Source organism: Cygnus atratus, chromosome 14, assembly GCF_013377495.2.
Source record: "Cygnus atratus isolate AKBS03 ecotype Queensland, Australia chromosome 14, CAtr_DNAZoo_HiC_assembly, whole genome shotgun sequence".
Taxonomy (NCBI): domain Eukaryota; kingdom Metazoa; phylum Chordata; class Aves; order Anseriformes; family Anatidae; genus Cygnus; species Cygnus atratus.
The window spans coordinates 17,971,093-18,041,217 of record NC_066375.1 but is presented as its reverse complement, the minus strand read 5'-3'; the positions used below and the strand labels follow the sequence as shown (position 1 = coordinate 18,041,217).

General features: G+C 40.2%; 4 protein-coding genes across 9 annotated transcripts; 3 read left to right on the top strand and 1 right to left on the bottom strand.

Moving 5' to 3' along the window:
- Positions 1-11,939: 11,939 nt before the first annotated feature.
- CCNG1 (cyclin G1) lies at positions 11,940-20,592 on the top strand. 3 transcript variants are annotated; one of them, XR_004781319.2, is made up of 8 exons: positions 11,994-12,201; positions 12,584-12,847; positions 13,856-14,109; positions 14,708-14,786; positions 14,880-14,978; positions 15,205-15,399; positions 16,115-17,669; positions 18,538-20,592. XR_004781319.2 is itself a non-coding variant. In XM_035563986.2 (7 exons), exons 2-6 carry the CDS (start codon positions 12,584-12,586, stop codon positions 15,394-15,396), a joined length of 888 nt encoding a protein of 295 aa, XP_035419879.1. In that variant the 5' UTR covers positions 11,940-12,201; the 3' UTR covers positions 15,397-15,399; positions 16,115-17,706. The 3 variants fall into 3 exon arrangements, 2 of the variants coding, with proteins under 2 accessions (XP_035419879.1, XP_035419880.1); XM_035563986.2 differs by lacking the exon at positions 18,538-20,592 and having other exon boundaries at positions 11,940-12,201; positions 16,115-17,706; XM_035563987.2 differs by lacking the exon at positions 18,538-20,592 and having other exon boundaries at positions 11,992-12,201; positions 15,521-17,706.
- NUDCD2 (NudC domain containing 2) lies at positions 19,886-24,192 on the bottom strand. The gene is made up of 4 exons (XM_035563988.2): positions 23,911-24,192; positions 23,148-23,196; positions 21,786-21,937; positions 19,886-20,841 (listed from the first exon to the last, which is right to left on the bottom strand). The coding sequence occupies exons 1-4, from the start codon at positions 24,097-24,099 to the stop codon at positions 20,758-20,760; spliced, it is 474 nt and encodes a 157-aa protein (XP_035419881.1). The 5' UTR covers positions 24,100-24,192; the 3' UTR covers positions 19,886-20,757.
- Positions 24,193-24,275: 83 nt separating this feature from the next.
- On the top strand, positions 24,276-38,505 carry HMMR (hyaluronan mediated motility receptor). 4 transcript variants are annotated; one of them, XM_050713652.1, is made up of 18 exons: positions 24,276-24,318; positions 24,690-24,794; positions 25,983-26,059; positions 26,905-26,985; positions 27,424-27,612; positions 27,907-27,993; positions 28,495-28,595; positions 29,152-29,226; positions 30,012-30,190; positions 30,915-31,063; positions 31,378-31,592; positions 32,195-32,311; positions 32,998-33,156; positions 34,819-34,971; positions 35,067-35,166; positions 35,425-35,601; positions 35,863-36,025; positions 36,741-38,504. In XM_050713652.1, the coding sequence occupies exons 2-18, from the start codon at positions 24,767-24,769 to the stop codon at positions 36,758-36,760; spliced, it is 2,070 nt and encodes a 689-aa protein (XP_050569609.1). In that variant the 5' UTR covers positions 24,276-24,318; positions 24,690-24,766; the 3' UTR covers positions 36,761-38,504. The 4 variants fall into 4 exon arrangements, with proteins under 4 accessions (XP_050569609.1, XP_035419875.1, XP_035419874.1 ...); XM_035563982.2 differs by having other exon boundaries at positions 24,280-24,390; positions 30,015-30,190; positions 36,741-38,505; XM_035563981.2 differs by having other exon boundaries at positions 24,280-24,390.
- A 2,590-nt stretch (positions 38,506-41,095) lies between these two features.
- Positions 41,096-49,444, top strand: MAT2B (methionine adenosyltransferase 2B). Its single transcript, XM_035563980.2, has 7 exons — positions 41,096-41,240; positions 43,115-43,309; positions 44,193-44,307; positions 44,602-44,754; positions 47,256-47,449; positions 48,301-48,414; positions 48,868-49,444. Exons 1-7 carry the CDS (start codon positions 41,178-41,180, stop codon positions 49,036-49,038), a joined length of 1,005 nt encoding a protein of 334 aa, XP_035419873.1. The 5' UTR covers positions 41,096-41,177; the 3' UTR covers positions 49,039-49,444.
- The last annotated feature ends 20,681 nt before the right edge of the window (positions 49,445-70,125 follow it).

Here is a 70,125-nt window from a genome sequence, read left to right as displayed (position 1 = left end):
TTGTTGTAAATCCTTCTCTTACTGAGAAGCACTGTGTTTGGCTTTCTAAAAAAAAATTGATTCAAAAATATGTAAACCCCAACAAATGCTGGGCAGGTCAAAAGAAGAGCAATGTGTAAAAATTGTTATTTTGAGAGGCCTTGACTCACAGAGCTACAAGAAATACTGTAATTTAGCAATTACATGCCAGTTAACATTGTCAGTAAGAATTTCTGGATTTGAACCAACTAGAGCTGCTGGAGATGCTTCAATCTCAGTTAATATCACAAAAATCTCAGTAGAGATATTAGGCCATAAAATACAAGAGCTCTCTGTGGGCCAGTATAAGACAACAAACCACATATTTCTATTATATTAAGATATAACCAATAGTATCCACAAATTGGTGATCAAGGCTAGTCCAGAACAATCAGCCTGTTACCAGTAGGCCTAGATCAACAGTACAGCATCCACATAGCCACTTGAAAGATTTTGTCTGCAAACAAACCAAAAAAAATTTGATGTCATACTGTCTTGTAATGACTAAAATATTCGAATAGTTCTCTGTGAACAAAACACACTGTCCATAGACTACTCGTCACAGAGTGAATAAAAATAAACATGCACACCTTTGCAGCCTAATTAGTAATTACAAGTCTCTAGTCTCAGCTTCTTCAGTTTATTCAAGGAATCACTTTGTGTTCTGAAACAGCTGATGATGCTCTTCCTAGAGAAGTAATCCTGAATCTTCTCAAATTGAGAGGAAATATCTAGCTAAAAATTAAGGGCAGAGAAGTTGTAACCATGAAGAGTTGATGACTGCTGGTAGTTACCAATTTCCCACAACAGCCCCCAAGGTTTCATATCCCACACCATTTTCTGCAAGGACAGCTTGTACATACTACTTCTTCATGATGTCTGTTGAATGTCTTCAAGGCTGGGGAAGAGGAGTGTCAAACAGCAAAGAAATTTTCTAAATAATTTTCAACTTAAATACCTTTTGGGGAAAATAAGATTGTTTTTGTAATTCATTGATTTAAAGTAACTTGCATAGACCACAACAAACATCAGCAAGCATACAAATCAGACACTAGCTAAACGCAAGAGACAGGAGCATTTGGATTACATGATATTCAAATACACTAGTAAAGCTAAAAGATTGCTATTATCCCTACCCAAAACTATGTTTTGCGCATTATCATTGCAATCATGGTGGAAAACCATGCAATAGTCTGCTTCACTTGGCAGTTTCACTTAAGTATACAGTAAGAAGCGTTCCAGTTTGAAAATCTAGCTATCCTGTTATAACATTTTAAATTCTCTTCATTAACATAAGAGGAAAAGGAATCACAGAATGGATGTTTGACTAGGACCAGTATAAGAACATCAAGCAAGACTTAATTACAACTTCTATATCCTTTACAGGTTTTGGTGTTTATGGGAAGTGTCAAAATGTACATGTTCAGTCTGGCCAAGTGACTTTCTCCCTTTTGATTTATAGCAAGGAATAGTGCAGCACATTACCTTTCGTTTTTTGGCTTGCAGAGATCTGTTTTAAAGGCTGAAGAATGCAATGGAAAGTAAAAGTCACAGGAAACCTTTGAAGTCATTTAATCTATTGCTCAATTTTCAGTCAAATCACGCTCCTTAATGTATCAATGTCAGGACTATAGGACATCACCCTGTGAACCCTATGGCCTTTCTTCTCAAATGAAATTCAGACAACTAAATCCTTTACATTTAGAGCTAGATATATAAATACCTTTGAGAACCTGGATCTATATGAGCTTAAACAAGGCCTTTGAAATTAGAATCACAGTCTTCCCATGCCTATGCTGGACTTAAAGTTATGAAGAGACTTGCCCAGAAGCAGGTCCAAATGGCTGAGAAACTTGTCTCTTGAGCCTCCCAGGCCATATGCACAAGCACTCACACTTGAATCCAGCCAAAAGGTTTTTACTCTCTCCTCTGACACATTTGACATAACAAGCCTCAGTAAAGGAGTCACAGCAGACAAAGTAAGTGTCATATAGGGTTTCACATGTACTAGGGAGGCTTCACCTCTCTCCTTTTATTTCCCTTTCTTTTCTCATGTGCACTTGTTTACAACAATGCTAATGAATTAACTCAAAACAACAGTTATAGCAATGAGCAAACAAGCACAACATAACTGACAACTGTAATCAAAACCCTGATTCTCTTCATGTGTGAGATCTGAACTGCATATGAAACAAAAGAAAATGAGGGGGACATTTCCAGGATTTTTATGTATGTGTGTATATATATATATTTATTTATTATTTTTTTAAGATAAAAAAGATGACAGTGATCTTTCTCTTATAGGAATTCCAGCAAAAATAGTTTCAAGAAACCTTGTCCTAATTCTGATGCTACAGTCACAGAGCATCACATGATAAAGACTGAAAAGCCAGCATTAACTTAAATAATTGTCTTGAGAAGAGGGTGATATTACATACACAGGTCTACTTCCACAGAGAAAACAAAACATTATTTCCTACTCCCTATGTCTTAGATTCTACATATAGACTTTTTTTTTTTTTTTAAATTAAGGTGGCAGTGTTGCAGTGCTTCCTGATATTGTTCAGGCAAGTCAGTATCTGTTTGTAACTCAACACAAAATAATTGGTTTTATGCTACAGCACAAATACCTCTAGCTGATAACAACAACAGGTTTATAGACTCCAAAGCACTCAATTATAGGGTCTGTCCTCTACCTGTTTATTATCAACACTGATTTTGTCCAGGATGGCTCACAAAAAAAAGGAGGCCCAATATATTTGGGCAAGTGTATAGGTTTGGGTTTGTTTGTTTGTTTCAAACTGCTCCATAAAGAAAAACACATAGGGGAATTGTGAATATCACTTAGCATACAGGAGAATAATGAGAGCTGGATGCTAAAAAGTACTAAGAATTTATCACAAAAACCTGTTTTACACAAAAGCTCTTCTGTTTATAAGATGCATAGGACTTTTCCCTTTAATACAAGGTTTTTCTAAACAGTGAAGTGGAAAGGACACAGATCTTTTGGTAAAATCAGACAAATTTTAAGGATGAATTCATAAGGATTCACAAACCAGGGGGCAGCCTCAGCACACCAGGGAGGACAAGCCAGAAGCTGGGGACAGCTGCAGCACGGGCAGGGCAGGGCCCCCACTAGTATCACACAGGGAGCAGGATGAGGCTGGTGGCAGCCAAGGACTCCAATACCAGTCCTGTGGTTAACAGACAGGTGAGAGGTGCCAACACAAGCCTAGGGTCAGTGTGGAAACCCAAATCACCAGGTCTGCATGACCATAGTGCTTCCTACACTGCAGTTCTGAGCTTAAATGAGGCTCCTGGGTCCACGTGCAGGGAGTTGGGGGGATGTAAATCCCAGGTGAGGCTGGTCTGCATCATTATGACCTGCTGGTGCTCTCAGCGCCCTGACAGTGGAGATTACCCAGACATTTGTACAGACTTCTGAAAGACATATAGATGGGTTAAACAGAAGATGGGTGAAGATGTCACTCCCACAAGTACCTGCTCTGCTTCCATGGCAGGCTCACTGCCTGCCTGGCAGTGGTCCCAGGACCAGCACACTCCTCAGCCTGCTGCAGCTGATGTGCAGGGCTGGGCAAGCCTTCAGCCAGCAGACCCATTTGAGGAGAATCCAGGACAGCCTTGCCTCAAGCATGGCAACCACCAAAGACACCTGGAAGAGCAGGAGTACACCCTTAGCTATCCAGTCTTAATCCTCTATCGCATACCTGCCAGAACTTATAGGGAAGAGCTGCAGCACAGAAGCAGTTAGTGGTGCCCTCAAGTTGTGCTGCCACCCGCTTGAAGCATCTTCCACCCACCCAGCAGACTGCAGAGCAGGTGGAGAGTGTGCACTTGCTTCAGGTACTTTAGTGTAACAAGTGTGGCACCTTGGAGCAAGCCACTTGTCACAGCTGCTGCCCAAGTTGCAGGGATATTAACAACTTGCACTGATTAAGGCACTTTGGGCTTCTACTTTCTAAGTGTCTAAGTCCTAGGAATGCTTTTAATCAACACCTGTATCATTGCATTTAATGGACATGAACTGGTTTTCCTTAGTGCTGCTTCAGTCCAGAACCATTATCACATGAACACAAAATGGGCCAGAGGTTCCAGCTGCTGTCAGTGGCTTCCAATCAGGTCCACAGCCCACTGCTCGTCAGAGTTCTCAAGCTATTTTTAACACCAATTTAAGAAATAAAAGCTATTTAAAACAAGCAGCACAAAAAGAAGTATCATTTGCTTCAGATGATTATTATGTGCATAGTAATGGCAGGAAGACTACTGCAAATGTTTTCCAACTCTTAAAAAGAAGAACACTTCCTTTCCTCAATATATAATTTTGAATTTTAATTTAGATAACTCAGATTATTTACTGGCAACAAAAAAAATGCATATTCATGAGGTCTGATTTACTACAATCTTTATTTCTGATGTTCTGCATCTGTGAATACTTGAAGTACTTGAGTTTGCATTCATGGGCAATTATACAGGAATATCAGAGTAGCAACAGATTGATTTGTAGTTAAAAGTTTATAGCAGAGACAGCCAATCTGTTTTCTTTCGGAAGGGCTGTGGCTTGAGATGTGGGACTGATGCTTCCACCTTCATTTTTAAACAAGTAACTTTTTCTTTTCTACTCAAGATACAAATCAAGGTCATTATAAATGAGGGTCACACAAAGGATTTTTAGATGTATTCACCAGTAGTAAGCAAACAGCTGAGGAAAAAAGTTACATATATAGCAAGTAGAAACCGAAAAGCTGGATCCTATTTAAGTGAACGGTGCTTCAGAGGGGAAGTTAGACACTATTTTGGATATCCCACCTTTGCATCCAACGACTCTCTCAAGTTCCCTCATGCTGATTTCCACTGAGCCTTCTAGAAATCCAAGCACTTAGTATGCAAAATACATTTTTTCTTGAACTCTACATCTCTAACCAAGTTTTTTTTCTGGTCTTATCTTTCATGTTAATCATTGCAGCTGTCTAAAGTACAAAGTTCCTTCTAATAAAACAAACTTTTATTAATTTCTAACGGTAAACCATAGGGAGAATGAAAGAAATCGATAATAAACCAGTGATAGGTACAAAGGGAGGAAACAGGATGAATACAGCTTTTGACAAATATATTTAGTAAATCAGACAATAAAACTAATTGATGCACAAAACAGTCGCTGTCAGTTTTACACTTACACTCCTTCGCATGAAGGAGCACAGCTGCACAGGCAAGCTCTCCCTCCTCTTCCCCTCCTTGTGTGACAACAACACTGAGCTCTGGCCACAACAGCGGTCAACACACAAAGGGGGAAGGTGCCCAAGGTGCTTTCAACGTCGATTTTGAATCACTGTTTTTAGAAGAACAGAGGCTAACAGCTGCTTCGATCTTGCTCTCGGCCAACTGGCTACCCTAAAAAGCCCCTGATACTGCTACAACCTGCTGTACCTCCTGGAGCGTTTCCTTGCCTAATGAAACAGTGAGTTACTTGGAGTACTGCTTCCTCTGTCACACACAGGAATCATCCTCTCCTTGTGCTGGCAAGGACACCTAGTGGTCGTTTAGGATCGCACTGCCACGCTAGATCTGCTAAGAATTAGATGTCAGTTTCTGTTAAAAACCTGACCGTCATTCTGCCTTATTTCTCATCCCATGGCAATACAAGCGTTTACTGACCACCTCCTGCACATAGGTGCAAGCAAAGGAACAGGACGCAGGAAGAGGGAAAGCAATGGAATGACACGACACAGATTTTACCTGACCTTGGCTGCCTTGTAGTGACAAGTTAAAAGAAAGCAGACATTCAAGACAGCCACAGAAATTTTGTGTAGGAAAGCTATGATGCAACATTTTTTAAAACTCCTCTTCTGGGTGGATATATTGATATTAGAGAAGAACTACAGCGAGAGCTATAGTGAGAGAGAAAAGTCATGTAAAGGCTTTAAAATCTCAGAAAAGTATAGTTTTGAAACCACATCCTGAAACAGTTGGAAACTGAACGCTTCAGTCTCGCTTCCCTTCACTCCTGGCTGTCTCAGCAGGCAGCCGCAGCAAGAGGCAGGAGAAAGCCCCAGCTCCTGGGCTCATGGTGCAAATACCACCAGGCTCAGGCGGCTGCACCTCCCATCCGTGCTTGGGGGCTCTCCGCGGAAGGAGGATCCATCTCCACTGGTGCTGCAAATGCACCTGCAAGTCTTTTTTAACAAATTTGGCATAAAGGATGTGGACAGGTAGATGGTTTTGCTCTGTGGTGTCAATTAACTTCACCTTATTCTCTCAAATATATTGGAAGCAACACAAGATTTTAGCTTTTTTTTTTTTTTTTCCCCATGAGCTAAATTAAAAACATCTTGCATTTAAGCATTAAAAACACTGGTGGAAAAATAAGTATCTACATGCCTTAGATTTTTGCAGGCAACATAAATTGAAAAGAAACAAGATTTCTGAACTATAAAGAAATGAGATAAAGGCTTCTCTCAAATAAATGCCAAGCAAAGTCAAGTTAGCCAGTGCTGTAGAGACAACCAGCTACAGAGTTCACATAAGCCATTCGCTACACCAGCAACAGTAGAAATTAAGTCTCGCTTGAGAATTTTATCTCTGTAGATAGTAGGAAGAAACAATTTTGTGCCCTTGCAGATAGATATTCGTGACCTAATTCATATTGTATCTGTGCTGAACTCTTACAGCAGCTCCTAAGCAGAACTGCCAGGCACAGCAGATCGTTCACCGTGCTGCTGAGAAGGAAGTCCTTGGCCCTTGTATCCAACATTTGTGATGAAGAAAACAATTATCAATCTGTAGTGCTTTACGTAGCAATGTACTGACAGCATTTGTTGCCCTCATTTGACAGTTTCAGTCCTGTTTACCAAATTAAAAATAAATAAATAAATAAATTTTTAAAAAGCTTACTTTCAGCATTTAAATATTCTTTTGTTGTGTTCACATGGTCAAAACTTGACCAGTTGTCCAACTGCTGCACAGAGTTTAGAAGAAGTTGGTTCTCCTTAGGGAAAGATAAGGTCTTCAGGGAAGTGACTATGAGAAGCAGGTAGATAATAGCACAGTCTGGCACACACAGAACTCCAATGTTTACTCTTGTTCTCTCGTGAACATACTGAACCACCTGTGCAAGTCATCTTATCTTCCTGTCACCTCTTATCTGATAAGAAAGTAAAGGGAAAGAAAAGCTACCATCTGTAAGGACTCCGAACATATAACGTACATGGAAGAAATTTTTGTGACAGAGGAGAAAGACTACTGTAAGACAGGAGGAGTATCAGTGCAGAAAAACATTAAAGTACAAGAAAACCCCAGAGATGTGCTACAGGGTTTGATGGCTAACAACAAACACTGCCTACACACCACTCAGACATAGATATGCCACACCTGGAGCACTGCACAGACACGCTGGGGGAGGCCCGCACTTCGCAGCACGGCACAGCAAGATGCAGAGCATAGAGGACTAGCAACAGCCACCCAGGGGAGGGAAGTCTTTGACGCTTATGTCAGCTTCCAATTTTAAATCATTTGAGAACTAAGGCAAAGTGTCTCTTTTCCATAGCAAAGCAATAAATCATACTGCTTAGCTATATTTAGCAGGATGGCAGTTCACATCACACAGTCAGATCTGCATCTGTGTGTACTCTATGTTCACGTAAGAGTTGCTACTATATCGCTTCCTTTGGAATAAGGGTTTTATAAGTTCACATAGCCCAGGTTAAAAACCCATTACTTTGCACTTCCAAGTGCAGAATGACAAAACACCAAGGAAGGAATATAAGTAACTGTACGCCTTAATATATACAGGCAACAGTAATTGAACAGTAATTGAAGGGAAGCAAGACTTCTGAACTAAAAAGCAATGAGAGAGTTGCCCAAAGAACAATATAGTAAGTTCAACGCACACTTAGAAAAATCTCTTGAAGGAGTAGGTTACCTTTTAAAGAAGCATAAGTGGCAGATAGAAAGCATTTGTTAATAAAGAAAAGTGTTTTGATACAGATGTTACTCAGATGTGCCTCAGTTTTACAAGCTGTTTTATTGTTATGTGGGTAAGCAGCTCTGTTGTTGTAACTAACCACGAAGTCCTGCAGATACAGCTTTGTGCAGCACTGTGGTATGGCATGGCATGTGATGACATGATTTCTAACAGCATTTTTATCTCAGTATGTAGAAGAACTGCAGTTACAGTGGCTGTTCCCAATTCCTCTTTACATGAATTACTTACATTGTATAAAAACAAGGATGCCACCTATCAATTAACAAAGGTTCCAAAGCTTATCTCAGAACAACAGACAGACTAATCTCAGGTTGAAGTAAAAAGTGTGGTTCCATGCTCAATTGCAAACATTTTTACTTTAAAGGAGCATGCAAAAAGTCTATCAGATCTTCACATGTCCTGAGCAAGAAGGCAGAACCAAGAATCGGCATGTCCTCCTGCCAGGCTTCCCTTCAAACTGTATTCTCTGAAGAGCAATGAAAAGGCTCAAAGAAAATAGGAAAAGCACTTATCAGCCCCTAGAACCAAGGAAAGAGACCAACAGCAGCACTAGGTCCTGGGTCCCTTGGATATCTGACAGGCATATCAAGAGATGAAACAGAAACCTGTATCATTTTAAGCCTAATGACATATAAGATTTCAGCATAACTTAGATCCATGTTCTAACAAATGGGATCCTGAAGTTCAATAAATCGAATTATACTGTAGTCCCCTCTCAAGTATCCTAAACTGATAAATGGCCTGTAGAAGTATATAAATTTCCTGAAGAAGGAGAAAAAAGGAAGAAAAAAAAAGTCTTTGTTGTAGTCATTTGGGAAGACTAAATTTGTATTGCACTTCTGGGAAGAATATTGCTTTGTCTTTTTCCAAACGTTTCCAAAACAGATACACACAGTGCTCTCATTTGCATTTAGCCAATGTTTCTAAATAGTGAAAAGTAAACATAGTTCTCATTACTGAACAAAAATCTCTCACAACTAATCTTTATTTTCCCCAGTCTGCGTTAAGGAGAAAATAATTTCACAGCATTAATCCAAGACACATAAAGATAATGAAAACAACTGCAATTTCTTGCAGCTGTAATGCAAAGACCTACCTCCCAGAGTAAATCCACCACATCATTTATTTCAGGTAGCAGGGGCCAGAACTTACACACACCAGATTGCAGTTCATCGTTATTGGGGTGCAGCTGTATAAGGCATGCCCCCTGACTAACAAAAATACCCTGCTGTGAACAACAGCTGTATTAGTATCACATCTGTCAGCTCATCTGTTTTATGTGAGTAAATGCATTTATTTATTTTTATGATTGCTAAACAGAAAACATTGAGCTACAGGGGAGGGCAAAACATTGCCAAGAACAGGTGTTGGCTGTTTGAAATTTGCCACAATTAGAAGTGCAGCTCATCCTTCCTCCATTAAAAAAGAAAAAAAAAAGGCAGAAAGCATTTCAGAAGTAATGCCAGTAATGCTTAGAACAAGTGTAAAAGAAACATCTTTGGAAACAAAAGATGCAGAGAAAGACCCTAACTTGTGTTCGGTTGTATCAGCAGAGCTAGCTAGGAAGGGTGGCAGAAAAGCTGACTAAAGGTTAAATTAGTCATTCAGCCTTCCTTTTAGGAAAATTTTTAAACAACAGACAAGCTGATAGACTTCACTGAAGAAAAAACATATTTTCTTTCTCAGGGTAGCTATCACTAGGCCAGTCACAAGTGGTGTCCCTCAGGGGTCAGTCTTGGGTCCGGTGTTCTTCAACATCTTTGTCAACGACGTAGATGACGGAATTGAGTGCACCCTCAGCAAGTTTGCAGATGACACCAAGCTGAACGGTGCATTCGATACTATAGAGGAAAGGGATGCCATCCAGAAGGACATGAACAGGCTGGAGAAGTGGGCCCATGAGCACCTAATGAGGTTCAACAAGGCCAAGTGCAAGGTGTTGCACTTGGGCTGGGGCAATCCCAGGTATTTATATAGACTGGGAGAAGAAGAATTTGAGAGCAGCCCTGTGGAGAAGGACTTGGGGGTCCTGATGGATGAGAAGCTGGATGTGAGCCAGCAACATATACTTGCAGCCCAGAAGGCCAACTATGTCCTGGGCTGCATTAAAAAAGGGGTGGCCAGCAGGGAGAGGGAGGTGATTGTCCCCCTCTACTCTTGTGAGACCACATCTGGAATACTGCGTGCAGGCCCGGGGTCCCCAGCACGAGAAGGATGTGGAGCTCTTGGAACGGGTCCACAGGAGGGCCACTAAGATGATCAGAGGGCTGGAGCACCTCTCCTATGCAGAAAGGTTGAGGGAACTGGGGTTGTTTAGCTTGGAGAAGAGAAGGCTCCAGGGAGACCTCATTGTGGCCTTCCAGTACTTGAAGGGCGCGTATAAACAGGAGGGGGAATGCCTGTTTACGTGTGTTGGTAGTGATAGGACAAGGGGGAAGGGTTTTAAACTAAGACAGGGCAGATTTAGGTTGGAAATTAGGAGGAATTTTTTCACTCGGAGGGTGGCGAGGCACTGGAACAGGTTGCCCAGGGAGGTTGTGGATGCCCCATCCCTGGAGGCATTCAAGGCCAGGCTGGATGCTGCTCTGGGCAGCCTGCTCTAGCGGTTGGCAACCCTGCCCAGAGCAGCGGGGTTGAAACTAGATGATCTTTAAGGTCCTTTTCAACCCAGGCCATTCTATGATTCTATGATCACCTAGGGAGTACTAAAATATTGGGACTTCCTGAGGGAATTTCTGAAAAACAGAAGGACTAACTACAGGTGAGCTCTGAAGACCTTCTGAAATTCAGAGAACTTCCTCCCATCTGTGAGATAGATATTGCTTGAACATTTATATATGTAACGTGAAAGAAGTTCAGGGCTGTCCACCACCTCATTTATTAGTCATTTATCAACATGTATTTTCTGTGAGGAGTCAGAAGATCAGATACATGAAGTTCACCTTCCTAAAAGCTCCTTGCATTAGAGGCAATGTCAGTTCACATCTCAAAAGAATTTTAAGCCTCTCACACAATTCATAGTAATCACTTTTGACCACCTTAAAAGACATGGTACCCATTGTCAGTCGGCAAAATACTGCCCTTCCCCATTTCTCATCTTTTATAGAATACTGACATTCAATTCCCATTAAGTATGAGATAATGAAACATCAGTTAAAAAAAAAAAAAAACAAAACAAAAAACCTAGGGCTTTAAGTAGAAGCTCTTCAATACTAAGCAATTCCATTTACTTGTCCTAAAGGCAGTTCTTAAGTGGAATATGTTCTGCTCTGAATATTATTAAACAATTTGAAGTGTTTTTCAGCAATAACATGCCTTTTCCAGGTAACATTACCATGCCTTAACAGGGAATTAAAAAAAAAAAAAAGTTATACAGGACATGACCTGCTACCCACAGCAAGAATTGTATCTTCTGCAGGCTCTACTCTCACTTCAACCCTTCACCTGTAATTCCTGGCCGTTCTCTCAGCAGAAGGCCGATGGTTATCCCACTCAACCAGACAAATATAAACAAACATGGGGAGTGAGTGGGAGTGTATTTTGAAAGGGACCACCTGAAGCTTGCCGATTCAGGCTGCTTTAAGCAAAAGGCTAAGGGAGTCTAGTCTCTCAGTTAATTTTGACCTACCACAGGGATGCCAACGTAAATATTTCCGAGGGACGGGAGAGTGTTATAAACCACAAAAAAGGCGCAGCCGCCTCAGGAGGGAGCCGGGGCTTACCACGGCTAGGGGCACACGCCACGCACCTCCATGACCACAGCACGGAAACTAGGCGAGAACGGAGCGCCAGGCTCTTCCCGGCCGCGTTCGGCGGGGAACAGGGACGGTGGCACCTGAGGAAACCCCGCCCTCCATCTTGTGAGGCCCCGCCCTCCATCTTGTGGTGCACCACCAGAGGGCGCCGCGGCGCCCGGCCCGCTCGGCTTATGGGGCGCCCCGCCCCTCCAGCCGTGCGCGCTCCGTGATTGGGCTGCGTGTCAGTCCATCAGCGCGCAGCCCCGCCCCCTGCCCGGCGGAGCGCAGCACGGAGCGGAGCGGTGGGCGCCGGGCGCGGCTGCATGGCGTGCTGGGGGTCGTGCCGGCGGGTGGGCGCCACGCCGCGCTGATCCGCGCTGCTCGGGGCGGGCGACACCACCTCGGGCTCTTCCTCTGATAGAAGGGAACAGCGAGGCGGGGATCAAGGTACGGGTGCGGGCCGGGCCCCGGGGTGCGGGCTGCGCCTGGTCGGGACGGTGGGGCGGGTGCCGCCGCGGCCGTTCACCCCCCCGTGCAGCGGGTAGCCCGAGCCGCTGCCGCCCAGGAGAGCCCCCTGAGGCGAGGGGGGACGGGCCCGGGCTTGTCCCGCGGAGCCGGCGCCTGCGCGGTGCGGGGACCCGGCGGCTGCTGCCCCGCTGCGGCGCTGCTGAGGGGTGCGGGGAGCGCCGGGGGGGTTGGGGTTGAAAAACGCCCGTTAGGGGGCTGGCAGGGCCCGCACGTAACGAGGGGTGTCTGGCCCGGGCCCCGAGGGGACCCTAGGTCCGCGGTGTTAGCTGTTGGATGCGCTGACACTTGTTTTCCCTCGCAGATGATCGAAACGCTTGTGACTACCGAAGCGCAGGAGCTGTTGTACCAGCTGACGGCCCTGCTGGAGCAGGAGCTGAGGTGTCAGCCCAAGGCATCTGGCCTGAGACTCATCGAAGCTGCCCACGATAATGGCCTCCGAATGACTGCCCGCCTGCGAGACTTTGAAGTGAAAGATCTCCTCAGCTTAACTCAGTTCTTCGGCTTCCACACGGAGACGTTTTCACTAGCTGTGAATTTCTTAGATAGGTTCTTGTCAAAAATGAAGGTATGGCGTTTTAAGGTATAAGCTCCCAGGCATCGGCTTTTGCTCGTTGCAACCTTGCTCCTGGTATAAGTTAGCATGGCTTGCTTTCAGCTGGCTAAAGGTTAAGCTGCTTCCATAGATCCTGCTTGCATGAGAGCTTAAAAAAATGGCTTTTGCTGTTTGGATTTTAGCAGTAAGAAGGTTGTTTCCTCTGACGAAGAAAAGGAAGAAGGCATCTGTTCCAACTTGAGGATGCCCTTAGGCTTGGAAATGCAGGCGGTATTAATGGGTTAGATCAAGACAGACTGTCTTGCCTGTTGCACTTATACAAGAACATCTTAGATTACTTTTCATTTTACTGCTGTTAAAACCTACCAGTGAGTCTCATGTATATCAAGAGGCTTGATGCTGTTCAGCATTTATTACTCTAGTAAAATGAGTATTCAGCTTGCACTCCATTCTACTGCATGTATGTGGCATGCTGACAGGTTGTTAATCGTCTAATGAACCAGGATTACTACTGTTCTACTGGGTCAAGAACAAATGCTTGTTTTACTTGAATGTTAGTACATCCGTTAAAAAAAAAAAAAAAAAGAAAAAAAATAGATGGAGCATAATACTTCTGAATTCAAAATCTGCTTAAAAAAATAACTGTAATGAGTTTATGTATATAGAAAAGGTTGAAAAAAAAATACTGGCGTATGCCAATATGTACAACACTGTAGGTCCTAAAAGCTTCTGATTAGGCTATTATAGAATGTCATTAAGAAACCAGTTCTCAGTCAAAATATATTTTTCTGCAATGTTGTTCTTCAGATTAATGAAGCAGAATTTGTTGCTTGTAAAGGTCTCTTCATTTAGTTAAAGATTAAAATGTATGTGGATAAAGAAGTCTAATTGCTTCAGCATTTAAAAAAAACCACCCATAATATTTTCCTAAAATATGTTGGTGACTCTACTTTGGTGCTTAGGTGTTGAAGTTACTGATCAAAAATGTCCCTCTTTGAAAGTAACGAGACTTCTCTTTAGGTACAGCCTAAGCACTTAGGCTGTGTTGGACTCAGCTGCTTCTACTTGGCTGTGAAAGCAACAGAGGAAGAGAGAAATGTTCCCTTAGCCACTGACTTGATTCGAATAAGCCAGTATAGGTTCACTGTTTCTGATATGATGAGAATGGAGAAAATCGTATTGGAGAAGCTGTCTTGGAAAGTCAAAGCTACAACAGCCTTCCAGTTTCTACAACTGTATCATTCGCTCATTCATGAGAATTTAAGCTGTGAAAGGTAAAATATCTAAAACTTACTTTGCTATGATTGCAGATGATCAGGAAGCCTATGTAGAAAAATAACCAGGGAATATTACTCAAGCAATTGGCCTTTTGATACTCTTAAAAAAATAAATAAACTTAACCCTCTTATTGGTAAATATCATGTGAGTATCTGTGGTGTAATATTACTTTAACTTAAAATGTTGTTTGTGTAAAGTGATCTAAAGAGTGTTGCTCTCTAAGCCCCAAAACAAGCCTGTTCATCAATGATGGTATAAAAAATTTGTAATTACGCTGCACTAAGTAGAGTCTCATTGCAAAGATTTCAAAATCTGATTTCAGAAAGGAGTTTCGTTTGCTAGTTAGCCTTAAAAGTCCTTGTTGCCCAGCCTATTTTGATGATAGAATTCTCCCCAGTGTAACACAAGATTTATTTTTGACATTATGACTGCCAAAACTGAGCACCTGTTTGACTGAAACTCTAGATCTTCTGGTACAAAAGAGGCCCTTCTTTATCTAAAGAACATTCTCACCACTTCTCAGTTTTCAGAGTGGTACTGTCTTGATCAAGTTTGCGTTCTTGTGCAACACTGACTCATTTGTTTTCCTTATAGGAGAAAATACCTTAATTTTGAGAGACTTGAGACACAGCTTAAGGCATGTCACTGCAGAATCATGTTTTCTAAAGCCAAGGTAAACGTCTTGAAAGCACATAGAAAATAAGAGTACTGAAGCTTAAAAAATCACAGTTCAAAAATGTCACATCTCCTCTTCTGTCTTCTCCAGCCTTCTGTCTTGGCATTGTCTATTATGGCACTAGAGATAGAAGAACAAAAATTACTGGAGTTGACAGAGGCATTGGAATTTCTGCAGCTGCATTCCAAGGTATGTATGGATATTGTTTTACAGGATGTAAATGCATGCAGGGGATACCTCACTGAGGAAAGGGGAGGTCTGTTGGCATACTGGTTTCTCTCTTTTTATTCCTCTTTTCTTTCTGCCATCTGGCTTGCAATCTATTGCTTCCTATCTTATGTGAAGCAGCTAAAAACGCACATATAAAATAAGGATTTAACGAGTTACTGACATGGGATTCTGTCTTGCTATTTAGATGAGCAACAGAGAGTTGACCTTCTGGAAGGAATTGGTGTTAAAGTGCCTTACAGAATATTCCTCGAGCAAGTGTTCGAAACCAAACGTCCAGAAATTAAAATGGATTGTGTCTGGACGTACAGCACGGCAGCTTAAACATAGCTATTACAGAATAACACACCTTCCTACAATTCCAGAGACCAGCTCATAATAGGTAAAATACTTTTTTTTTTTTATCCAATAGGTAAAATACCAGCTCATACATGTAAAATCAGCTTCTGATAACATAGAAGTGCTTAGCTGTTAACTACCTCAAAGTTTCTTATTCTGTATAGGTAACCTGTTGGAGATGTGTAACTTAAACGTAGTAGGCCTGTCATGTAGAGGCTGGTCTGTTCTCGTGTTCATGCTTGAGCCAGTGCTGCACCTAAAGAAGTGGCAACCTAATATATGAATACTGGAGAAGGAACTGATCCTTTGGTGTGCTGTGGGAGCAGAAATGTGTTCTACAGACATTGGGACCTCATTCAAACTAAAATGTGGAGTAAAACTGGTAAAAAGGCAGAGGAAAAATTTAGCTTGCTTCTATCATAAAAAGGAATCTGCTAAGAGTAAACAGTTGCCTGTTAGAATCTGTCTCTTGCAATAGTTCACTGAAACCAGATAAAATGAGGACAGTTGCATACAGTTTTACTTGTATAACTGTGTTTAGTAAAATCTAAAAGCTGTAATTCAGTTACACATGTTGCAGTTTATTAACTGTGGAAATCATGAACTAATTCCTTATCTAGGCTTTAATTCCAAGGGCTGCATATCTTATTTAACAGCTGTATTGCTGTTGTCTTGCTGTGTTCAAGTCTGATGCTTTATTTGGTTCTTGTAGAGAGTCCTTGAGTTGACTTGTCTTTTGTGTTTGTTTGTTTGTACAGGAATACAATAAAATGAGAGAACCATCCTGTGACCTAGTTCACAGGCAGATGAAGATTTGAGAAACCAAGTCTGAAACATGATCTTAATAATGAAGAACCCAACTCATGGAAATACGTAACATTTCAGACTAAAAATCATTGCAGCAAATGCGTTCTTTTCCACGATGATTACAACAACATTCAGTGTCAGTTTTTGGTCTTATTAGACCATTTACTATCCAAACAGTGAAAAACCTCAATACTGATAGAAGGAATTTAACACCTTAGAGTTTGTAGAGCAGCTTGTGTAGTCTAACCTTGTTTTACTATAAGTGCAGATGCCCGGTGGTGTATTAAATTTAAAAAAAATCTGGTTCAACTTTCCAAAGATTACAGGACATTAGGAAAATGTGTGCAGTGGCACAGTGCTGTAGTCTCAGGCAAACTAAAGACCAGCTTGCTCAATATTGATGAGAATAGGAAATGCTTGTCAGTCAACCTGACATGCTGGCTTGGAAGTGTCATGTGTCCATGTGTTCCTACAGGGCAGGGTACTGGCCTTTAACATAGACAAACTAAAAACAAAGCTCTACGATACCTGCTGAGCACGTCAAGTACCTGGAGCAGGACAAAGGGGAGAAACTTGATTTCATTGCCTTGTAAAAGATAGTCACGAACACTGCATTGATAACGTCAGTGTTTTGTAAGAGGTGTAGTTTGCTGAGATTATGAAGGATGGAGAGAGCATAGAAACTTCATGGTACGTAAGAAGGCTGGAGAGAAACCACTGAGTTACCTGCCCCAAATCTGCCATTAGTCTTGCGAGGTTTTGCTACACAAGAGGTAAATGCTGATGCTGAACAGATGGATTTTACAGGCACAGTAAGAACAGGGCCGTAGTCCCATAACAGCCTGTAAGTAGGAACAATTGAGGTGAGAAACAACTGAAGATTGTTTCAACTCTCATCTGTTTAACAATTAGCTTTGTGAAACACACCTGCTCTGTTTTTTTTTTTTTCCCCTGAAGACCGCGTCAGTACTTGAGGCGTATCTTGCTTTTGGTACTAACATGAAAGTGAATAATAAGAATGTGTTATTGGATGTGAGATGGATAGAGGTGTGGTGGGGAATGTTGCTAATGACCTCTTGAATTCTGTGTCACTGTGGAGCAGAGGCTGTTAGGGGTAGGCTGATCATAACTGCCATGTAAATGGATTTAGGGGAAAATGAGCGATCTGAATATAGTGTGGGCTTAAATGCTAGCCTACCAAACCTGTCCCCTTAATGGTAATAGCTGATGCGTAAACCATTCTTAGCATATCTTAAACTAATTAAATTCTTCACAAAAGACTTCATACCAAAGCTCTGTACTGAACAAATCAAGCTTTCTTGTGAACTCATGGGAATGATTGCACTGCATAGCATTTAATCGAGTCTTCCATCTGCCAGTGCTCTCTGTGCATTGTGCTGGCCTCTGAAAAGCATACACGTGACTCAGACAAAGGGGTGGACAGCTTACTGGGAGAGATGGACAACGATGCAGTGTGCAATTCTACTGGTGTTGTCATGTGTCAAGGTATGTACCTTTCAATTAAATGTTGAAATGCGGTTAACCAAGCAACTTTGTTCCAATTTGTTATAAAGCATTGTTGTAGGAAGGCTATTAAGTGGCTTATACCTCAATATTACGTGAGAAATGTCTCTGCAAGAGGTAAGGAAGGATACTTTTAAGAGGTTGAGGCTGCAGGGGAAGGGCTAGGGAAGAAACAAGAAAAATCTCAAGGTCTGTGGTAAAATTATGTCAGCTTGCTGACATGATTGCTCTAACACCTTTGAGACATGAAAGCAGCTACACAAATGAGTTGACAAGTAGTTTACACTGTTCAAAGGTGACTTCATCTTCCATTGTTAAGCTGATACTGTGTATCGCCTGCTTCTATATATTGCTGTAAATGCAGTGCTTCCTTAAAGAGAATGTGGCGCCTGACTTTCAAAGCCCAAGATTTCATTTTCTGGACTCGTCTGAGCATTCCAATTTGACTAGACAAGTTTAGCTATACATTTCTGTATCCAACACATTCACAGGGAGTAGTTGTGATAAACAAAGCTAAAGCTCTGGCATTATTCTGGGCTTATCTTAAAGCAGAGCCATGAAAAAAATAGCTGTAGGCTGTTTTGCTGCCCAGTGCTCACTTATGTAACAAAGCAGCACTTCAATGAGTGCACAGGATGATTTCCTAGAGAGTGGGTTTATCTCATTTCTGTATCACACGCCCAAATTTACGCATTTGTCATGCCTGTTACTGTGTCTAAGAAGGGATGGAAGTCCCCAGTGGGACTTGTGACATGGGACACAACCCACTATTTGAAGTCCTGAATGCAAATTTAGCAGATACCTGTTAGGAAAAGGCCTAAAATAACTTATTTTTTTCCTTTTCATCCAGATAATTCCAAAACTTGCAGTGGACAAGAGAAGTAGCTATCCAACTAGTTTAAACCTGTCCTCTTACAACAATTCAAAGCTGTGATGCCTTACTGTGTAAGCCAGCTTAACTGTTATCATGTGAAATACTTGCACTGAGTAGTATTTTGGCGCTTGCAGTGGCCTCGTTCGTGCCTTAACTGCACCATCCAACTTCTGAACTACAATTGTGGCAAAGATGCACTTAATACCAAACTATACCTACTTTTGTACACTATGGAAAGCTGTCTAAAACCTTACCATGGCATTTGGTGCTACTATATATTTCTGTAAAGATGATGGGGGTAGAAAAATCGCAATTATTTCAGGAGTACTGCTGGTTTGCTTGCTGGTGCGAGAAAGCATTGGATGTAATTACAGCAAAAGCATTCGTCAACAACTCTTGCTTTATTTTTGCCATATCCCAACTGAAATAATGATGCAGTTTTTAAAGTAAGGTTCAACACTATCATAGATGCTGCTGGCAATCTCCAGGGGGACTTGTGCTTAGGACCTACTTACAGGCAATAGTTTCAGTGTTCAGAATACAATAGAATTTGGCAATAGTTTCAGTGTTCAGAATACAATAGAATTTGGCAATCGTGTTTTCTTCTTGTTAGTTTGCCACACCACTTGTCCCATGTGATGCAGTTGGAGGGCTTCTGAGCTGCATCCTTAAGAACGAGTAGAAAAATCATAAGTAATTGGCGCATGCAAAATATTAAATCATGCAGTAGCCAAGATTAAGGTGTGGCTATCAAACTGAAAACTAACTGCAGAAATCTACAGCTGCATGTTCAGCTTATATAAGCAGCTTGTACTGTATGTTGGTGGCGAACAGATGCAAGATATTTCTTACTTAAGGACTTCCTACTTTTTTCAAGAATTATTACATTCTCTTACTTGCAAAGTTTTAAATATTTCTACTGAAAGACTTTATGACATTAACACAGTTATGTATACCCAGACTTTCACTTGACTTGTCTCCTCTCCAGTAGCACTTAGCTGAGAGCAAGGAATCACAGAATCATTAAGGTTGGAAAAGACCTTCAAGGTCATCTGGTCCAACCCTCCCCCTACCACCGATGTCACCCATTAAACCATGTCCCTAAGCACCAGGTCCAACCTTCCCTTGAACACCCCTGGGGACGGTGATGCCATCACCTCCCTAGGCACCACCTGCACTCACTCCAGCTGTGGGCACACACACCTGCTGCCCCACAGCCTGGCTGCAGTTGCAGCACTCACAGGCCCGTTCCTGGACATGCACACAGAACTGAGAGCCCCTTTTAGTGCTATATTTGGCAATGCAGTGCATTGTAAAGCTTCAGTTGAGGCAAGATGCAGTAGTTTATTAACCACTATTTTAGAATAAGGTACAAATTCTTAGAGGGCTGCTAAAAGTGCAAGTCTGTTTCAAAAGTGCAACTGTAGCCTTCCCAATATCCTTCTAGTTGCAAGTTAAGAAAAAAATATTCAGTATCTTGCTTCTAGGATCCATCTTCAACAGTAAAGATATTCTTACATAAAGACAAGTGGTATATTTATAACTGACTAGTTTACTGTTGTATCAGAGAAGTGTTCTGCTTCAGGATGTTACTTTTTTGTATACACCTTTTTATGTATTTTATCCTTTTAATGTGAGAAAGTTATTGCAGCTTACGAATCAGCTGCTGACACTGTCTTCGTTCTGCTAGAAGAGACCTGTGGGAAAGGAATTCACAGGGAGCTTTGTGCTGTTTTGTGGGAAAGGAATTCGCAGGTGGCTTTGCGCTGTTTCACACGTCCCTGAGTTAGAGATAATGAGGAAAACAGCGGTAGAACCAAAAACTTGAGCAAGGTCGAGATAAAGTAAATTGGCTAGAGTGTTAAAGATGAGCTTTGGGCAGTGGCCAATTGCTGGCTGGCTCAAGGCGCGTGTCTGAGGGTCTCAAACCACTTGTAAGACAGATTCGGGCGCATGGACAGCGCGTGGGGCTATGGGGAAAGTATATGTCGTAGTAAAAAAGGGCAATAAATGTCTCCTGTTCAAGAGCCATCAGGAGTCTGTGTCTTGCATCCCTTCAGAGACCTCCTTTCTCTTTGCTGAAGTAATTACTTGCCAACAATCCACTGACTAGATCTCTGAAGTCTTCACCAATTACATATTCCAGTCCTCCAGTACGATGTGTAATTTCTCTCCAGGAACACAGGTGAAAAGAGTTCATTTTTCAAGGCTAGAAAAGTCTGGTCCTCCTTTGCTGTAATTTCCAGAAATTTCTGCACCACTGAAGTCAAATCCAGGGTTCTGATGGAGATAAAAGTTTAGTAGACAGATTTTTCTTGAATAGCAGTGATTTAAGCAAAACAAGAAAACAGTGTTTCTGTTAACATGGTAACACTCTAACAAGGACATGCAGCTATCAACTTGTTAACCATTTGCCAGAGCACTGAAATTCTGCTTGGAGAATGCATCAACACGTAAATGTTGACTTGCCATAGTTTGGTTGCCCAATACCAAAATTTGTAATGTCATTCTTAACTTGGCAAGCAGTTATATCTATCTATATATATATATACACACATATAGCGAAGAAGTATTAAGGAAACTAACAAAGTTTTCTGGCTTTCGATATCCCTTGAAATTACAATTTAAAGACTCAAAGTACCTCCCATGCTGGATAAACAAAATTGATAAAAAATAGTATTTGTTGCAGCATGTAATGTGCTGATTCAGCTGTCAGGTAATAAGTTGTAGTTGTACAACTTGCTGACATGAGTAAGAACAGCCGAGTGCTAAAATTGTACCGAAATAATTTAAGCAATTTAATTTAAGCAATTTTAGTTGAAGGCAAAGGAAAACATTTTCCAGCTAACTATTCTCCATCATCTGACATTATATGCAAACATCTTCAATAGAGTATGATGTTATGTTGTAGATATAGGTATGTTGTAATTCTAGATAATAGAAATTATACATGGCCTAACTTAAGTGAAAATTTGTTAGTTACTTATCAAAACCTTAAAATCAGTATCACTGTGACACTCAACTTTTCACTAGTCTTTCAGACAGACTACAGACAGAACAACCTCTTAAAAATACACTGATACAGAATGTTCACAGGTCTTTATCTATTGAACTACAGTATATGTTTCCATGGCACGAGACAGCAGACGTTTTATCCAGCTTTCATGCCCATAACCTGCACGTGCAAACAAAATTTAAGCAGTAATCGGGGGCCTTTGACTTGCCTCTCTTTGGAATCGTTCCAGTGTAAGTTTCCTTTGCATCTGGTCTTGTACCCAAGGATCAGCAGCATAATCATTTTCTAACAGAGACGTCCAACAATTTCCAGCATCTCGATTTGTCTTCATCAGAACAATTCGTATCAGTTTTCTGTCTTCTATTGAATGAAGAGACATAAAAAACACCTATTAGACTCTGTCCTACATGGAAGCTTTTTTGTTGTTTTGCTGAATTCACTGTTAACATGTCAAAGCACAGGATTTCTTGAAGTAATTTCAATTCTTCATGCCAATGGAGTCATTAATAAATAAAACCATTACCAAGAAACACAGCCTGAGGCAAAGCAAGCCTATACAGCCTACACTTTCAGGCCTGTAAAATACTAAAGCTGTTTTGAGGAATTAAAACATCGTTCATAAGTACTTCTATTCCAATATAAACTAACCTTTTAGAGAGGTTCACAACAGAGAAAAGATTTAACCTATTCGTGTATACAGATCAACTATGGTAATAACAAACTATTTCAGGTCAGGCTTTACAGGAGGTTATTACCAATAAAACCAGAACTAAGTTTAAGCAACATGGAATTATAATCAATTTCTATTAAACGCAGGCAGTGTGAAGTATCATGAAGGTAGTAGAAGTACATCTCAAAGGTAACATGTAGGTTGTTTAGTTCAACTTAATTGAGGAAGTGCAGCATTATAAAGTGTATTTTGAAGACTGTTCGCATGTTGGAAAAGAGTAGGCTTCACTTTGCAATGTTTATTTACACTTCTGATTTTCACGATTAAGTTACCAAACTACCGATCGATGTTTATTCTTAATGGAAAATAAAAATAAAACCAGTTATAGGAAAGCAACGATAGGCACAGTCCACAGATGTGTTATTCAAAAACTACTCTGAACACTGCAATATTTACGACGCAACAATCAGAGAAGCGGTTTGCTCCTTTAAGTACCTTAGCCCGATTGTTAGATTCCTTTTTGATTCTCTTGGACATAACTGTACCAGTGCAGTTTTAATAAGGGTTTGCAAAAATCTTCTTACTACTCATTTCCTAAAAAGTAAATGTTAGTTCTAAGGAAGTGTTCCTAATTGACTGAATACTACCTTGATGTGGCATACTTGATGTGGCAGATGTGGCATTTCTCCCCTACTCCTTAATACCTTAGTCTAGGACTTTTGTACTACCTTAGTTCCTTAGTCTGGCAATAACAATTATCATTTTTTGCAGAGAATCATAACTTGATCAGAATCAGAAGAAAGCATTTCCCATAACAAAAAAGATGGGTCAACTTTTCCACAGCATATTTTGACAAGTTCTATTGTACTCCAAAACGTCATTTCAGAGACAGATTATTACCTAACGTCCATGTTCCTTCATCAGCTATTGTAGAGTCAAAAAGTTTACCCTGCAAAAGACATTAACAAGATTACTTAACAGGAAAACCTGCTCAGTGACCAGTCCTTATTGAATTGCATAGTTTTACTCACAATTTACCTACCTTCTTGTGTTCAAAATTCCTTTGCAAGGAGTAGTACAATCAGGCCTGACTAGTACAGGTTTGTACATGGCCTATCAGAGTATTATGGTTACAGTGTGTTTTTTTTTAATCAGGTACTTGATGTGTTCAGTGTCCTAATTCATAGAAAGGCCTGTATTTCTCAGTGGGTAACAGGACTTTTAATTCATTTGCCATCCAAATTCCCGTGCGCCCACTAAGGGCAACACACACCTACGGTGTAACATATGTACGTTAACGCACAAAGAATTGCTTTTCACCAATGAGAAAGAAAATCTAGACTTTTTTGCTGCTTTCAGCAGCGAAGTTATGCCCACAGGCAGTGCCCAAACACTTACACAACAGAAGCGGGAGCACAGATAGGGGTTACCGCCTTGATTTTTCTACCTGGCTTTAAAACGCCCTGGCTGTTCGACTCCCCTGCTTCGGTTTAACCTTCCCCCACCACAGCCCATCATCCCAGAGGCTGCCGGGGGCACCCTGGGGACACCTCACGGACCTCGGGGACACCTCAGGGACCTCCCACACCCCGGGGACACCTCAGGGACCTCGGGGACACCCCGGGGACACCCCGGGGACGCCTCAGGTCCCCCCAGCCGCTACCTGCAGCAGCTGCCGGCCCCCAACGGCCAGCGCCAGGTGGCGGCTCTGCAGGCTGCAGCTCACGTCCTTGGCCCGGGTGCCGGGCGGCACGTGCACCTCGATGAACACCTCCTCCAGCGTCTGGTACCAGCAGCCCCAGGGCGTCCCGCAGAGCACCACGCCGCTGCGCTCCTCGAAGGGAGCCGCCATGGAGCCCCCGCCGCCGGGGCCCGGCTTCTGCTGACGGCTGCCTGCCCCCCCTCCCCTGCCCGGAACCGAGGGCACGGCGCATGCGCGCAGCCCCTCTCGCTCCGCGGCGGGTAACGCGCGTGCTCCGTTCGGAGCGCGCTGATTGGCCGCTGGAGCCGGGAGCTGGGGGAGGCGATTGGCTCCCCGCGGCGCGCGGCCGTTGGCCCTGTTCGAATCCCGGTGCGTGGCCGGCGGCTGCTGCCATGGCCTCATGTGGGGCGGCCCCGCGGCGCGGCCCAGGCGGCGGCTGTGGTACGGGGCTGGGGGCTCGGGGCTGGGGGCTCGGGGCTGGGGGCTCGGGGCTGGGGGCTCGGGGCTGGGGGCTCGGGGCTCGGGGCTCGGGGCTGGGGGCTCGGGGCTCGGGGCTCGGGGCTCGGGGGGGGTCTCCTGAGGGAAAAACGTGGCCTTCTCCTTTCTTCCTAGTCACGGGGAGGGCGAGGGGGGCGGGAGCTTTATCGAGGAGTGGCTGGGGGGTTTTATCGGCCTCAGCGCAGCGAGGGCGAAGCCTCTGTCGTTCTCCTCATGCGTTCTGGCTGTTGTGTGTGGGTCAGCTCCAGCTCGCGCCCCGCTGCAAGGATCCCGTGACGGCCAGGCGTCAGCGGCGGCGAGGAGTTCGCTGTCCTCCGAAATGCATCATCGGGTTAGGAAACAGAAGAGTAAGTAGTCCTTAAAGCCCTGCAAAACCAATGGTGTAATGCCTCTGAAAGCTGCGCTTGTTAGTGCTTACACGCTGTTACTGCTTTGTTCTTTTTTTTTAATTATTTGTTTTGCTTTGTTAGTGGGGCTCGTTGCCTATCTTTCATCTCAACTTCAGCTGTAACAACATGTCTATTGGAGTTTTTTTCTATAAACAATTTTATATGTAATTTCTGTTAATCAAGAGGGTCTACGTTTTGAGTTAAAACGTATGATTCAAGTACTTCATTAGCTTTGTGTTGTGGTTTAACCCGGCCGGCAGCTAACCACCACACAGCCGTTTGCTCCCCCCTCCCTCTCTGGGATGGGGGAGAGTAACGGGAAAGTGAAGCCTGTGAGTTGAGATAAAGACAGTTTATTAAGACAGGAAAAATAATAACAATAATAATAATACCACTAATAATGTGTACGAAACAAGTGATGCACGACGCAATTGCTCACCACCCGCTGACCGATGCCCAGCCTATCCCCGAGCAGCCGGCCCCCCCACCCCGGCTAGCCACCCCTATATATTGTTCAGCATGACGTCAGATGGTATGGAATACCCCTTTGGCCAGTTTGGGTCAGCTGTCCTGGGTCTGTCCCCTCCCAGCTCCTGCTGCACCCCTAGCCTGCCTGCTGGCAGGACAGAGCGAGAAGCTGAAAAGTCCTTGGCTTGGTGTAAGTACTGCTCTGCAGCAATTAAAACATCAGCATGTTATCAGCGCTCTTCTCATCCTAATCCAAAACGTAGCACCCTACCAGCTACTAGGAGGAAGGTTAACTCTATCCTACCTGAAACCAGGACACTTTGCTTTTAGTGACGTTCTCATGGTTTATTAAAATGTAAGATACTCCTCAACTGAAAACTGACAGTACAAATCCAGATGGTGGTGGGGAACTTGGCAGAAGGTGAATTCTCAAAATAGGCTGTCATCAGGTAGTCTGCCTCTGAACCTTGTCAAGTGCCCAGCTGACTAATACTGAATTGCTTGATGACAGTAGGAAAACAGCTGGCCTTAAGTTGTGAGGCAAGTAGTTTAATAAGCAGATAGCATTCTGTCCTTTGTATAGAAAATCAGTCAACTTTGTCTAGCTTGGTGAAACTTCTCTCACCATGTGCATGCCCAACCTTTTCCTTCACCATTCTTTTCTGCATCCTTCTGCAGGTGAGACAAATCAGAACAGCGAGAAGAATGCACCTACCGCTGTAACTGGAGGGAGACCTGGATCTCTTGGATCAATGGTAAGACTCTTCTGTGGTATCTGTAGCGCTATAAATTCTGGCTCAACCTCACTGCGACTAGTTAAATCACCTAGCCCCTTTGTACAATTGCCATTAACCTATCTTAGTGAACTATGTATGGAACACGTTATTTTGTGTGGATTTCTTAGTCACAAAGGAGGGGAATGGAGTAACTTTCTTTGGGATCATATGATGATTACTGGGGACTACTGAGTGGCGCGTTGAGTGGCTTTACAAAGCTTTCCTTAATGTAGGTTGCTATGGGTTTGTTGTCTGGGGGTTATTTTTTTCTCTTACCATGTAATTGTGGTGCAGGTGCTTCTATGTGAGATCTTGTTTCTGTTGCTTTTCTATGGTGGACAGGCCAGAGCATAAACACAGTGGTAAAAGAAACAAGGAGGGGACAACACTGTATATACAGGTTCTCAGTGCGATATGCAAGGAAATAGATGGGTTAATGAGTTGAATGGTAATGCTGACTTAGTAATTGAGTTTACTAGTACTCATGATATAGGAAGAAGTTGGGCGAACAAAGCAGAACTTTAAGGTTAAGCTGAACTTAAGAGGTTAAAGTGTTTTTATTGAATTTAGGGGATGTGTATGGCTTAGGTTTTTTCAGTCTCCTTCCTGTCACAAAGGCCTTGAGCTGTCCATTCATAGTAATGCTTACACAACAGTACAGTGGTAAAACTGACCCTAATCTGACCGATCTGCAGGAGAGAGACATTTGTTTTTGATATTGCGTGTCTTTAACAGTGTTGCCTACTGTTATGCTGAACTGTAATGTTAAATTAATATGCAGCGAGAAATCAGTTAAATATTTCTAATAAGTTTGTTTTCAAAAGCCAGTTAGTGGGAGTCTGAAGCCTAGAAAAGATCTCATACTCATGAAAGAGAAAAAGAAACAGAAGACGCTGGAGAAGGAGGTATGAATACATTACGTGAGTGCAGTTCTGGAGTATGTTTACTGCTTCCCATAATCAAAACGATAAGCTTACTACTAATCCATGTTCTGTTTGTCTCAGATACGACACTATGCCTTTCTATTCCACAGCCAAGGAGGAGAGTTTTCTTCTCTCACAAGTTAAAGCGAAGGCTATTCTAACTTTTTACTGAAATATTTGGCTCAGTAGCGCAAAATAATTCAGCTGAGATTTAGGACTGCAAATCTATGGCATTTAACAATATGGAATTGTGATCGTCTCATGTCCTTTTCTGTGAATGACAAATTTTAAGATGCGTGTTCTGAATGAAAGTCAATACAGTTTAGATACTCAGCCTCCCTAGGAAAACAAAGGGCATGACTTAATGATTATTTAATAAAAATTATATCATTAAATAAAAAAATACCTGTTATGTTGTAGATTCGTGCATTAGTGAGAGAGCGTGGAGAGCAGGATAAAAAACTTCAGGCTCTGGATGAGGATTTTGTTAAGATTGAAGCTAAGCTGAGTGCTGCAGTTCAGGAGAAAACATCTCTTTTGGCAAATGTTGCTTGCCTGAAAAAACAGCTTCTGGAACTAACAAGAACCAATGAACTACTAAAATCTAAGGTATTCAAACAAATATATCACCTATTTGCTTTGACTTTGATGTTATTGAGTTCCCTGGTGAAGAGGGAACTTGCCTGTTGACACATTCCCTGTGCCCCTTCGTGGCCACAGGTATAGAACATGTCTTGAGATACTGTGTGTTTGTCCGAAGACAGAGCTGGACTCGCTAACATCGCTGTCCAGGCCAGACAGAGATCAGTGGTGTGGGTGGTAGGGGGATGCTCTTTTGACAGTCTGAAGAGTGATCGATATGAAGCTGTTATGCTTATTGATTTGCTGTTTATTTCTAATAAGCTGTCTGAAGATGGTGTGCAGAAGAAAATGAGCAGCCTGTGCATGGAGTTAATGAAGCTCAGAAACAAGAGGGATGCCAAGGAAAAAGTAAGCTGCTTTGCACTGCACGGGATAATAACTGAGCTGTTCAGGAACTGACAATGAAGGGCTTGCAATGGTCCCGCAGATCATGCTTAGTTTCGGTCCTCAATTCTGTAGTTTCTTCTATAGTTTGCTCAGTGGAATTATGAAAAGTTAAAACAACAAATCTTGATTTTGCTGTTGATGTGTAAAGTATCTCTGAGTAAGTAAGTCTGAGGAAGGAAGCCTAGAAATACTTCTGTATCATCAGTCTGTTGGTCAGACTATTAATATCATTGAAAACCACTGGTTGTAAGTGTGGTTTGAAGCTTAGACGTGTGTTTTTTTTTTGGTGGTGATTGTCTGTAATTTTAACAAATGGTTAATATCTTTACAGATGGATAATTTGAATATAGGAGTCACATTTAGCATAGTAGCAAGTACTGTGACTGAATCCTGGTTATGAATTAATTTCAGTTTATCTTTGTCTTAGACAATGGACTTGTTTTTGTTTTTGTTTTTTTTTAGACTGCACTTGCAAAACAGGAAGACATGGAAATGAAGCTGCAGGAGGTGCAAAGGAATCTAGAGCATTCAAAAGGAAAAGTAGCACAGTTAGAAGAAAAACTGTAAGTGGTAATGTAGGGAATGCACTTAGACGGCAATGTATCGGGGCTTAGCTGCATATATTCACAGCAAGCATATAGTTTGCGGGGATATAAAGGCCTGGAATGAACTTGATGGAAAGAAGCTCGGCACTGCCAAGTTTTCCTTAAACTCAAGGGCCTTCTGCTCTTACCTAAAATCCCAGTGCTTGAATGAGTGGATGTTTTACACTTAGGTTGAAATACCCAGTTAATAACGCAGGTACTGCAGTTCACAGTGGGAAGCAATAATGATTTGTCTAGCTAATGCTGCCCCTCTAGCATATTTGCTCATGGTGGAAGGTGGTTCAATATCTTTAGTACAAATGAGAAGACCACATGGAATAAAGAGCAAAAGATCATAGAATCACCTCTTAGAGTCAATACGAGTTTGTCAGCCACACTGGATTACGGAAAGAACACGTTACGCTTAAGTTGTGATCAAACGATTTATTTGTACTTGCTTATCTGTAAGCAAATAGCTTAGAAATAGCTCTGAAGTGTTTCAATACATCCATCATGAAAGCTTCTTGATTTTTAGATCTGCTACGGAAAGAGAGAAAGCTGAAGACAAATTTGACACTGAAAAACTCTTGGAATATATCACAGAGCTCAGGTAAAAACAAATTGTTCTTAGATTTGACTGGGTAAGTTAAGAAGGCAGTAAAACTAAGGCTTGTTCTTGCCAGACGAAGTAGAAGCTTGGCAACAATTATGTTTAACAGCATTGAAATAAAGGTGTGGGAAGGGGAATCTGACCTTTTTCCAGACAATAGGAAGGAGTCATAAGGTAATATTTCAATTACCTTTCTAAATGACTGTACTTTTGTGGGCTAAGCAGTATTATGGACAGGTTTTGTATCAGAGTCCTGAAATCAGTTTTCTAACGTGGTTTATTTAAACCCATAAATCAAGCTAGACTTGTTTTCCTCTAAATTACTGGCAGTAGTGCCTTTGAGCACCCACTTGTAAAACAGTCTTAACTTCCAGTGGACTTTGTAATATTCTGGTTTTCATTCAAGAGTTGATCCATGTTGCTTTCGCTTGAGAAGAACATAGTCTGATAGTAAAAATTACCAGTCCAGTGCTTTGTAACAGATGGAAACCCTATCAAGTTTTCATAGTCAGGTGTACCTAGCTCAGGATGTGGTGAAAATACAAAACCATTTTAAGTTGTGTGATTATGTAAGTTTTTCTTAAAACACCCATTTTGAAATCAATTGCGTTTAATTTTAAGTAACCTGTCTTAGTGCACAAAAACTTACCTGGAACACTAGCTGAAGGCTGCTTTTCTGTTGAAAACCACCTGTACTAAGTATTTTAAGAATTTCTCCTTTGTACTGAAGTGTAAGCTTAAAAATGAAACTTAGTGGTAACAAATACCTGAATTTTCTTCTACAGCAGTATTGCAGAAACTGTAGAGAAATACAAACTAGATGTTGCCCAGATGAAAGAGACATTGATAAAGAAAGACCAAGACATCAAGAACCTGACTGATACACTCAAAACAAAAGAGGAAGAATCACTTACACTAATCAGAGAACTTAATGAAAGGTGTGAGTTGCTTGAACAAGAAAAAGGTAAATGCTAGTGCCTTTCTGCTGTTCACATAGTTGGGATCACTTATACATCCTAAAGCATCTCTAATAGGTTTGTTTAAAATGTAAGTGTGGGTTCAAAGCAAAGTCAGCTCTCTGAGCTCCAACTGAGAACAGCTCACCATAATTCCATCTATATGGAGACCTCCTTGGAAACACCTCTGTCAAGTCTAAATTTATATTTCCATGGAGGTATACTAAGGTAGACACTATAGAATTCAAAGTTGTTTGCATGCTAGGCTTTAATCTGAAAGTTGAATGCAAATGACTTGTTCCTTAATCTTCCTTGAGAATCAGTGCTATATTGCTGTAATACACTGTTAGAGGTTTATGCACTAGTTCATTGAAGTACTGTGTGTCCAGGAAACCTTCGGCCCTGCCCTATTCTCCCATCTCCACCAGCTCATCTTTGAGGGAATCATTTAGAAGTTTTTCCTCAGCCATAGCTGTTCCCATTCCTAGCTGTTTCGATAAAAGATAATTCATTGAACCAAAGATCCCTACCTTAAAAAAATCCCTTCCCTTAAAAATCCTATCCCTTAAAAAATTATTTTAAGTGGGATTCTTGGTGAGTTCCCAGATGAGTTTTTCCATGTCTAACTTTAAAGCTAGGATGAATTAGAATTAAAGTACTATGAAGAAAAGGCATTGTGCCTTCTCTACCTTCAAAGAAATACTACTTGATACTGACAATTGCTCTATGCAGAGAAAGAGTCTTCTGAGAGCAGGGGAAAAGTCCTGAGTATGAATGCTGAAATAGAAGATCTGAAAAAAAAAATTGGCTTAGAAGAACAAGAACACCAAAAACTGCTTCAGAAGCAAGAGGAGATTCTCTCTCAGCTGCAGCAAGAGAAGGTAAATACAAACTTTAATTTAGTCTAAAAATATTCTAATCCCAATGTCTGGGACTGAATATTCTGATTTTGGTTAAACATAAAGTTGCTATACTGATAATGGTTTAATCTGTGGGATGTAGAAATGGATGCTGGCCAGCAAAAACTGTGTGTGATCTCATGTCTTATAAGAATCACAGCTGGCATGATCGTTGTTCTGCTTCTTCCATAAATTTGATCTTATTGTGGTGCTATAAGGCTTGAGCATTGCAAAGTACCCTTCAATATCTAGAAAACCACTGGTAATTTTAACATCAGTTATATTCTGGCCCGCAGGAGCTGTCTGCATCTATTCAGCAGAAGTTACTAGATTTTCAAGATGAGGTAACAAGTGAGAGACACCTCTTGGAAGAAGAGATGAAGGTTGCAATGAATGAGCTGGATAAATTGCATGCTAAGGAGAAGAAAGCTGAGAAGTTGGTGAAGTGGTTGGAACAAGAAACCAAATCTAAAACTCTTGAACTTGCACAGATGGAAGTAAAGTTGAAAGGGTTTGTGAAGTAATCTCAGTTTAAAGTTTTAGAAGGAAAACATGTTAAATCAGCAGCGTAAGCAAAGCTTTTGAGCCTAATTCAGGTTTTAAAGAAACCTGAACACATCGGAATGTATTTCTTGCTGGGTTTTGATTAATGGCAGCAGTTAGAGGCAATCTAGTTGAATGATTTAAATAACTTTGTTATTTAAAGCTGTTTAATTAGCCTGCTGAGAGTTGCCTGATGTGCTAGTACTGTAGTAATGTGAAGTTATTGGGAAGAATAAGCTGCATGGATTTTTTTTATTGGTATTTATGTTCTGGAGAAGGCAATCACTAGGAGACATTTTTCAAGCAAGTTATTTTTAACTTTCATGTGTTGAAAGCTTACTAGCAGCTATTAAATCTATTCCATACATGAGATAACTTGGAAGTTAAGGGGTGGGTGAAGTCTTTGTTTGCTATGAAGATGATGCTTTAATACATGAAAAGTTGTGGCAGAGACATTACTGATTTGTCAGTGTGCAAGTATTGCTGCTGCTGCTGCTGCCAGCCTTCTATAGCAGGTAATACATTCAGGCATGTTTATCTCCAGCATGGAGTGTTGCATTTTTATTTTAGGAAGAATGCTGAGTTGGAGCAAATCAACGAAATGCACAGCAGTGCGGTTCGGCAAATCCAGGAAGAGCATAGCAACACATTGTGTAAACTGGGAAATACTCTTGCTGAGTTTGAAAGGTATTTAAGTTCCATTAAGATGTCGGGCAGCAATGATCTCTGAAACTATAATAACATATGCTCTTTATTCAACTGTCTTAGTACTTCACATTGTATATAAGAACTGGTGTGATATTATAGCGTTTTTGTGGTTTTTTTGATGGCATTAAGAAATGTTATTTATTCCTTTTGAGTATTAGTCAAGTGTAATGACATACTCAGTAATCTAGCTGAGGAAGCTGTTAATGTTTCTTCTAAAATGTAACCAAGTGGAATACTCAAGTGCTCTTGATACTCATTGAGAGTTGTAGCTAGTAAAGATGGTCTCTGTACATTAAAATATCTTGCAGTAAGTCCTCCTGTTCAGGATCAAAACTTGCACTGATGATTGTCCTACAGACAGACTTTTGTTTTCACAATATTCAGATTGTAGTATATTGATACTGTTATTGTTAAGAACGCAAGGCAAACCTGAAGGATCAGGCATCCTTCATATAGTTGTTTTTATAGGCAGTGTTTTCACATCTCGGTAGAAATTTTAAATGTATCATAGAATATGCCACAGTTTTGCTGTTTATGGCTTAATAGATTAGAAAATCTTTTATGCATTTGCAGCATGAGTTTGGATTGCTCTCATAAGGCCTGAACTGGTTAATCTGCATTTGTTTAAAGTAACAAGTGCTTTCTTATTTGCACTGTCATACTAGCTACAAGAAGACAATAGCTGAAGAAATATGCAGCCTTAAAGTGGAGAATACATCTCTGCAAGAACAAATTGCTGACCTAAAAAAAACAAGCCAAGATAATCTACAGCTGCTTCAGGAAGCAGAGTACACTAAAGACAAAGCAAAAGAAGAATGTGCAAGGTATTGGGCTGACAAACTTTTCCTTAAGCCAGCTGAGGCTTGCCTTCTTAACTAGAACTTAGCATGGTGCTCTATCAAATAATATTAGCATTTGATGTAACCGTACATATCTTCCTTTTTCCCTATGCAGAAGGTTGAAAATGCTGATAGACAAAATGCGTTAGGATTATATGTATTAGAAAACTAATCGATCCAATTAATTGCTTGCAAATTTTCCTTTAGGTGGAACATAGGTAAAGGAAAATCTTTAACTGAATTCTGTTGGAATATTGTTTTTATGAGACATATTAGTTACAATGACTGTTCCACGAACTAGTAAGATCCACAGGGGCAGAAAAACATATTTAATTCAGATCTGACCATCTGCCACTCTGTCCTGAATAACGTCTGTCATCTCAAGTTCTGCTCACAAGCAGATGCTGATTAACAGTCCTCAAATTAACACACTGCAGTGAAGTAAACAAAAGCCCTCCCCCTGCCCAATGTGCAACATCACATTGCAGCTGAAAAGTAGTAAAGCCAGCAGTTGTCCTTGGCCAGTATTGTGGGTATGTTTCTCTGACCAGATAACAGCAGCTTAGTGGTGCATATTCTCTTTTGAGCTCAGTGTGGCAGACCATGTGCAAGCTCCCTGCTGTGGGCAAGTGATGGGAGGAAATGAGGGAGTTGGGTTGTAAATGGTCCCAGTGTATGATTGCCATTATTAAGCAACTGAGGCAACTGCCTGTACAGGTGCTGCATTATGGAGTATATTGTGTGTGCACTAAATTTCCTTCCCTGCTTCTCTGAGGGTCATCGCTAGCTAGCTTGCAAAGCTGAAGTTGGTTTTAAGTCTGCAACTATGCTCTAATATTTTCAACAGTTGAATGTGTCAACCATTCACATGCAACTGCATTAAAACCCTTTTTTTGGCCAAACTAAGTTGAGCCATTTCTGATCTCCCCATCTGTCTTAAAGCTTTGCTGACTTAGAAAATGTTTCTCTAATGCTTCTGCTGTTTCATTCACCTATAGCCAGGATGATAAGACTGTCCAAAAGAGAATTATAGCTTACTCCAGCTTATTTTAAGACACCTTTGGTTTTAAGATGATGTCCTTTATTTTCTCCTTGCTTGTTTGATATTTCTTCCAGTTTCTATTATAGTTCTTAAAAGAAAAGCAGCTGAAGAGTTATTTTGTTTTACATGCCTACTGTAGAGTGTGGCAGGGGGATGGATTTAGTCTCCACCTAGATGATAAAAACGAATAGCTTAGGTAAGAGAGGGAAGTCAACATTTTAGATGTAAAATTTGTGAACCCTTGAGGTCATCCACACTGAATGATCTTGGCTAGCTTCTGCTTGAGCAAACCTCTGCATGAAAAGCCTACTGGAGTACCTTCCATTAAGAGCTGCTAGTATTAAACAGTCACAAATAAGAAACATGAGACTTCCTTGCTTTGAAAGCACTGCTTCTTCATAGAAGTTAAACCACATCTTGAACTAGATTGCTTTCTGTACTATATTGTTCTCTTACGATACTGTTAGCGCAAACCTTCATTTCAGTTCAAGTAACAGATTTTCAAACATGGTTACTCGTATTTTAATATTAATTACTAGTGTAAATAATAACATAAAAAAAGTTAAGGATGATGGTTCATTATGGATGGTTGATGTTTTCCTCAGGATGCTTTTAGAAGCCCAGACAAAGCTTGCACTGAAAGAAGCAGAAGCAGAGAGAACAAGAGAGTCTTGCCTTGCACAAATGACTAAGCTTCAGGAAAAACTGAAAGAGCAAACTGAAGATCTACAAAAAAAACTTGAAGCAGAAAGATCAAGGTGACTTTTCAGAAACTAAACTTGGGTATTGTAGCACACCCAAGTTTTATTGTGAAGAAATGCTGAGAGCTGAAATTCTACTTTTTGCTTCTTAGGAAAACCGTAAGTGAAGATGTGACATCTGGCTTAAAAGAAGAGATAAAGACTTGGCGTAACCTATATGAAGAGTTGCATAACAAAACTAAGCCTTTTCAGGTGTGTGAAGAAATAGGTGTTTATTACGATGTTGACTTCAGACTTTATTAGTACGTTGACTCAAGTTTTTCTCTTGAGAAATAAACATGCTGTCTCCCATTCTACAGCATTTGTATTATGATTTCCTAAGTTACCATCCCTTCATCCAGCTATGTCACTTCCCAAAACAATCGTTCTTTGTAGATCTCAGTCAGCTTTAAAAAAAAAAAAAAAAGTTAGACTTAAAAATAAAAATGAAAAATGTACTATGTATTTCAGTGCCAGCTAGATGCATTTGAAGTAGAGAAGAATGCTCTCTTAAATGAGCATGGTGCAGCCCAAGAAGAACTGAATAAACTAAGTGAGGCATATGCGAAACTACTTGGCCACCAGAACCAGAAACAAAAAATCAAGCATGTTATGAAGTTGAAGGAGGAGAACACCCACTTGAAACAGGTTTGTCTAATTGTAATGTTAGAAATTGGAAATTCATTTACTTGATTCTTTTTATTTGCTGAATTCTCTAAGTACTTACAGACTAACTCTGCAAGCTACTTGTTTTCTACGGTTCTTACATTCTTTGTGTGCGCTAGGCTAGAATGAACCACCAGTTCCAGAACAGCAAGAGAATCTGTTTTAGTGAGGACTAAATACATGGTATACAGGGTGATCTTTACTCTTGTTCTTAATCTAACTTCTAAGGATTGTTTTCCTTAGGATGTCTCCAAACTGCGTGCACTGCTAGCAAAACAAAAGCAAACAAACAGGGATCTTCAGGAGCAACTCTGTGCAATTCAGGGCATTAGGCGGTTTGATCCTTCCAAAGCTTTCCAGCATGACAGCAAGGAAAATATTTCTCCAAGAACTCCTTTGAAAGAAGGTAAGCATGGATATTCATCTGTGTCCATGTATCTCTTTAACTTATCCAAAGAACATATGGCAGTCTTGCATAGTCTACTTCACTTGGGGAAGGAAGGAGATAGTATCTCCTGTGTTTTACAGCACGTGTTGGGAGGCTACAGCTGTGGGGTGTTTCCAGTGTACTTCTGGCCATTGTATTTCCCAGCCCTGATTGTTTTAATGCTAGCTGAGACAGCTGTTTGTCGGGTCAGACAACAGAAAGTGTGTTTAATGTGGAGGAGTAGGTTACGGACTCAACTGTTTTGCATGAGATTGTAAGATGTGAACCTTGTTTTGCGGCTGTGTATCACCCGCTGACTTCTCATACAGTTTACCTGTTGTAGCTAATCCAGTGGTATTCAGTATCTCCTGCAACGGCAATAAGGGTAAAAGTGACTCAGAGGATTGAGCCCTGGTTGTTTAGTTGGTACTTGCAGGACCTTACACTGCTGTAGGTATACAGGTAGGAAGCAAAAAGCCTGCTGCAGGTGAATGTGGAAGATTCCACATGGAGATGGGGAAGGATACAGATCTCGAGCAGACCTTTGCTTCAGAATGTATTCCAGTGTCTGAAATTCTGGTCTTGCCTGTCATGTGCAATCTAATGCCTTCCTTTCCCCCTGAACACAAATAATTGTTCAATGCGAGGGAGCAGTAGTGCAAAATCCAAACTTAGTAATGTTTTTCCATTGCAGGTAATAGAAACAAAGTGTAATATTTTCTTGCTATGAAGAAAAATTTTACATCACCAATAAACTTAAGTAATACAGAAGATTTCAACAGACTATTTGTTCAAGGTAAAATTGGGTGCTGTATGTTATACATATTAGCATGATTACTTGAGAAGTGATATAAAACAGCCTATTTTTAGAAAAACTACACTTGGTCATCGTCAAATCGGAGGCCACAGAGGGCTGCATGTTCTAGACTCCTGGTAACATCCTTGCAATCTTGGACTCAGAAGCTATTTAGTTTGTTTTTCTAACAGCGCAACTTAAGTTCAGAAAAGGTGAATAATTAGGCGAAAAGGATGACAAAACCTGCATTCATGTAAGATGTTATTTTGTACCTGTCTAATTTTTTCAATTCCATGTTAAATTAATGTTGCTGATTGTAGTTGCTTTGATACCAATGGCAGGAGCACTTTCCAGAGACTTTCTCCTTTGTGGCCTATGTAATACAGGTCAGATGTAAAAAGTCATATTGTACAGTTGGTTTGGATTTTTTTTTAATAATTTGTATTCAGGACATGCTGATTTCTTTCCTGGGGCTAGATAATGCAACTATTGATCTCCAGAAGAGGATTTCCAGGTCAGACTTGGACTGCCTTGTCTATGTCTTTTGCATCCCATAGCTAAGATTAAGGTCTTAAGGGAAATCTTTTACCAATGTTGTGCTTACTGGACTCTTAAATAGTCATAGCTGTTGCAGCCAGCTGTCTTACTTGATCAATGTTATGTGGACGGGAATATCAACAGAACTTTTTTTTTAATTGGGTGGGAGGATGCCCACTACGCATTCATTTTTATAGACTTGGATTTTGGCAAGGTGGAAGGAATCTGTTGAACTGCGTCTAAAATTAAGAATGTTTTAGCAGAATAAATATTTTAAATGAGTTTTTGTCCATTTCCTTCTTAAACCAGTGATTAAGAAAAGCAACATAAAATTACCCTGTAAGTGACCTAGTATTTTAATCTTAAATCTTCACAACAAAACTTAGTATCAGGCTTGTCTGAAAGACAATGTAATTCTCGAACTGTACAGAAGAAATGATTTGGCTGAACTGTGCAATAGATATAGCTTGCAATTCTTTTACTCTGTTATTTCTGGTGAATTTCTATTAATATAGAAATAAATACTGGAACTCAAGTGAAACGTGGAACTGTTTTTACTAATTGTATATACTAATATTTTGTATACATGTGCTGCAAAGAAAATATACAAAGCATAGCATGTCACCTTATGGTAATACTGGAGAAATGAAATATTGAAAATGCATTCTAAGTCCAAAGAAATAAATTGGTGGTTCTTGTACATTAATGCCATCTTTGTGTATTTACTTGAGCTTCTGAAGATGAGATGTTTGAATTGAGAAATACTTAGTGCCCAATTTATGGGGTTGGCTGAAGTAGAGAGAGGCATTTTAATGAAGAGCTTACTGTAATAATTTAAGAAGACTAGAGTTCTCTCTCCGTGTGCAGAAAATGATAAAGTTAGCTGGTTTTGTTGTCTGAAAGATGCAAGTGGGATGAAAGACAACTATGGAAGAAAGAGAGCTTAGTCTTACTGACTCATTTGATGAGACCCTGGTCTTTGTGGAAAGCCTAATGTTACACAGCCGTTTACATCCAGCAGCCAGTGGGTTTAAAATGAACAGTTGGTTAGACCAAACTTGATTGAGTGAACAACAGAGCAAAGAGTAACAGGGCAAGGGGAGAAATCCATATTAACAACAACAAAAAAAAAAAAAAAAAACTTGTGTTCTTGCATTTTCACTTGTAACACCTGACTGCTATTATACTGGTGTTTTTGTTTCAAGATTGCATGCTCTTAAGCAAGGTTGCTGATAGTTGCACACTTGCTTTGGTGTCCTTCTCCTAAGGGTGTTTTTAAGGCAAAAATCACTGTTCATAAATCAGAATGCAAAAATCTGATGAAACACCTTTTTGACCAAAAAAAAAAAAAAAAGACATTGAGTTCCATGTGTTTTTAATGTGTAAGCTAGTCTTGTATTGCATGAGAGATTAAGAATGAATATTAAACAAGGGCTCTACAAAGCTCAAACATACATGATGGCACTGAATTCATGTACACTTTCAACTGAACCTTAATGATGTAGAACGTGTCAAATAGCAGAAAGTTAGCAAGAGTTGGTCAATGGGTGAAAGAACACTAAGTGAAGCAAAGTACTGGAAGTATCACGGAAGTGTGCTTTTATGCCTGACTACACACTTCTTTCACATAGCCTTAATGATTAAAACTTTTAACCTTAATTGGGAGTTTTTCCGAAGTCCATTTTAAATCTTTCTTAATATTTTACACTAATAAAAATAATAGGGCAACTCAATAATTAAAGCAAAAGCCGACAATGCTGTAATGCTGGTGTAATGTTAAAATATGAATAAATAGCATAGAGCAGGTTTGTGAGAGACGCGGGGGGAAGCTGAAAAGCTTTGTTAGCTTCAGTTTAAAAAAAAAAAAAGCTTTTTTTTGTAAAGCTTTGTCAGCTTCAGTTAAAGGGGTATTGCTAGTTTCATGCACATGCAATATATTTGTGATCAACCACCAATTTTTCAGTTGTTTAACTGACTTGAGCTGTCGCTGTAAGAATTCATTAATTTCATGTTGTGGCATATGCCTTATTCTGTTTTGTACTGAAAGCAATATGTAACAAGAACTTATTTCTCTGATCATGTCTCTCAGTATTGTAGCAAGATCTGGGTTCTACTTTGCCTACGTTTAAGATGAAGAGCGCTAGAATCCTCAGTCTGGCTGACCTCATTAGAGCCCACCTCCTGTTTCCCATACAAAGAAAATGGCAAGAGACTCAGTGCCAGTGCACGGAATAAATTTATGCACACAATGGTTGCACTTGCTCATGCTGGCTATTAAGAAGTCAAAATTGAAGTTCATATCGAGCCTTTCAAATGGTACCACTGGGAATAAAACCAAGCTTAACGGGATTCAGAACCACACATGATCTAGGGCTCGGATTAGCATTTGGGTTTCAAAGGTCATCTGAGCTACTGCTTCTTTCAGTCCACGTGCTCTCTGCAGGCAAAAGCAGACAAAGGCACGAATGCACCGCTGAACAGCAATCATTGCCTAGACTGGAACTTCCTCCTACAGTTTGAGGCAATGCCTGAAATGCTGGTGGAAATGGATCAGGTAAGGATTTGCAGATTTACGTTAGAAGATTGCTGCCACACTTTGGTTACAAAATCGAGGCAGAATGAGAGAGAGAATTAGTTGTAGTTCCTGCAATTGCAGCCTGAAATGTTAAATTATGAATGGTATGTTCCAGTTATCCAGGGATGCATTATGCTGGTATGACTGATGTGGACTGTTGTCAATTTTTGATTCCACTACTCCAAGGAAGCCATGTTTCACAAAATCTATTTATAATTAAAACTAATAAAATAAACTAGAAAAATTAGTGAATTCAGTGTAATTTAAGCTTTATTTATAACAAAATATAATTAACAAATTGCATATAGTTTTTGTAGCAGGTATAGCGGTGACAAAGCTGAAGGTATTTTACAGACGAATTTATAGTCCTAGCTTGAGACTTAGGTGCTTAATACGTTTTCCTATTTTCATCTTGATCTAAGTCTGGAAAGTAGAATTTATTTCCACTTTTTTCAAAAACATGAAGTATTGCAGTGTTTATAGGGAGGAAGGGATGCGGTTTGGAATGTGCTCAGAGTTGTTACCTTAGCATTGCTGTACAATTTGGCATTTCCCATTTCTTCTGAATTTCAAGTTGTGAATGAGTGATATTTTTGAATAAAATTCTGAGATACTGGAAAGGGAATGATTACCTATTTACAGTTCATTACAAGGGAAAAAATAAGATCTCTGCCATTCAAGAAGGGAGCAATCAGCTAAAGTGTTGTTATAGGTATGCTGTTTTGTCCTGTAGTTGTTGGTTTTCTGTATGTCATGATCATTTTTAATATAGGATTCCACTCAAGTTTAATTACCTGATATTTTTAATAGTGTTTTAATTGCCGTGGTAAAAGCTCGCTCTTAATTTCTGAACTACCCCGTGGTGCTTTTAATCGCGTCAGCCTGGCCTGCATTCAGCAGATGAGGTTGGGGAGAGCACCCCAAACGCGTTCTGGCCCCTCCCTCTGACACAGCTCGGTGCCTCCAGCAGCAGGGCGAGGCCCAGCCGGTGCCTGGGGGCGGGAGCACCCCCTGAGAGCCGGGAGCCGCCGGGCCCGGGGCCTTGCGCGGTGCCCGTCACCCAGCCCCGGCCCGCAGCCGCCCGCTCCCTCAGGGCCGGCCCTGGCCGCCCCCCGCCAATCGGGGCCGGGCGGCGCGCGGCGCATGCGCGGGGCGGCCCCTCGGGGCGTGCTGCGGGGCGGTGGCAGGAGCAGGCCGAGGCCCGGGCCGCGCCGGGCCCCGCCATGGTGGGCGGCGAGAAGGAGCTGCGGATCCGCTTCGTGCCTGGCTGCTGCGAGCTGGTGGAGGTGCGCGGGGCCGGGGGGGGCTCGGCGGGGCGCTCCCTGCCCCGGCCGCGCTGGGGAGGCGCTCGGGCAGGGCCTGCGGCTGCCCCGGGAGGTGCCGGGCTGGGCGGCGAGGGGCGGCCTCCTGCTGCCGGCAGGGCCGGGCCGGGCCGGGCTCCTCGCGGCCCTCCTCCCGCGGCGCCGGGTGGCTTCCTGCGAGCAGCGGCTGTGTGCGGCGGGGGCCGGGAGGCTGCCCCAGGGCTCACGGGTGGCACTTGTTAGTCTGTCACCCTCTGCTCGTGGAAAACTGCGCGTTTGGCTGCGGTCACCTGATCTGGCTGGAGGTGTCACGTCTCCAGAGCGTGCTTCGCTTCGCTTTCCTGCGGCCGGCCTTTGGTTTTTAGGGGCAGGTGCTGCCTGTCTGTAGAGGTGCTGGTGGTCTCTCCTTTGAGGCTCAAAAGTGCAGAACAGAGCCGGGAGTCAGTGCTTTCCTGCTCTCACCCAGCGCAGACTAGCACAGGCAGCTTTAAGGAGCGGTCACTCAACTTGTATTGTGAGGCCAAATTCACTGTAAACGTAAAAGTAATTTTTTGAACATAATTTTCTGTAGTTTGTCCCTTTCAGGAAACAGTCCACATAAAAGTTACTAATTTTCACGTGTAACCTGCAGGAATAAGTCATCCTTTGTCCACAGCCTTAGAGTTGAAGAAAATACGTGCGACGTGCTGTCAACTTTCAGCAGTTGCTTTGGACTAGGCCCACCTGTTTCTGTAGCGCACCTTTGCATTTGCCTCTGTGGAGCAAAAGTGTTCAAACCTGCAGGGCCGAGGGCAGGAACCCCGTGCCATGACCAGCAGGCAGTGGTGGGTTACGGGGCTGGAAATGTGAGAAGGCTTGCAAGGAGCTGAGATATTACAACTGCGTAGTAGACGGTGTTTACAAAAATATCGTCAGTTATCACAAGTTGTCTGCATATAATGTGCTTGGAAGATTCAAGATGTAGAAGTTCTGTACGCCTGCAGCTTTCTTCAGTACTGACATATAAGCGCGTTTTTATTTTTGTTGTTGGCAGGCTCTTGTTCAATGACACATGCAGAAGTAAAATGTGGAAGTAAAGGTTGCACAGACCTCCAGGAATCTTGTGTGTGTTTTCTTGAGAGCTTAAGGATCGAGTGAGTGGTGGTGGAGAGGAATGAACTTTGCAGATTCATGTGCGCATCCATCTCAAGCACTGAAATGTGCTGTGGCTGAAGTGAAGCTTGAGTTAGCAGTACGGATGGGGAGTTGAAATGATCACATCATTTCCACATCTGTGTAGTAAAACAGAGCTGTATTTTTGTTTGGATACTAGACCAGTGTGCCGATTGCTGATGAATTAGTGTTGCATTTAATATTAAAATCTGTTTTCAAATGTGTAGGCCCATAGTGTAGTGTATTGTTGGAGCTTTTTACAGGCACAGTCCAAAATAATTTACTGCAGGATGTGGACCCTAAATCTGAAAGATTCAGGTCCATGTTCAAAAGAAGTTATTTCTTCTATTTCAAGTTTCATAAAGTTATCAGATTCTGAGTGAAATTAAAATTCTGCCCTTTGAGTTTGTCTATGTTGGTTGTTTGGTTTGTTTCCCTCACTTCTTGTGGAAGAAGTTTCCTATTTGAATTTTATTTTCAGCATCTTCAAGACTATGTGGAGGTACTTGGCTCAGTACAGTATCAGTGCTCCCAGATGGTTGTATTCCATGAGACACTCGAGTCAAAACACTTGCATCACAAGGAAAGCTAATGAATACAGTAGCACTTGCTGCAATCTTGCTAACTTTCTAAGAAAGGGGACAGAAAACAAGCAAAACGACTAAATAACATTAGAAAGCAACCTTGTCCTGTTCTCATTTCCCTAGGAAGATGTTGATATTCCCAGTAGACGAGCTTTAATTACTGGTGCTACGGGACTTCTCGGCAGAGCTGTGTTTAAAGAATTCAATCAAAATAATTGGAATGCAGTTGGCTGTGGATACAGAAGAGCTCAGCCTAAATTTGAACAGATTAATCTTCTCGACTCCGTCGCAGTTCATGAGATTATCCGTGATTTTCAGGTGAGTTTTGGGAGCAGATATAAGAAGTATGGGCAGTACTTGATATGTCTAGCAGTGAGCTGGCAGTGCTGTTGTGATACTCTGGTCATGTGGCTTCGGCGGAGCTAATGCATTAGCAGAGCCCTGAAATAGGATACAGCTGTCATGCCTGACGTCTCTGGAGCGGGGTTTGCTCTGTAGGTGCAAACAGTTCGGAACTTCCCTACGTCACCACAGGGAGAATGCAGGTGATAGATGTGTGTGTCAGTACGCTCACATGGGTGGCTTAAATGAGAAGATGAACGTGAGTTGTTGACCCAGTAACACAAAGTAGTTCTTTTGAAGTTGAAGAACGCTAGAATACAGTAGTTGTGGCATGTTGAGCGTGCAGTATGGCAAGGAGTGCCCTGTCCTTTCATGCTGACTTGCAACAGGGATATATAAAACCTGAAGAGCATGATGTAGGGTGCCACTCTAAAAAATCTTATTAATAGTTTGGGTATGTCAAATAAGCCATGGGTAAATATCCAAAAAATCCAAAAAAAACTTAACCCAACTATTTTAATTACATTATGTGAGATGTTACATTTTCCCCTGTTTTATGTTATTACACAGTTGAAGAAAAAAAAAAGACAGCCTTGGTCTTCTGTAAGATAGAAGATACTGAAGGTCATGGTTGCAAAATTAATGGTCAAAGCTTTGGTATTCTAATGTGAAACCTTGAAGCAGCTTGGTTGTTTTGCTTCCTAAGGAAAACATGCTCCTCAGATTGCAATGATTAAAAACAATACAACTTTTATTACTTAGTAAAACGCCTTTTTGCCTGAGGGAGTGGATCTCTCCAGTTAGGATGGAACTGCAACTTCTTGAGGATGTTTGTTCAAAATTATTCTTTGATTTCCAGCCTCATGTTATAGTGCATTGTGCTGCTGAGAGACGGCCAGATGTTGTAGAAAGCCAACCAGATGCTGCTTCTCAGCTCAACGTGGCTGCTTCAGGGAACCTAGCAAAAGAAGCAGGTAAGAAGACTGTCTCACGGATTTGTTTTCTTGTTAGACTACTGCATTTATTTATGCCGATGCACAAATGAATAAGTTGCTTAAAGTTCTGAATGTTGTTTCTGCTACCAGTGTCAGTCGATGCACTTTCTGTAAGGCTGGCTTACGTGATCCTAGGTGAAGAATCAGTGAAAGACAAACAGAGGCAATGAATGGGGCTAGGAGATGAGGTCTTCTGGAGATTTGCTTAAACTTCAATTAAGATTGCAAGCAAGGCGTGCATTAAAATAATGCATACAAATGTTTTTCTTCTAGCTGGAATTGGAGCATTTCTCATCTACATTAGTACAGACTATGTATTTGATGGAACAAACCCTCCTTATAAAGAGACTGATATACCAAATCCCCTGAATTTGTATGGTAAAACCAAACTCGAGGGTGAAAAGGCAGTCCTGGAAAATAATGATGGTAAGAATACACTTGCTCATTTTTCATGATTTCTATTTTTACTTAGGAGTTGATTAAGCTAACATACAACTTGGTCAGTGATAAAGTTGTGAAACTATTGACAACAGAGTTGGAAAGCAATGTGACAAGGAGTCAGTCTCCTTGTTCATCAGGCATTTCTGTTACTTACAGGTTGACTAACTCTTAATTTCTTACTTGTGCCGCTCTTCCTTTGTCTTCCTTGTCTCTGCTGATGGACATCCACCAGAGTTTGTGTAATGTGAATCAACTACTTCTAAATAAAATATATCAGGAATATGTTGTAATAGCAGAAACTTTACCATACTTGACTCATAGCTGCTGTTACTGAGGGGAGAAGCATTGCAGTTGTTCTAAATGTGTGCTCACTTCAAGGGCAGAAACAGACTTTTGATAAAACAATAATACAGACAAAATCAACATAGGCTTTTGCTTTTACTCTTCTGTTTTTCTTGCTGATTTCCTGTTGTGCTTTCTTTACATAAGACTTTCCGTTTTATTTTTACACGCTACATGCATTGCTTGCCACATGCATTAGATTCCTAGCATTACAACTTTCTAAGGGGTTAGTAACATTGATTTTAAGCAACGTCTTGGATTATTTTTGATATAAATCTTAATGAAAACTAACATTCAAAATGCAGAAACATACTTTTTAATGTTCTGCTTAGTAAAGGAAGAAATCTTAGGACTGAACATATTCCCTTGTATGTAAAATTTAGCTCTTGTAAGAGAGGTTTGACTGTTTCTAGATAGTATGTTGTCAGTTTACACTCCTGTTTTCTCAGGAAATTTGAAGATGTCAATGCATCTGTAAAAGAGGCTTCTGATAAGTGAATGTGGTACACTCATTCTGAGTCTGCCCTGTTTAACCACAGGATTGACCGATTGATAAATTGGCGTGACAGTCTTTCAATAAGTAAATATAATCTGAGTTTGACTATGATGCTGTTTGCTCCCTCTTCTAGATTGGTAATGAAGATAAGATGCAACAAATTCAAGTACGTGCGGGTTTCTTGCTAGATCCTTTCCCCCAGTTCAACATTGCAGTTTTGTTTCATAATCTTTTTGAGCGTGATCAATCGAGCATTAGTGGGTAGCAGCAGTGGTATTAGCAGAAAGCATTTTGAGATGGTGCCAAGTAAGATGCTTGGAAACATCAATTATGTTTCATAAACACCTATTTTACACACGTTAGTCTTCTAGCCACTAAGTTGATAATACTGTACAGATAGCTTCTAGTCTATCAAATGTCTGTGGTTGTGTGAACATATTTATTTCCATATTCATTTTTGTTGTGTAATACAATGATTCCCACCAGTTATTTGACTTTAATTAATTGGGTTTTGTGTATTTTTTTAAACGTGTTTTAATTTGCTTAGGAGGGGAAACAAGTTATATTCAGTATTCACGCATATAAAACTAGAAAGGTCCAGTAGGTTTATGGAACCATGGGTAATGAAGCTGATGTTTGTTTCAAGTTTCTAGCTAAGAACAAAAGGAAGGTCTTTTACTCAGCTAATGAATGCTGCTTGACAATTCTCTTTTCAAGTATCTTCAGCAGTATTTAAAGTAAGGAGGAACACTTATTTGTTCACTCAACAAGTATTTCTAGAGCAGCAGGAAATCAATGTCATGTTTTTTTATTGTATTTGTTTTTGTTTTCTAAGTTCTTCACTTTTATGTGACTCACGCAGTGTGTGTGCTGTGTTTTTTTTTTTTTTTTTTTAACAAAAAAAATGTGCATTACTATTAATCCATGTCTTACCATTCTGGAATTTTTCCCCAAAAGATCTTTCTAGTGTTATTAACACAATTGTATGATGGTTTCCATCATGAGGTGCCCTTCCCTTAGCACCTCCTACTTTGCTCCTACTTTGCTCCTACTTTAATTTCTCAATTCACTGTCTTGGCATCTAATATTATTTACTGAGATATTCTGTGCATTTGTCCCTTATGTGTGATGTTTCTTATTGATTCCAAGGTTCCTATCTTTTTCTGATGTATAATATCCTGAATATCCTCCTTTATGGAAGTGGTTTCTGCATGCCAGGTGACATGGATTTGTCTGATGCCTGATACATACTACATACATCTACTGTATGTAGATGGTGGGAATTTTTGTTCCTGCTTTTACTAAGGGAAGATGGGGAATGTTGGAGTAACTGTATAGTTCCACTTCGTTTTTCCCTAACCCAAACAGGCTTGCAGTGTTAAGTAAAGCTTGTTAACACTGTGAAAATCAATGGCATAAATGAAAATGAGCCTATGTGAACTTAGTGTTTGTAAAAACTGTTTTAACTGAGCTAAATTCAAAATTGTGTTCGGAGGACAAACATTAAGCACATACAAATTAAAAAGAAAAAGCAATTAATATCACCAACACATTTCTTAAGGCTTCCAAAACCTCTTTCAGGTTTTGCTAGAGCATTAATACCTTTCCTAAGCACTGTTAATACTCTTTTTGATACTCTGTCTTTTAGGTGCTGCAGTACTTAGGATTCCTGTCTTGTATGGAGAGGTAGAAAGACTGGAGGAAAGCGCTGTGACTGTTATGTTTGATAAAGTGCAGTTCAGTAATAAATCTGCCAACATGGATCATTGGCAACAAAGGTTTCCTACTAACGTGAAGGATGTAGCAACTGTTTGCAGACAACTAGCAGAGAAAAGAATGCTGGTAAGAATTTAAATAAACAAGCCTCTTCAGTGTAAAACCAGTCCCAGTTCTTTCTGAAAAATTGAGACCTGCGTCTAACCTGCCTTATTGTTTGTAGTTCTGGAACACTGGGAGGAAGGAAAGAACTGTCTGTAATACTGCAGTATGTTTTCTTTACGTGACAGTGTGTGCAGGTGTTCTGATATTTGGAACAAAAGTGGGTGAAGTAACAATGGATCGTTCTCAAAACTGTCTACAGTTTCGTTCTGTTTGTTCTACAAATTGTCACTTTTGATTAAAAAACGTGGTTGAAAGTACCATCAAAGATGCTATTGATTACTGTATTAAGAACATTGAAAAGACAGAAGATAGTCCTCTAGACTTAAATACATCATTGCATTTATTCAGCACCGCATCTTAAGGCTGCCATCTTTGCAAAATAATAAAAATGAAAAAAACACATTGTGGATGTGGTGCTGTCAATCTCTTTGATAGGACTGTTACGTGGTTTCAAGTTTAACATGCAGAATGTGAGTGGTGTCTTCCGCATTTGTTCTTGAATTAAGTGAACAGTATAGAACAGCTGAGTTCTTCCTCAGCTATTTAACCTTGGTTGGTTGGCTCCTTTCCTTCATGTTAATTCTACCAAATATAAACTGTCTTTGAAAAGTCTGGCCAAATAAATGTAACACAGATTTTCAGTCTCAATCCCTAGACAGGTATGCCCTGAAGGTATGTGAGTTGTCCCCAGAAAAGTGCAGTGCTGTGAAGTGCTGCTCAGGATGGGCTCCTGCTGGAAGCTTATTCTGCACAGGAATTAGTCTGGAGGGTAGCTGCATTTTTTTTCACCAGTGCTTACTGTTTCCTCCCAGGACCCATCCGTAAAAGGAACATTTCACTGGTCTGGCAATGAACAGATGACCAAGTATGAAATGGCATGTGCAATTGCAGATGCTTTCAACCTTCCCAGCAGCCACTTGAGACCGGTAAGTGATGTGTTGTTGAACGTGTAGAAAGAGGGATGTGCTTTATCATTTCAAGTAGTAGGTTACAGTCTCACAGTGGCTCTGCAAGTAAACTTCCTGGGGACAATCTAGATGAGTGTATTTAGCATAGCAGATTTATTGCTGAGGATGCTACTTTAACTTGCTGGATTATGAAAATTACCTAGCTGGTAAGCAGTATGCAGTGTAATGGTGTTTCTGCAGAATAGTTCTATAGTTGTCCTTAGTAATGAGTAAAGCCTTTTTTTTTTTTTGAGCACATTTTTTTTACCTTGTAACTGTAGTCACAAAAAAATAAGAACGTAGCGTAGTTGAAGGGAGGAGAGGAAATGACCCACATAGAAAGCTATGAATGGAACATCTAAATGAACATATAAAAGAATACATTTTTTTTTTCATTTCTGTCTGGTGATGTGTTCTTTATTTATTTTTTAGATTACTGATTGTCCGGTTATGGGAGCCCTCCGTCCAAGGAATGCTCAGCTAGACTGCTCCAAGCTGGAGATGCTGGGGATTGGTCAGAGAACACCATTTCGAGCTGGAATCAAGGAATCACTTTGGCCGTTCCTTGTTGACAAGAGATGGAGGCAGACAGTCTTCCATTAGTTTGTAATTTTTTTAGTAAAAGTATGGTATGTGGCACTTTTTTAAAAGAAAAAAATAGTTTTGTATGAGTGTTCTTAAATTGTGACACTTATGCGTTTCATTTAATCAGGTAAACGTACGGTCTTGCACTAGTGAAATTGTTAGCCTAAAAAAAGTTCAGTGACAAAAGCTGAGCCTGTACGATGTTGTGGATCTTTCCTTCCATTCATACCAGTGTAACTTCATGTCTATTCCTAGCAGATTATGGTTCTTAGTAATCAGTACTATTTGATGCTAAGAACTACTCAGATGACTTGTGAACTTCTTTTTGGCTGACATACATTGTTGATGCTTAAGGTCTGTGCCATTGTTGTATATACCATTTCACTTCATTAAAAGGTATGGTCAGTTACTTTATCACCAAAAATCTGAGTTACTTGTTTTTAATTTCTGAAGGTGGCGTTACTCTGAAGGTAAACTGAAGCAGGAATTGTTAAATGTTTGTTATGCTAGAGCTTGGATCAAAATGTTTTTTAAAAAAAGTGAGACTTTATTTTTGCAGTTATCAAGTGTAGTTTTTATGCTTGAAATATTTTCCAAGTGTTCTGTTATTAGAATGCCTGCAGCTTCATATTTGTACAGCAAGTTGAATGCACTTGTTCTAATGGTGACTTATAAAAGCTAGAAGAGGGTTGGGAGGGTGGGGAAGAAATAGCTCTGACCTTTGTTTTGGGGTTGGGTGTTAGAGGATTTTTTTTTTTTTGAGCGGGGGGGTTGTATTTTTTTTTTTTTTTGTATAAAAGCATGAAATATCTTCATCTTTCTCTTTTTTCAATAGTATATGGGATTGATGAAATTTAGCTGGAGGAAGATGTTGCTAGTCAATACACATGAGAGAAGAGAGGAAAGGTATTTTCAAGAGTTTATAGCACTGCAGCTTCTTTTGCACAGACTCTCAGATCTTGCACTGATGCAGCTCATTCTGGAACAGCCAAGTGCATATGTTGAATGTTTGCACTGCAATGATATAACCACAGTAGTCTAATATAACCAAATCTTGGATCTGCTTAGATTTAGTCCTTGAAGTTGGACGCAGTAGCTACTTAAAGTGGAGGAAGAACATAGTTTGTAAAGGTGAGCTTCCTTCTGAAGATGTTAAAATCAACAATATAAATGTTCTGAGATTGCCAGCAGATCATTAGTTCATTAGTTAAACTGGGAAAAGTTGCATTTTGATGATCATTTATTTTTCTGAGACTGTAATGGAGAGGGGGTGGGGGTGTTCAGCTTAACAAAAGGCGGGAGGGGGGCAAAAATAGACCAAGTTCAGATTTTCTAAAGGTCAGCCTTACATTCAGTCCTTCAATTTTCAACTGGCATATATTAAGAGGTCATTATCCTGATGTGTTTTTACTCTGAAGTCCTGATATACACATGGTAACCTGTTTCCAAAATGACAGTAAATAAATATTGCCAGCATGAGAAACAGTTGTTGGTTCTTTTTTTCCTATCAAGATTTGTTTATTCCAACTCATAAATATTTCCAGGTCTTGAAATCTCCGTGTGCCCTTTCTGTAATTATTTTTCTTAATTTAATGAACTATTTCCAGATGTAGATTAGGTTAGATAAGTGTTTCTCTGTCACTGTGGCACTATCTTGGGAACTTAATGTACACATACATTACAGACAGTTTTGAAAATACGAGTCTGAAACAGAATGTGCGTCAGTGCTTGATTGTGGAGGTTCAGAGTACATCCTCTCCACTTGTGGGCAACTAATGTATATTTGAGATAATATATATTTTTTTCTTTAAATCACAGCAAATTAACAATATTAAACATCATGGAAGCAGTTAATAAATAAAAAAAAAAAGTACGGGCTCGTTCTTAAACATTTGCAGAATCATTTCTGTGTTATTTACTGAAGCGTACAATTGCTCAAACAGCAGGGGAAGGTTGGTTTGGGGAATTTTCCTAACCAGCATTCCAGACAACACTTTTGAATATGGTGTAGGCAATATAATTTATGTATGTGTTGCACCTTGTATATGTGGTTCTCAAGACCTCTATTGAATTCTTTCACATAGAAAGAGGAAGAATGTGTGTTTGAAAGAGAGAGATCAGGAGCTAGTTACACTGACATCTTGCAAATCCAGAGTAGGTTTCAAAGGACCACATTATGCATGCAAGATGCAAAGAAGGCAGGGAATGTGTGTTCAGCTAAATACAAACTTTCAGTATCAATATACACTTATTTAACAATCTAGCAATATATAGTTATTTAACAATGTACATTTCCATTTTGCTCCATATATTGTCTATACAACAATAAATATCCAACTTCTACTGGCTATCATTTCTTCACTTTACTAATATAACCTGAAGGCTGTGAAAGGCTGTGACAGATTCCGAAGGCAAAAGGCAAATGTGTTATTTAATGTCATTTGTTCATTGGAATTTTTCCTACCAAGAAACATTTTTCTTACTGATGAAACGATGAAATTCATAGCTTTTACATATGTTAACTGTAATAAAATCAAGTAGTTCTATCTTTTATATAAATGCATATTTAAATCAAAATGCAGATAAAACAGTTCCTCTAACAGTTCAAGTCAAAAAATTACGAATGATTACTGTGAAGTCTCCAGTAGTAAATGAAAAATGACTTAACCTCATCATTTCTGTGAGAAGGCCTCTGTTCAGTTTTACCTTGTCCAAAGGCATCTGCATCCTTACCTATGCCCCTTACCATAATGCTTAATGGAAGTTGCCCTGGAGAATGTAACTTCCATTACACTTTCTTACTTGACAGACACTTTTCATGATATTTCATGATCTTCTTTGGTTGTAGATATCAAAGAAACATCTGGAGACCCTGCAAGAGCTGGTGCAACTAGTGCTGTAATCTGACAACCAATTTAAAGCTGTATTGCTGCTGAAAGAGTTGTTCATACTACTCTTCCCTTTTCTTCTCTGGCTTTCTTTTTCTGGTCTCGTGGCTCCATAGGCATTTGCAGTGATCACCAAGAGCTAGAGAACTGCTCAGGGTCAAAATCATGGTGATTGCATAAGATGCAATTTTTGTGTACAGAAAAATTTCTGTGTACTTAATTTTTAAGTGATTGTGAAGGCATGGCATTATAAAGTCCTGCTTGAATCCTCACTGTAGATTTGTTTTGATATCCATATTCATTGCTTTCTGTCAGTAAAGAGAATAAAGAAAGAGAAGTCAAGGGTTTTAAAGTTTCTTTTGTGTTGACTACAGATGCACTTTGCTTTATATTTTCCAGGCCTTCTAAACCCAAAGGATATGTTTTTCATAAATGAAACTAAGTTTCTTACATCATCTAGTCTTACATAAACTCCATGTAATGATTAGAGAAAGACCGTAAAGATTTGTCACAAAACAAAATGAAACAAAGAAAGATGAAGTTAGCATTTTATAGAAGAAATAGTTTCAATTCCTCTCTGTCTCCATTGTTCTTCTGGGGAAATACAGTACTGAAATTTTAAAAAGTTTAATACACCTATTTACCGCATTTTAGCAACGTAACTTGTTGACTTGGTGTAGTGATCTTTCCCGTTTAAAGCTGTTTTTATGAGCATGGCTTCATAGCAGTGATATCTTAATACTGGAGCATAGAGAAGAATTTCATGTTGTTCTTCGAAGAGTGACAGTTCTGTTTTTAAATTCAGCCCTTTTTGTTTTATTGTTGTGCTGAAGCACCACATAAAGTCTTGTCACTTTACATCTTCACCAAGTTGTCATTCTCTTCACTTTACTCCATTTTGCTGTTCAAGTTTGTTCTAAGTAACTGAAGTATGGATCAGTTCCTAAAATGGCACGCTTCTCTGCTTATAACTGATAAACTGAAAAGCCCTCAAGGAAAGGTACGGATTTCTTATTAGACTAGTGGAGTGGAAGCCATGAAGCAGTATCTACTACCAATTTCCCAGAAAGCTGGGCTCCTGTGAGTTCAGTAAAAACCTGACATTTTTCAGGAGTGAGTCATTTGTGGAGATTTCTTGGCTGTTTTGGGAAGCACTAAGGTATAAAAGTGTTTGTTTCTAGCGGAAGCTCTGTAGCAGAAATCCCAATGATGTAATATCCAATGGCTTTTGTGCACAGCTGGAGTTTCATGCCCAACAGATTTATAAAACAAGATGTTCCTTTTTTTTTTTTTTTTTTCAAAAAGATGTAAACAACTTCCTTCATTGCATTTCAATTTCCCAGTTTTCTTATAAACCAAGGATTTTGCAATCAAGTTACAAAAACAAAACAAAAAGTAGATATGGAGTGACTTTCTGGAGTTCTAGATTCTATTAAATTACAAATTTCATACACTCTCTGATAAATGTTGAAAAAAAGAATAAAACTGATGTATGACATCAGCACTCTGCTATGGTACTTGGAGAGCCATAGTTTGTGAGGTGAAAGTGAAACTGGAAAATCAGATGGTGGATGAAATTGTTTTAAAGAGCCACAGTTTTGAGAACATAGGTGAAAATCTCCAGATAACACACAATTTCAGCTCAAAACAATTTTTTAGCTTCTCTTATCTTTTACTGTATGTTACACAGTAGATTTCACATGAAAGTGGGTTGTCAGAAGTTGGTGATATATCTCAGAAAAAGAAAGGTAAGGCATGAAAAGGCAGGCTGGTATTTTTGTGATCTCAGCTGTCTGAAGAGGATCTGGCCAAGCGCTCCATGCACCTGTCATGTCCATATTAAATTAGTACAGCTGAGGGAAGGCAGAAGCAATTTGCTCCAAGGGCTGCATTCTTGGGCAAAAGAGATTCCAAATCTCTCCGCTGGGCGACAGCTGTTCTGTAGTCTACCCCAAACTAGTATATTCATTAGCAAAGCTACAACTGCCTTAGGCTGCAACCAAGGCAGTACCTTACTCCCATCCCCACTGCGTGCCTGAGAGATGTACCTAAAAGGCTGTTGTGAAACACAAGGACTGCAATAAGGCAGAGGGGTTGGGAATTTTAATGCATGTATTTGACAGTGGGAAGGATACTACTCAGAGAACATCTCAAATTCTGTGACATACAGTAAGCAAACCACTTCATAAAATCCGCTGTCACCTTGCTGTCCAGGCCTTTGTTGCTTCAGTATTTGCGCAATGTGTTAGTTCAGTTCTTAACAGAGATTAACAGAAAAACTTCATGAAAAATGATTCCTATAAATGAAGCTGTTCTGTGTGTTCAAGCCGTTAAGAAAGGGCTGAAAATATTCACTCAGATCTGCCTGACATCAGCTGTGCTAATATTACACACATATAAGCAAATATCTGAATTCATTTTATTTGAGTCTTCTGCTACAGAGGTGAATGTGGGTATCTGAATAAGGAGAGTGGGCTGAAACCAATTTTTCAATGGGCATTCTCACAAACAGTAACTAAATCTGTTAAGGAATATTTACTGCTCCAGTATATGCTTCAGAAGGAGTATATGTTCATGTAGGAGGCTCAGAAAGTATGCTCTGTGTGGAGAGCATGACTGCAGCAGGCGAACTCCTGCTCCAGCCACCCTAACATACCTTCAGGGTCCACTTCCTTGCAGGAACTCCACAGGCATCAACCCAGGGCTTCGTTTTGCTCTGGAATTCTTCTCTCTCTGATTATTGGTTGCAATAACATGCCAAAATGGGCATCCCAAATTTAAATCTAATTTACTTCCTAAATGAAAAGAGAAAACACATTAGTGGAGTGAACTGTAACAGATCTGTGTATACCTGTCAGATACATTTAATTTCAAATTATATCAGTCAGTTCTGACCTACGTTTACTTGAGGTTGATTTACACTAACTCACTAGTGACATAAATTATCAGAGTTTTTAACCATTCTGTTCCCACGTACTCTATAATTAAATCAAGTCAGATTTTCTTTAGAAGTGGCACATCTTTATTTAAGCTGTGTTTTGGTTTAATGTATTAACTTTGCAATCAGTCACTCACATAAAAATGTTTGAGCATCTGAGGGATTATGGTGGAACAGGAGCTTAGATAAACTGTATAATAAGATAGAAATATATAGCCTCCTACTATATATTCTGTTTTTGATGAGATTTTGGAGTTCAGAGATAAATTGAATGGTAGGCTTAGCACTGTCTTGAGGGACCTTGAGTTGTAGCCTTGGGCTTGGGGAACGTGTGGCTTTGCAGTGTTGTTTGTTTACTTTATAACTTGTATTTGCCTGAATTTGTACTTAATTAAAGCCTTAGAGAATTGAGACTTCTGTGTGAGTTGGCTTCTTTATAACCCAAGAAGGGGCTCTTAAGGAGGATTGGCTGTTTTGTGACACTAGCTTCCAAAATAATGACTGTTGTGTAAAGTTATAAGGCATTTGCCAGCATGAAAAATTGTCCTTAATAGTTATGGAAAAAGTGTGTAGACTGCAGGGATTAGGAATTACATTAAGAAAACTATCACAGAAAAGATTTCTGCCTGTGCTTAATGTTCCATTGATTTCAGTAGGGTTCCTTACCGTGCTTACATTTAAGCACAGCCATAAAGCTTTGAAGCATGGGTGCTTCAGAGTGTCTTGATGGCGGGAGAACAAAGATACACATTGTCTCCTTACATGTATTTTAAGTGTAGCTTGACAGTACTCTGCTGGGGTTACAGTAATGCATATCAGTACCAGAACAGAGCAATTAAGTTCCAAATATTTTCATTGCAGTCTAGGACCTGATAGTGATGGCAGTGAGTGTAATCACACGGGGATGGACCTGCGCAGATCCCCAAAGCCACTCTTCCTACTCCAAGCCCAGTGACAATTCTGCACTAGTCAGAAGGTGTAAAGAGGGCTTGCACTGCATTTTACGGGATTGTTATGTTGGTAAAAGGCAAATGTGGCCTTTTACAGCTTTTATATTTTACTTTAAAAAAAACAGGGAATGATAACTCACACAGTTATTAGAAGTAGTGCAAAGAAACTGAAAGAACATGTTATAGGAAAAGGTCTGTATCTGGACCTCTTGTACCAAAGCACATGCTTCTACCATTTGAGCTAAGGGAACAGGTTATGTGGTTAGCTGTTGTGGTAACAGGCTTTTGTCAGAGAACAGAAATGACACATTTGGCCCATGTCTCCAGAGAAAGCTCTTTTGAACAGCTGGGGCTGATGTATACAAAACTTTTGTATATATATATGTATATATATATATATATAATATAAAACTTTTTATTAAAAAAATTATAAAAAAATATATTTTAAAAAATTATAATTTTTTTTAAAAAATATAATTTTTAATATATATAAAAACATAAAACTATATATATATATATATATAATTTTTTCAGACCTCCTGCTATCCTCCTTCTCCCTCCACCACTGCTTCTTCACACACATTTTTTATTTAGCAGTAGGAATTTTAATTACTTGGTTTCTGATCCTTATTTTTTATATATATTTTTGCCTGCTGTGTTTGATGCACATATTGTTGTGCCTATTGCCATTGCCTGAGTGGTAAGTTTCCAAAACAGCCTGTACTTTACAATTTCAAATACCATGTTCTTCTCTTGTGTTGATTCAACCAGTGTATTTTTATTTTTAACTCAACAAGAGAATGGTCTAAATTTCAGAATTATTGATCATCATTTACCAGTGAGTGACTCGGGGATTCTGAGTCATCAGAAGATAGAAAAATCAGGACAGTAGTTTTAAAAAGTCCTGAATGGTTGATGGGAAAATACGGTAAGAAAAAAAGTCTTAATAAAAGTCAATAGGAAAAGGGAAAGAAATGATAAAAGAGAAGGTGGATTTGGACACCAGTCCTAGCCACTTAGTTCTGTTGAGTGAGGAGATAAAAAGAGATAGCACAAATATCCCATTTTAGTTCAATTCATTCAACAATACCTCTGAATAACTCATCTCTGAGGTAAACTCCAGATCCAGGGGCTGCCATACAGATGGACCTAAATAATATAGGTTAACTTAATAGGTTGTCCAGAGAGCATGTGCAGCCTCTGCCCTTGGAGGTTTTCAATACCAAACTGAATAAAGTCACCTGGCCTTATCTCAGAGCTGACCCTTCTTTGAGCAGGAGGTTAGATTAGAGGCATCCTGTGGTCCCTTCTGACCTGAATTATCCTATGATCCTATGACAGAAAACAGTTAAAGGAACCATGAAAACGCAGAAACAAGTGCAACATCTTTATAAGCAGAAAACAGCCACAGTAAGGAAAGATGAATGATGCTGATGCTGCAAGTAGTCTAAATGAATTTCTTTGGCCCATTATTCATGAGACAGACTGAAGGTCAAATTCTGGATACTGGAGTAAGTGAGATGTTAAAAGGTTTTATGATTATGCTGGAGCAGACAGGCAATTAGAAGTATTAAAAGCTGACAAGGCACAAGGTCAAGATGAATTATGTATTTCAGTATTCTAGCAAGAGTGTAAAGAGGAATATTTTGAGTAGCACATCCCTTGTAACAGTGGAGCTTCAAAAGATGGGTGTAGGTTTGAAGAACTGAAAATGAACAAACATGCCCTTGTATAACAAGGGGGCTCTACTTTATCCAAATTCCATTTCCACAGTAAGACACCAGGAAGAGAAGAGTTTGTTAAAAGGAGGAGGAAGTATCAAAATGAAAACAAAAAACGTTCCTCCATGTGATGTTCTACATATTTCCTCAAAATAATTCAACTAGATTACAAATCAACAGTCTTGCAATAATTTTGCCATTCCTTGCAACAACAGGCAATACAGGCATACACAGCCAAATGGGTGACAATACCAGGTATTTTTTATCCCTCCCAAGTGCCTAAACATCATAAAGGCTTTACGAAGAGCTGCTTGATACACCCAGGTGAAGCAGTGGCTTCATATTTTCTTCCTGAGTACTTAGATCACCATATTTCCTGGACTACAGATGACTATACTTTCTTTACCTAAAAGACCATAAACAAGAACCAAGTCTGCACACGACTATTACGAGTCTTTATTGGATAGTTAGCTCCTATATAATGCAAGTGTCTACACTGCAGTATAAATGCAAGTGTGTACACTGATGACAGTGATACACAAATGCAGCAGGTACTAAGAAGAAAAAAAAGGCATAAAGAGACACAGTGGAAGTACAATATAACCAGAATCTATAAACGAAGTCCTCTATCTAAAAGCAAGTTAAATAAGATTAGCACAGATGAAGACATGGTTAACTCCATCTCCAGAATACCAACATTTGCAATATCCATCCCATCTTTCCATGTAAATACGGTGTAAATAACAATACTGTAAGAGAATACCTCTGCTTTACAGAGATATTTAATTACACTGAGATGTAAGCAATATTCAACACATCATACAATTTTCTTTTCCAAAGGCACTTAGTGTGGTTTGGGAGCTAGCACAAAGTACAGCAGGTAAATACCTATCACACGCTCCATTCTCCAACAGGCATTGCTTGTCTCATTTACTCAGGTCTGGTTCTGAAGTTTGTAAGCGTACTGTTCATTTCAATCTGATTTTCAAAGACACAGAAGGAATATTAGGAATCCAGTCAATGTGAACTTGATGCATAAAACTTGTGTGAATCTTTCCTTGTACTTTTGATATCTTCCCTGTTCTTTATCTACTCAGTGCAATTAAGTGGGGAGCTTTGCACAATGTCCTCCTCCCTCCTGCTGAGAACTGTTCTAGCTTATTTTATCAGAAGAAAAGTACAGCTTCTTCAGCTTCTAGAAACATGGTTCATCGAACCAAGACCACAGGGGCATTCCTGGTAAGTGCACATCCCACTGATCAAGCAGCTTTACTTCTGGAGGTCAATGATAAACTAAGGCAGAGGAAGGGAAAAGAACAAGTTGGAAACACAAAGTTCAGGGAAAAGGGGGGTAACTCCTAAAACCCTGGAAATACTGGCTCTGGACTGCTCATGGTCTGCACCTTCGCTAGGCAGGTAATGGGACGTCCCAGCCTGCCCTTGGGGCTGCCTCAAACCGGGGGCCGCTTGGTGCCTGTGGCCTGCCTGGGGTTATTTCCACTGCTAGATCTGCCCCTGTGGCCAGATGTGGTGGGGCTGCGAGCAGCGGCCGAGGGGTGAGGCCCACTGGTGGGTAGCTGCTTTGGCTGCTGCCTCCTGGCAAGGGGACTGCCAAGAAATCTGCTTCCAAGCAGGGCTCTGCTGAAAGAGGCCGTAGGAGAGGAAAAGCCTCTAGGCTGGGTGAGTACATCTTGGTGCAAGAGAAGGCATGCAGTCCAGAAGGTTTTCCTTCCTGAGTTCTAGTGGTGGCCATTTTGACTTACTCTTTAGAAAGTATGTATTTTACTGATAATTTATTAAAGGACAAAGCAGGGCATTAGGCACCAGTGAGCATCTAATAGGAGCAGAATGACTGGAAGAAGATTGAGAACACCACAGGCTTGTAAATCTGATCTCAGTGGCAGCAAATACATGGAGAGCAATTATGCACACAGAACATTTAGATATATGTAATTGCTTAAGGGTAGTCAGCATGGATCCTGGAAAAGAAGATTAGGCAAGATAAATGTACTTGGTGGCTCTGAATAAGCAGGACAGAGAGTGGATATCATTTGTCTGGATTACGGGGAGGGAAGGGGAAAATTCTTAATCTTACACAACCCAGAAGATAACTAATTTTCAAAGTCCATAAACATAGCTTGAAAAAAGACAGTTAGTGGACTTGATTACGGCAGGTAGAGACGACATAACATAGATATCATGTAACAGTTTTATTATAAAAATTCTCTACCTGAATTTCAGAGACTGCCTAATGGTCCCCTGAGGGTTTGTATTTCTCTTCATTGCTTATAAGTGACCCCTACTACTTTAGTACTCTCCTAAGTGACCTGAGTCACTGCAGCACTTTCTATTAGCAGAGGCTTGACCCTGTATTCACCTATGAATATCTAGTTTCAAAGAAGTTAGGAATAGATGAAGGGCCCCGACCTGGCATCAAGGACCCTGGTGGAGATTATGTCAACCATTTTAGGATGTGGTGGAAGAAGCATTAAGACTTCGTTGTGTTAATGCAGGAATGGAAACCATTGGAGCATGACAGCTCTGTGGGCTCTCTGGGGTCTCTTTAGCTTGGTGAAGAGGAGACTGAGGGGTGACCTTATTAATGTTTATAAATATGTAAAGGGCAAGTGTCAGGAGGATGGAGCCAGGCTCTTCTTGGTGACACCCAGTGATAGGACAAGGGGCAATGGGTACAAGCTGGAACATAGGAGGTTCTGCTTAAATATGAGACAAAACTTTTTTATGGTGAGGGTGACAGAACACTGGAACAGGCTGCCCAGGGGGTTGCGGAGTCTCCTTCTCTGGAGACTTTCAAAACACGCCTGGATGCGTTCTTGTGTGACATGACTTAGGTGTTTCTGCTCCGGCAGGAGGATTGGACTAGATGATCTTTCAAGGTTTCTTCCAATCCCTAACATTCTGTGATTCTGTGATTTCACCTTGAGTTTCATTTCCACCTTCAGAAGCCATTCTTACAATCTTGCTTTTGTTCTACGTGCAAAAATTCAGAATGTAACTCAGAACTGAACAGGGACATTTTCAGAATATTGAGTACTTTGGTGGGGCTGGAAAAGTCTTCCCAGATTGGATCCATGTGGGATTTTCATATCAATTGCAGTTTTAGTCTGTGTCCATCTGGGGCATGATGGCCCATTTAGACTGTACTGGTGGCACTCCAGTATTCCTCATAGGGAGTGTCTTATAACTAGAACACCTGAACCTTTACATCTGAAATAACTAAAAAAGCTCATTTAAATTCTGCACTGAAGGCTCCTTGTTTACTTCCTATCACCAAGTTTATACAGGGAAATTAAATTGGTTTGAGTAACCTGCAGACTTGACAGTCTCATTTTCTAGTTCTCAAGCACTAAGTGAACTGTTTTGTTTAGGTTTCCAACATTATGAGAAAATGTTTAAGTAAGAAACACATCACCTGCTTCTTGCTGGCCAGACTTTAATGTTGTAAACACTTCTATTCAAGTTGTGCTTTATAATTATTTCCCCACACTTTGCTACTTATTTGCACAAACCAATCTTTGGTCTGAGACCTAAGTTAACTTTACCCCTTAAACTTCATGGTAGCAGTTTTAGTTTAAAAAAAAAAAAAAAAAAAAAAAAAAAGAACTCCACGAATTTATTTTTTCTCTATTCTGACAAAGAAATCCCACGTAGCACAGTAGCAATGCCAGCAGGGGCGAAATGTAAAACCCGAACCCCGGGCGCGAGGCGGAGCCCGGCGCCCCAAATGCCGGCAGGCAGGGATGCTTCTAGAAGACAAAATGGCGCCGCCCAGCCAGCCACCGCGTTTGGTTCTCATTTTTTATTTTTATTTATTTTTATATTTATATTTATTTTTTTTTCTTTGCTTGTGTGGAGTTAGGATTGGGAATACTGTAGCTATCTCCCTGTGCTCTGTTTCTAGTGGGTTATTCTGTGTTGAGAGAACTTCTGCAGAAATTGCAGTGGCGGTTTAGATGGGCTTAAATTTTTAAAGCATGAGGGTTTCAACCGTTTACTTAAAAGCGATCCAGATTTTTTTTTGTTTGTTTAGATTTTTCTATAGTTCTGATTTCTTATCCAAGTGGTAAGAGAAATTGAGTACTAAGATGTCAAACTGCACATTTGTGCTGCAGGCTGCGCTGATGCTCCCACAGTGGCCCTGGAGCCCGTAGAGATTCCGTGGAGATCTAGCTGTGGCTGTAAGTACTTGGTGCAGCACTTATGCTATAAAAAGTATAGCTTTTTGAGGTATCTTAGGAATGCATGTACTGTTCTGAGACTATGTTCTAGGGCTGCAGATGGGTTCTCACCCTGGTTTTTATGTGGGCTATCGATTTCTGTGGGTGGTGGGTTACTGCAATACCTTTTGCAGGTATTTTGCCTAAGAGCGTCCTCATACTCTGCTTGTTCTATTTATCTATCTTAGTTCTATTTATTTTGATCAGACGTGTAAAAATAATAAGGTTCTTCAAGACTTTCAGTTAGTTTCAAGGTCCTTCTCTGTGTCTTCATGGAGGTCTGCAGGTACAAATTACAAGTACAAAGTTGCTTAGTGCTACAGATGCTGTGCAAGAAAACTGTAATTTCGAGGTGGTAGTTAAATTTCTTTTGTAGCTTAATGACACTTCATCAGCATAAGACATTTTTACTTGGTTTTATCCTGAGAGAAGGTTACAGATCGGAGAAAACCTACTTACAATGGGGGGGGGAGAAACCCAAACAGTTTTCCATGGCCTTGTTCTGTAAGGAAAACACAACTAGCAACCATCTCAACGCCTACAAAAGGAACAACCATTCTTTTAACATGCCTTTTGTCCTTACCAAATGAACAAATAATGCAAGATAGGTACTAATGGCTTCTAGTAATTCAGTAAGTGGTGCTGTTTAACACGTGAAAAAGGTGTGAACAGCCTGTGGACTACAATAGGGTGGGAGTTGTGTGAAACTACTGTTTTTCAGGACAACTGCGATACAGGTGATGGCTTGGGAAGAATGTTGCTGCAACAGCCCCAGCGCAAGAGAACCACGGCTATTCCAGGAGTTCACCCAGACTGTTAGTGAGACCAGCCTGTTCTGGAAATTGTACCACCTTGGTAATTAATCTAATCTATTCCCGTGCTGAATATTTTATTTTTATTTTATTTTTATTTTAAATCTCAATCTATCCGCATCGCCAAACACATGTGAAGTAATGGCCTTAAACTGAAGCCAAGCAGCAGAGACTGTTTGCAACAGCCTCTCCTCTGGTCTTACTCTGAGCATTGCTAACTCGTTCAGGATGTCCTTGGGAGCTGTGGTGCTCGTTTGGAGTCTGAAGTGTGTACCTGAAGCTGAGGGGCCCTGCCTGGGACTAAAGAGTTTTTGTATTGCAGCACCAACAGTTTACACACGTTTAAGGCGGTATCTAGGAAAAGTTCCACGTTTGCACGTGGAGTTGTTTCTCTGCAATGCTGCCACAAGAGGTCAGCATTGTCCTACTGAACTGTTGCTCTGCTTTATCGGTTTTCCCCGAACAGATGGCACATTTGTTAGACTTCATTGAGTATATTTTTCCTTTATTGAAGCGTGAGGGAATTTGATGTTTGCAGGTAGAAGCAGCTAGGTAGTTAAAAATTTATAGTGTTTATTATGTCTTTATGCATTTATATTGATGGGAGCAGCAAAGTAGCTGATTTATCTTCATTTGTCAATTTGATGGACACACGGTAATGGTATGAATAGGACGTTCATTTCCCCTCTGATGTAACACTTGAAGAATAGATGATATTTAGTTGGAAATGTCATTGAGGTAATGTGTACACATCAATTGCTTGATGCTGCCTGTCACTTAAGATTACAGGTGCATTTTTCTACATGGAGGTTAGAATGGCTGGAGGCAATATGATTGCTTTGGGGTATGTGTGCATGGGTAGAAATGGCCAGTGGTTCCTTTTGTGCAGGGTAGCTAAGGAACTATCTTAGTGGCCCAAAATCTGAATACTTGGGTGACTTCAAGCATGTTGTTGTATTTTTTTTTTTTTTTTTGTCAATTGATAAGAAAATGGTGTTACCAAGTGTAAGATCTTGGGGTGAAAGACACTATATGGGGTTAGTTTATTTAAAAATGTATAGTGCCATTTGAATAATATGAAATAATTGAAATTAAATGGGAAGTTCATCTGCTTTTCAGTAACAGAACTGTGTCAATATAGCAGTGAAGAGCAAAACACAGGAGCCTTCTCATTCTACCCTGGAAATCCTGGTCTTTCATTTTTACTTACTACAGAAGATTGTATAAGCATTGCAAAGAAACGCACCTAATCCTGAAATGCACTTTTGACCCCTTGTCTTTCACCCTGACACATATGCTTGCATTGGAAATAAAATCCTGGCAGTTTTGCTTGGTTCAGTAAAAGACAAGTTTGCAGAGACAGACAGGAAATCCATTCCCACTCTGTAGGTTTATCACAAAAGTGCCTAAAGCAAACAGCAAAGTAAGTTTGCTTTACTGGAGACTAACTCACACCTTTGCTCTTTCAAAGATCCTGTTTACAAGTTAAAACCATGGCTCAATCTGTCTTTATTCTTAAACTACCAATCTATAGGTGCTGCCTGAAGGCACATTGAGATGAAAAAATCAGGAGATACCCTGCTGCTATCATGGTCTAACAGAAGTGCTTGATGTTCTGAATATAGAATGATTGTGTTGCAGTAGTCTGAAAGCCTGGAGAGCTGAAGCTGAAATAACGGTGCATGTGTGCTGTCACCAGCAAAATCTGATTGCTCTGCATAGGAGAAGTCCAATTAAAGTTAACCAGTCCAATACAAATCTTTCCAGTGCAAAATGTTCTTTCCCAATAAGCCTGTTAATGGGCTATATCATAAAAAGATTTCGAAAAGGTCACTTGGAATAACTCCTCATGTTATCTTCCTCAAAGACTCTGCCTACACTTCTAATAGAGTTGTGTTTGAAAATGGTGTTGAGGCACAGTTTGAGCTCAGCTCTAGCTGTTCCATTCCAACAATGATTTGGCAGCATGGCAAGAGCTTGGCTGAGATGTTATTTTCTTGGTGGAGGAGGGGAAGAGTTTTACTTCTGTTATATTAAAAAAAAAAAAAAAAAAGTACCAGTGCCAGACAGAACTTTTCTTTTTTTTTTAAATATGGCTGTTTTTGTGCCAGAATTTATTATGTGTTACAGGTCATGGATGACAGGGAACCCATCTTGAGTTGCTTTAACATTGTTTTCAGCCTGGCTTGCTTCTTAGAATAGACCTGATCTGTATTTGAACAGGTCTAAATTAAATGAGTTGGTTATGGATTATGAAACAGACCTAGCAATACCAGCCTGCTCTAAGCACATAACAAGAGATTGCTGCTGTCAACATGGTGGCTATGAAAGCAAATAAATAGAAGAAGATGTTAGAGGAGTAGATGTGTGTATTTGTTACTCTAGTTATAGGAGGTTAGTGCAACAAGCTTGTAGTAATGTTGGGAAGAAAATTCAAATATTTTGATACTTAGTGCCTTGCTCTGTTTACTGGACATAATGGATTTGAGTTTAAGGAAACATTAAGGGGTGGTTTGTTTTTAAGGAAAGCAGGTAACATGTCTGCTTTCCACTGGCTGTTGTTGTTAGCATAGTTTCTGTCATCAAACTCCATTTTAAATTAGAAGCACATTTTTTCAAGTTATTTCCCTCTCTGTTGTTGAAACTGTTTTTAACATTTTCTTAAACATCTTCTTCCAGATTATGTTATTACAGTTAATGAATTGGACACCGGGTGTGGTATGGACTACGAGAAAGAAAAGCTCTGAAATTGTTACATATGGAAGCTGGTAATGGTTGCTTCTTCATTAGTATTTCCTTGTTATGAACGATTCTGCATCCTTGCTTGCTTGCAAGTATGTATTAAGTTCTCAGATGCATCATGAATTTTGCTTTTCATCGAAAGATCTCCTACAAATCTAATAGAAATAAAAAATGTATTGCATTATACCAAGTATAAACATTAGCTCGTGAGTAGGTGCTGTATCTTCAAAATCCTCTTGATGGCACTGGAGCCTTAGAGTTGCAAGCTCAGGATCCCTCGTTTTTGGGTACCAAATCCTATTATCTAGGTTAGCTCATCTGTATTCAAAAGATCAGTGTTGCATTATTACAAAGATCCTTTCAAGTGTAAAAAGGATGGCACTTCATTACAGAAAGTAAAAGAAACTAATCAAACTTTCTTGGTGAAATCATTGACTTTTTAAGCAAAGGGCAAATTTAAGGATTTTAAAGTCCGAAATGTGAGTGTGCCTTACTGTTAAGGGTCTGTGCTGCTCTAACTTAAATCTCCTGTAACACAGTTCTTGGATTTTTATGTAATATGAAGAAGAAAGGGGTGTGATGCAGCTTTCCTGATGGCTTCCGATTAAGCCGAGCTGCTGTTTGCCCTCCTGAAATCTGATGAACTATAGCTTTAGAGAACTGTCCAGTGGGCAAAGAGGGTCTTTATATGAGAGAACAGAGGACAAGCTTTTAGTTCAGGGTGGTTGTGCTGTGCTTTATGACTGTACAGGAGATTTTCAGTAAATATGAAATAATAGCAGAGTTAATTTAGTCCTTGTCATCTAGGTTTGTGTGAATTGTCCTAACAAATAATTAGCTGCTTGCTTTTTTTCCCCTTTGTTTGTGAAAGGACAGCAAATAGTTGTGCAGTTCCCTAGTTCAATACCGATAGCCCTTGTATCTCACGCCTCTTAGAGCTTTCCAAGTGCTTTGTTACAGAAATGGTTATTACCACTTCACAGTGCCTGTGGATAGATACAGGGCAGAACCTGGTCCACTGAACTTCCACTCCTCAGTGAATTGGTGCTGATTAGCAGCTCATCTGTGAACACCTCACTGCGAATATTTGTAATTTGTGCTAGATTTACATATATTACTATTTCTTTTGCTTATTTCCCTTGTCTGATTAGATGACTTGTGTAGCTCACTAGCACTGGCAAACCTTGCCATTGAAAATGCTGCTCAGAATTCCCTTCTGGTGACTGAGTGCTTAGTTTGTTTTCATGAATAAATCTCCAGCATCTGATAATCCACAGAAATGAACGTAAATGGGTTATGAATGCAGCCAAATCAAAATTCAGCTTCAGTTTGCATGCATATTCATGAGTGTTTCTTCCAACAGTTTCCTTTCCCACTGACAACTTGCATGAGTGTATCTCAGTTGCCAGAGTTCAGTGCGATACCAGAACTTGCAGGCACTTAAATCGATTTGGGCAGCTTGTACCAGCTCTTGCTTGAAGGAAGCTGGTTTGGAATGAGGATGTAGTTGGGGGCTTAATCAAGTCATTTGGAAAGGATAGGAAAATTCACCTTAAAAATCTGAACCAAGACAGCAAAATCATTGTATTGCTTCAGTGATGCACTGGGAATTAAACATATGAGCTTTATTGGCTTTCAGCCTCCTTGTGGTAATCAATAGTTAAGTATTACAGTACCTACCCTCTCTGTGTTTGAGTTGTTTTTTCTTTTTTTTTTTCCTTTGAGGTTTAGGTTCTCTAAGATGTCATATGATGTACATGTTAGGAGAAAGCTTAAGAGGTGTTTAAAATAGGAATCTTAAAAATGAATCTTGCGATGCATCTGGGAGGAACTTGAAGGAAAACACTGTGGGATGTAGTGTCGGAGCTGATGTGTCTACAGTGAACTGAAACCGTTCTTTCAGTTTGTTTTTATCTGCCATTTAGCATTGAAACTAGCTGTTGTGGCTGGCATACTCAGGATGTAATGACTTGAGGTTTACACTGGAATAAATGGGTAGATTCCCATTCATGACTTGGGGGACATAGGAGAGCATCGTGCTGTATTTAAACGTCATCTAGGCTTATGCTGGGGCATCCTTCTCTTCAGTTACTTCATGTGAGCTGAGTGTCCTGCTCTCTCCTGGCATTGGAACACTCGCTGGAAGCTCTTATTTCATTGTTTTGCAGATCCCTTTTTTTGTTTCCAAGGAAGTTGTACATACTCTGCAAGTGAATGAAACTGAGACTTGTCTGTATGAGGAAAAATGGTTTCTGTAAAAGTGGCTTCTAAAACTACTCTTAATTCCAGTTGAATCTCTCAAAATTAGTCTGTAAGGGAAGCAAGTATTCCTCCCCAGCCAACTTTGTTGATTTGGAAAAGTCATTTACATAATCACCTATCACCTGATCAAGATGAAATGGGAAGCCAAGGTAGGTAATAAGAAAAAATATTTTTGGCAATAAACTGGGGTTCACTAACTGTTAACTTTGTGCACAAGGTCTGTGTATCACACAAAACACTAACTTGTACGCTTGGCTGAGACTTAAGCAGTATATAGGGCTCAAACCAGTTCTCTGTGCAGTGGTATGTTTTACCCTTAAATTTTAGGGTAAAATTGTTAATTAAATTTTTTACGCTATGTAAAACTCTGTTCTGAATAGTTTCCAGTAGTATGGGTGTCCTAAGTTAGTGCTGAACTACTTGGGTCTTGGGTTGACATTGCTGAATTCTCCAAGTGGTTCAAGTTTGCTTTTTTTATCCAGGGTTTTGGTGCTTCATTGCTGTTTTGTCTGCGAAACGGCAGTCTAGGATTTTACAGAGTGAAATGACCAACTGTTTCCATATGTGGAACACTGCTCCATTTATTTCATTTGTATCACTGGACTTACTAATTTGAAAACTAGTGATAAAACATTCTGATGTGTGGTAGCGATAGGTGTGTGTGTTTTAAGATTCTTCAATTACGGTAAAGACACAGATAATTTAAGCCACTTGTAAACGTTTTTCCTTAGGGGGTGACAGACTGAGGTAAGCAGACCAGTCCAGCCTTTGTCCCCTATGGATACAACACAGAAATGTATTCAGTAATTATTAGGGTATTTATGGGAAGTAATGAAAGATGAGCAAAAATGCTACTTGGACTTGGCAGCGATTGTATCTGCGGTTAGTCACACGATTTCTAAATTGTTAGACTTGCTTTTATTCCTTGTTTTTTTTTGCGAGTATTTAAGTTCTATCAAGTTTGCTGAGGTCATGTAACAGTTCCATTACAAGTGTCCTTGGCACTTCTATCCTAGAGCAGAATGTGCTAAGGGAAATAAATGGAAGTGTCCTACTTTTTTTTCTCTCTCGTGTGTTTTTTTTTTTCCATTTCTGCTGCTGCTATATGGCAGCTTTACAGGATGCCAGACCACAATCCTCTGCCATTTTATTGTGACTTACTAAGGCTGAAGTAGAAAGCACAAAGCTCTCAAGCCAGATGCAAGTTCTTTTATGGGCCAGTTTCCTTTACATTTTAGCATTTTATTTGCTTGCCAGCTGTTTTTACTGTTTCGTCTTCAGGTGTTTATTTCAAGGGGCATGCTGTCCGGTCTAGGCAAGGACACAAATAATTATGAATTGTAGCCATAGTCTGATTCTTTATGCTCAAAGTAATATGAGCATCCTTCTGTAAAAGTGGCAAGAATTGAAGGGGAGAACAGTTTTTGCACTACAAATGTACATTACTTTTATCTATCCTTTATAATATATTATCCTATTAAAATGATTTAAGACACTTTTCTGTATATTTAGACCATGTCTTCTGACGTAACAGAAATGATGTAGGCAAATGCTAATTAAGGACAGGTCAGATACAATTGGCAAGTGGATATATTTGATTTCATAGTAAATTAACCTATGATTTCAGTCTAGTCATATTTTAATATAACCCAGAACCTAAATTTTAGTTTGTAGGCATAATGTTCGTAGTTTAAATTTTGCCCTTGAACTGTGTGACTTGTATTCCTGTATCTGATTTTGCTAGTGGAATACTCCATGTGAATGGAAGCAGCTAGGGGTGGATCTGAACTTAATGCTACTGGTATGTGGTAACAGGGGCTCAGTCATCAGATGATCTTGTTGGACAAGAGCAGGACGTTTCTGTATCTCAGAGCATTAATTCCTTAATATTAGCTTTACTTTTAAGATGGACTTTATTTCAATAGTATCTGTGCTTTGTCCGAAAGGAGATGTTTGGATTATCATAAAATAGGCCTGATGAGTTTTTAAAGGCGCTGAGGGTGTATGTATAGCTTAGTATTATCAGGTCATCATGTTGTTTAGCCATGCACTTCCCTTGGTGTATGAGCCATGTGTCAGGGACTGCCTATCTAAGCATGCAAAAAGAGCACAGCCCCGATCCCTGATAGCTTAATTGCCTGTTTGGTAAGCGTTGGTGAAGGGGTGTGGAATATAGTCCCCAAATGGCTTAGGTTCTGGGACAGAGCTATATCTGACTAAAGAACACTCTCTTCTTCATTATGATTTCATCTCATATGGCCCTGACTGCATCTGGGTTTCCTGTTAATCCTTACAAAAAGCAGCAGGAAAAATAACAAGAGATGTATCCACATACTCTATTAAGCCTGTCTTCCCATCACTTTATCTCATTAACTGCTTGATCACTGTGAATAGAAGTAATCTTCCATTAACTCTCAACTTCAAAAGACTCAGATTTTCAGATCAAACGGTCCTTCAACAGCTGTTTAAAAATCTTTAAATCCAAGAGGTTAACTTCAAAGAACACCTTGTGAGTGTTCTGAACCCAGTTGACAAGTAAACAGTAATTTATGAC

Bases quoted from the DNA above. Each gene is read 5' to 3' on its own strand.
- HMMR (XM_035563981.2), top strand. From the start codon at position 24,342: ATGGCCTCATGTGGGGCGGCCCCGCGGCGCGGCCCAGGCGGCGGCTGT. The intron at 26,986-27,423 runs GTATGAATACAT...GTTATGTTGTAG, and splicing joins AGAAGACGCTGGAGAAGGAG to ATTCGTGCATTAGTGAGAGA. The intron at 29,227-30,011 runs GTAAAAACAAAT...TTTCTTCTACAG, and splicing joins GAATATATCACAGAGCTCAG to CAGTATTGCAGAAACTGTAG.
- CCNG1 (XM_035563986.2), top strand. From the start codon at position 12,584: ATGATCGAAACGCTTGTGACTACCGAAGCGCAGGAGCTGTTGTACCAG. The intron at 14,787-14,879 runs GTAAACGTCTTG...TGTCTTCTCCAG, and splicing joins TCATGTTTTCTAAAGCCAAG to CCTTCTGTCTTGGCATTGTC. The intron at 14,979-15,204 runs GTATGTATGGAT...CTTGCTATTTAG, and splicing joins TTCTGCAGCTGCATTCCAAG to ATGAGCAACAGAGAGTTGAC.
- MAT2B (XM_035563980.2), top strand. From the start codon at position 41,178: ATGGTGGGCGGCGAGAAGGAGCTGCGGATCCGCTTCGTGCCTGGCTGC. The intron at 44,308-44,601 runs GTAAGAAGACTG...TTTTTCTTCTAG, and splicing joins GAACCTAGCAAAAGAAGCAG to CTGGAATTGGAGCATTTCTC. The intron at 47,450-48,300 runs GTAAGAATTTAA...GTTTCCTCCCAG, and splicing joins TAGCAGAGAAAAGAATGCTG to GACCCATCCGTAAAAGGAAC.
- NUDCD2 (XM_035563988.2), bottom strand. From the start codon at position 24,099: ATGGCGGCTCCCTTCGAGGAGCGCAGCGGCGTGGTGCTCTGCGGGACG. The intron at 23,197-23,910 runs GTAGCGGCTGGG...TGTCTTTTGCAG, and splicing joins GGGGCCGGCAGCTGCTGCAG to GGTAAACTTTTTGACTCTAC. The intron at 20,842-21,785 runs GCAAGTCAAAGG...TATCTCCATCAG, and splicing joins TGGAACGATTCCAAAGAGAG to AACCCTGGATTTGACTTCAG.